General features: G+C 48.7%; 2 protein-coding genes across 3 annotated transcripts in view; both read left to right on the top strand.

Moving 5' to 3' along the window:
• The first annotated feature begins 8,449 nt into the window (after positions 1–8,449).
• On the top strand, positions 8,450–33,869 carry UPP1 (uridine phosphorylase 1). Of its 2 annotated transcripts, none has more exons than XM_061164844.1 (8): positions 8,450–8,568; positions 20,508–20,572; positions 27,485–27,599; positions 28,752–28,910; positions 29,877–29,991; positions 32,509–32,718; positions 32,913–33,059; positions 33,669–33,869. In XM_061164844.1, exons 2-8 carry the CDS (start codon positions 20,529–20,531, stop codon positions 33,800–33,802), a joined length of 924 nt encoding a protein of 307 aa, XP_061020827.1. In that variant the 5' UTR covers positions 8,450–8,568; positions 20,508–20,528; the 3' UTR covers positions 33,803–33,869. The 2 variants fall into 2 exon arrangements, with proteins under 2 accessions (XP_061020827.1, XP_061020828.1); XM_061164845.1 differs by lacking the exon at positions 8,450–8,568 and adding an exon at positions 8,682–8,690.
• Positions 33,870–53,891: 20,022 nt separating this feature from the next.
• The window catches only part of ABCA13 (ATP binding cassette subfamily A member 13), a 374,898-nt gene continuing 361,602 nt past the window's right edge, over positions 53,892–67,187 (top strand). The window contains exon 1 of the mRNA XM_061166289.1: positions 53,892–53,960. Within this exon, the coding sequence (XP_061022272.1) occupies positions 53,892–53,960 (69 nt within the window). The remainder of the gene's footprint in view (positions 53,961–67,187) is intronic.

Below are 67,187 nucleotides of genomic sequence, written 5' to 3'. Positions count from 1 at the left end.
AAATACTGGAGTGGGTTACCATTTTCTTCTCCAAGGGATCTTTCCACACCTAGGGATCGAATCCATGTCTCCTGCATTGCAGGTGGATTCTTTACCAACTGAGCCACCAGGGAAGCCCCTATTATTGCTGTTGTTCAGTCCCTCAGCTCAGTTCAGCCGTTCGGTCGTGTCCGAATCTTTGCGACCCCATAGACTGCAGCACGCCAGGCCTCCCTGTCCATCACAAACTCACGGAGTCTACCCAAACTCATGTCCATTGAGTCGGTGATGCCATCCAACCATCTCATCCTCTGTCATCCCCTTCTCCTCCTGCCTTTAAGCTTTCGCAGCATCAGGGTCTTTTCCAATGGGTCATTTCTTTGCATCAGGTGGCCAAAGTACTGGAGTTTCAGCTTCAGACTCAGTCCTTCCATTAAATATTCAGGACTGATCTCCTTTAGGATGGACTGGTTGGATCTCCTTGCAGTCCAAGGGACTCTCAAGAGTCTTCTCCAACACCACAGTTCAAAAGCATCAATTCTTCGGCACTCAGCTTTCTTTATAGTCCAACTCTCACATCCATACATGACTACTGGAAAAACCACAGCCTTGACTAGACAGACCTTTGTTGGCAAAGTAATGTCTCTGCTTTGTAATATGCTGTCTAGGTTGGTCATGACTTTTCTTCCAAGGAGTAAGTGTCTTTTAATTTCATGGCTGCAGTCACCATCTACAGTGACTTGGGAGCCCCCCAAAATAAAGTCTGCCACTGTTTCCACTGTTTCTCCACCTATTTGCCATGAAGTTATGAGACCGGATGCCATGATCTTAGTTTTCTGAATGTTGAGCTGTAAGCCAACTTTTTTACTCTCCTCTTTCACTTTCATCAAGAGGATCTTTAGTTCTTCACTTTGTGCCATCAGGGTGGTGTCATCTGCATATTTGAGGTTTTTGATATTGATTCCAGCTTGTGCTTCATCCAACTCAGCATTTCTCATGATGTGCTCTGCATATAAATAAGTTAAATAAGCAGGGTGACAATATCCTTGACGGACTCCTTTCCCAATTTGGAATCAGTTTGTTGTTCCATGTCCAGTTCTAACTGTTGCTTCCTGACCTGCATACAGGTTTCTGAAGAGGCAGGTCAGGTGGTCTGGTATTCCCATCTCTTTCAGAATTTTCCACAGTTTGTGATCCACACAGTCAAAGGCCTTGGCATAGTCAATAAAGCAGAAGTAGATGTTTTTCTGGAACTCTCTTGCTTTTCCGATGATCCAACTGATGTTGGCAATTTGATCTCTGGTTCCTCTGCCTTTTCTAAATCCAGCTTGAACATCTGGAATTTCACAGTTCACGTACTGTTGAAGCCTGGCTTGGAGAATTTTGAGCATTACTTTACTAGCACATGAGATGAGTGCAATTGTGCGGTAGTTTGAGCATTCTTTGGCATTGCCTTTCTTTGGGACTGGAATGAAAACTGACCTTTTCCAGTCCTGTGGCCACTGCTGAGTTGTCCAAATTTGCTGGCATATTGAGTGCAGCACTTTCACAGCATCATCTTTCAGGATTTGAAATAGCTCAACTGGAATTCCATCACCTCCACTAGCTTTGTTCATAGTGATGCTTCCTAAGGCCCACTTGACTTTACATTCCAGGATGTCTGGCTCTAGGTGAGTGATTATACCATCATGATTATCTGGGTTGTGAAGATCTTTTTTGTACAGTTCTGTGTATTCTTGCTACCTCTTCTTAGTATCTTCTGTTTCTGTTAGATACCATTTCTGTCCTTTATTGAGCCCATCTTTGCATGAAATGTTCCCTTGGTATCTCTAATTATCTTGAAGACATCTCTAGTCTTTCCCATTCTATTGTTTTCCTCTATTTCTTTGCATTGATCACCGAGGAAGGCTTTTTTTGCACTAATCACTAAAGAACGAAGCTTATCTCTCCTTGCTATTTGTTGGAACTCTGCATTCAAATGGGTGTATCTTTCCTTTTCTCCTTTGCTTTTCGCTTCTCTTCTTTTCACAGCTATTTGTAAGGCCTTCTCAGACAGCCATTTTGCTTTTTTGCATTTCTTTTTCTTGGGGATTGGTCTTGATTCCTGTCTCCTGTACAATGTCACGAACCTCTGTCCATAGTTCATCAGGCCCTCTGTCTATCAGTCTAGTCCCTTAAATCTATTTCTCACTTCCACTGTATAATCGTTAGGGATTTGGTTTAGGTCATACCTGAATGGTCTAGTGATTTTCCCTACTTTCTTCAATTTAAGTCTGAATTTGGCAATAAGGAGTTCATAATCTGAGCCACAGTCAGCTCCTGGTCTTGTTTTTGCTGATTGTATAGAGCTTCTCTGTCTTTGGCTGCAAAGAATATAATCAATCTGATTTTGGTGTTGACCATCTGGTGATGTCCACGTGTAGAGTCTTCTCTTGTATTGTTGGAAGAGGGTGTTTGCTATGACCTATTCAGTCACTAAGTCATCTCTGACTCTTTGTGACCCCATGGACTAGAGCACGCCAGGCTTCCCTGTCCTTCACCATCTCCTGGAGCTTGTGCAAACTCATGTCCATTGAGTCAGTGATGCCATCCAACCATCTCATCCTCTGTTGTTCCCTTCTTCTCCTGCCCTCAATCTTTCCCATCATCAGGGTCTTTTCTAATGATTCAGCTCTTCTCATCAGGTGGCCAAAGTATTGGAGCTTCAGCTTAGGTATCAGTCCTTCCAATGAATATTCACGATTGATTTCCTTTAGGATTGACTGGTTTGATCTTCTTGTAGTCCATGGGACTCTTAAGAGTCTTCTCCAACACCACAGTCGTACCTTTCCAGGCATATAAGATTTTCAAAATGACCTATTTTCACTACGAAGGACAGATCAGAGGACGCCAGGGTTTAGAAGTTGGTGTGGGTGTAGGTTGCCAAAGGGTGACATGGGGGTTTTGTGTTATGAGTTGTTCAGCAGCGTGGCTGTGCTGGTATCACGTACATGACAAAGTCGTATAGAACAAAAGAGAACTAAAAAGTTGAGAAATCTGAACCACACTGAGGGGGCTCTGTTAATTTCACACTCTGGCTAAGATATCTCCTACAGTTCTGCAAAATGTTGCCATGAGGGGAACCTGGGTAAGGGTACCCAGGTCCCTCTGTGTCATTCCTCTTTATTCACATATTGAAAGTGAATGTGAAAGTTGCTCAGTCGTGTCTGCCTCTTTGCGACCCCGTGGACTAAACAGTCCATGGAATTCTCCAGGGCAGAATACTGGAGTGGGTAGCCTCTCGCTTCTCCAGGGGATCTTCCCAACCTAGGGATCAAACCCAGGTCTCCTGCATTGCAGGTGGATTCCTTACCAGCTGAGCCAGGAGAGGCTCAAAAACAACAAACATTTATCTCCCACAGTCCTACAGACAGGACGTTGAGGACCAGAGCACCAGCAGACTGGCAAGGCCCCTTCCTGGTTTAAAGCTGCCCAACTGCCCTGTGTCCTCACCTGGAGGAAGGGATGCTGCAGCTCCATGCGTCTCCTCTGGGAGGGTACCAGCCTCATCACGGGAGCGCCATTCTCCTGACCTCATCGCCTCCCAAAGCCGTCACTTTGCAGTTAGGGTTTCAATGTGTATGTTTCCAGGGAGGGGGAGTTTACACATTCATTCAATAATGGACATAATAACGTACAATATCGTCTTAATACGATTTCACAGTTTTCTCAATAAAAATTCACTTGAAAATCTGCAGTGGGCTCAAGGGCTACAGTTTCAGGGGTAAGGCGCTGGGTGACTGGTGACTGAGGTCAGGGGAGACTCCTCAGAGATGATCTCGAAGTCAGAGAACTAAGCAAGGAAAAGTTGCTCAGACAGGGTGAGTGAGAACTGAGTGGGCAGGACCTTCCTGTTTCCTCAGCTGAAGTCCTGATGTATTTTCAGAAAATGATCTACCAACACACCTGAGCCTGTTATCTGTTGTAACTGGGAAGAATGGAATTGTTTCCAGGTTGGGTCTGTTTCTCTTTCGTTAACATCTGCTTCCCGTTGCTTTTGTTATTGTAATCACTAAAAGGATGCAGTCTATAGGTGTAAGCATCATAATGGCCTGCCTCAGGGGACCTGCCCTTCTGCCAGATTGTTAACCTAAAGTGTCTTTGTCCAGCTCACAGAGGGGCATCCTGACTCTGCCCACCTGTGAATGGCTGCAGAAAAGAAGAAATGAACACATTCCCTCACCAATGCTGGCCAACCCAGGAGATATTTTGCAAGACTTATAGCCTTTTTACTTTCTCACTTCCTCCTCCTCTCTGTTCTCTAAGAGAAACTGGTATCCAGACCCTGTTAAGACAGTACTCTAGGGCGCTAGTCCACCATCTTAGCAGAGGCCCAGCTTTCCGAATAAAGCTGTGTTCCATGTCTCAACACTCTGTCTCCGAATTACTGGACTGTCATGTGGTGAGCAGACCGAGCTTGAACTCAGTAACACTGTGACAAACTAAACCAAATTTCAAAAAGCATCAAGTAAAAAGGTGACTGGGGGTACTGGCTGGTTCTGTGTGGCGGGTGAGCGATGCAGAGACATGCAATTTGACAGGAACCTGTTCCTGAGTCCAAGCTGGATCTGCTGGACACACAACAGGCCAATGAATAGGAGAGATGAGGTGCTGAGGCAAGGAGTTCGACTTTATGCAGAGAGCTGGCTGACCGAGAAAAAGGCAGTCTAATGTCTCAAAATAGCCATCTTGTCAGGGTCTGGATGTCTGGGTCTTTAGCAGAGTCAGAGAGAGAGAAGCAAAGAGGAGCTACAGTCAAAAGTCAGCATAGACAGGGAGAGGCAGAGAGGAAGTAAAGTAAAAAGGGTCTTCCGTCTCACAAAACATCTCTGGGAAGGGCCAGCCTTTGGAAAAGGGGTGCATTTATCTCTTTTCTTTTTGTAACCATTCGCAGGTGGACAGGGTCAGATTATCATTTTATGAGCTGAACAGACAGTTTAGTCAGGCAGAGGGGCAGGGTCCTTTGAGGCAGGCCATTATGTATGCTTATAATAACTTATAATAACAACAGTTTAACTTGCTAGTTAAACAAATAGTTTTCAACATGGAGTCAGAATTGGCTTCTCCCTGCAGCAAATCTACCAATCCTAACAGGCTTTTGCACCTCCCCTATCCCTCGCTGACCCCTGCAGAATGGGCATTTTCCCATCTGAGGGAGACTTCAGAAAGTCACCAGTCAGCGCACAGCACAGCCAAGGTCACCAGGGGAAAAGTCACTCTGGATTGAGCACCAGATAAAAAATTAACTTACTATTCCTGAGTGGCACGGTGAAGGATCTCTGTGCGAGATAACGGTTTACAATGAGGTGGAAAGCGACGAGCATGAAGGCTCTGCAGGCAGAACTGTGAGGATAATGTTGGGCCCTCTGGGCCTTTTGGGACATTCAGGCTGGTGGCCAGGGGTGGGGGCGGGGGTGGGGGCGGCTGCCCTCGGCTGTGTGCCCAGCACAGCACTTCCGCTGGTGCCCCTTTTCAGCAGGGGGCAGGAACCTGTCAGCAGGTGGCATCAATTTTGGGACTGGGGGCACTCGTGAAGTTTGGGCGGGTGGGTGGTCTTGTTACCTAGTCCAAGCTCGCTCTGTTAGCTTGGACTAAGTGAAAATCTCTCAGTTGTGTCTGACTCTTTGTGACCCCATGGCCTATACTGTCCATGGAATTCTCCAGGTCAGATTACTGGAGTGGGTAGCCTTTTCCTTCTCCAGGGGATCTTCCCAACCCAGAGATCGAATCCAGGTCTCCTGCATTGCAGGTGGATTCTTTACCTGAGCTGGGACACCAGGGAAGCCCAAGAATATTGGAGTGGGTAGCCTTTCCCTTCTCCAGGGGATTGTCCCGACCCAAGAATCAAACTGGGGTCTCCTGAATTACAGGCAGACTCTTTACCAGCTGAGCTACCAGGGAATCCCCACAGGGCAGCCGATTAACATAGAGACTAGTTGCTGAGGCAAGGAATAGGACTTTATTCAGAAAGCTGGCTGAACAAGAAGATGGCAGACAAATATCTGAATAACCATCTTATCAGGGGTCTGGAGGCCAGATTCTTTTTGTAGAACAGAGAGGGAGAGGAGGTGAGCAAATAAAGTAAAAAGGCCATTAAGCTTGCAAATATCTCCTGGAATGGCAAGCCCAGGAAAGGGATGTGTTAATTTCTTCCTTCCTCCCATCCACAGGTGAACAGCATCTGGATAAAGGCATTTTAACAGTCAGGCAGAGGAGCAGAATTCTTGGTATGAGCAGCCGTTATGTATGATTATAATAATAAAAGCAACAGAAAGCAAATCAGAACCAGTTCCCACCCAGAATCAGGATTGGCTCATCCCTGCCACAGCCTGAGAACTCTGTGGGAGGCGCAGATATCTGCGCCCTCCACCGTGTGCCGGGAGGGGGCTCTTCTCTCTTCTGTCTCAAGAGCCATCAGACGCTGGCTGTGCCCCACTATATCGTTTCATGACCTCCTGATGGGGCCTGCCAGCTACTTGGAAAACACTGTTCTTTGGGGTTTCCACCTTTGCTCAGTGAGGCATCCGGGGCAGCCCTGGGATGGACAGGGACGTAGGGAGTGGGCCCAAGCAGCAGGAAGCCTCACTGAGTATCTCTGAAACACTATCAGGTTTAAGAAAATCTGGCTTTGGAAAGTAGTCTAGGGTTGGGCTTCCCTGGTGGATCAGATGGTAAAGAATCTGTCTGCAATGCAGAAGACCTGGGTTTGATCCCTGGGTCAGGAAGGTCCCCTGGAGAAGGACATCGCAACCCACTCCAGTATTCTCACCTGGAGAATCCCCATGGATGGAGGAGCCTGGCGGGCTACAGTCCACAGGATCGTAGAGTCAGACACGTACATGACTGAACATTTAACATGACTTCAGCCCTCGTTGAGCCCAACTGAGGGCGGTCACCACTTGGTGCTGTCGGGCCTTCAAAGGACAGATTCTGCAGAAGCAGGCGGAGTTCTCTGAAGGCGTCCAAGTGGGTGGGGTGGACTGGGGTGGTGACTGCTGGCTGTCCTTAGCTTTGCTGGCTGTAGAGGCAGCGCTGGAGGTGGTCGGGGTGCGGCAGAGAAGCCAATTCTGACTCCGTGTTAGAAATTTTTTTAGACTTGCTTTAAGTTGCTTTTGTTATTATAATCATACACAATAGCCTGCCTCAGAGGACCCTGTCCTTCTGCCAGACTGTAAGTTAAAGTGTCTTTTTGTTCAGCTCACATAGATAATCTGTCTTTGCCCACCTGTGAATAACTTCAACAAAAAGAAGAGATTAACATATCCCTTTCAAAGGCTGGCCATTCCTGGGGATGTTTTGCAAGACTGAAGACCCTTTCACTTTACTTCCCCACTGCCTCTTCCTCTGCTGACTTTTGACTTCAGTTTCTCATTGCTCCTCTCACGGCTTTGGAAAAGAACCCGGCATCTAGGCCCCTGCAAAATGGTTATTTGGAGACGCGAGCTGGCCATCTTCTCAGTGAGTCGGCTTTGGTTTTCCAAATAAAGTTCTATTCCTTGCCTCAACCAATGGCAACCCACTCCAGTACTCTTGCCCGGGAAATCCCATGGACAGAGGAGCCTGGTGGGCTGCAGTCCGTGGGGTCGCTACGACTGAGCCACGCAGCAGCTGCAGCCGCCTTGCCTCAACACCTCCCTCACCGGCCTACCCTGCAGCAAGCCGAGTGAGCTTGGGCTCAGCGAACGGGCTCGCCTGGGCTCACCCGTGTGGTTTAGAAACGGCTGGAGACAATTTGTTTCCTGGTGTCACATTTACCAGGTTCTACCTGAACAAATAGTCAGGTCTTTGGTGTTTGGTTTTCTGGCTTAAGTGCAGCCTGTTGGAAAGAAAAGGACTTCATCTCCCAGGGATAGCAGGCCACTGCCGTCCACCGCCCCCGAGGCCTGGGGGTTCCCGGCGGGGGGGCCCCCCAGGTCCCCTAGTGACAGGACAGCCAGGACGGCCGGCGCTGGCTGGAGTCCTGGAGGCAGGTCCGTGCCTCAGCCGGTGGCTCCGAATGAATGAGTCATTTCCTCCCGCCCTCTCGGGCGCTACTAGGACCAGGCGGGTCCCAGAGTGAACCCGAGGCCAGAGTGACCCAGGGGACCACCTTTGGCCTGTGGGGCCCACTCTCATCCCCAGCCCAGCGCTAGGTCCACACCGGTAACGCTGGCACTTTCCCCGGACAATCCGCCTGCCCCACGCTTGCACTCGGCGTGGGTGCCCGCAGATACCCTGGCTCCGGCCGGAGCGGTGACCTCGGGTGGTCACCTCTGTCCCCCAGGTCTGCTGTCAGGAGGGGAAGAAGCAGCAGGGAGGTGTCGTGGGCGGGACGAGTGGCTTAATGAGTAAGCGGTTGGTCTCCGGTCACTCGCCGTCGCCCGCTGCGCAGCAGGAAACCCGACGGGGGTGGGCGGGGGCGCCCGGATGGGAGGAGCTGCGGGCCGGCGGGCGGGGACCCCCGGGAGGCCTGACTCTACCAGCTCCCCAGTACCTCCTGGCACAGTTCGGGCAGTCTCTGCGCGGGGAGCCTCCGTGGCCGGAGTCCAGTTTTCGGGAATCACTCTGCCGGTGAGGCCACTCGGTGCGGGGACGCGGGGCCACCGGCGGGGAGGGTGCGCGGGTACGCTGTGCCGGGAGAGCGCAGGCGGAGCGAGTGCGCGGAGCGAGCGCGGGGAGGACGTTCTCCGAGGGTGTGCGGGGAGGATGCCCCGGGAGGAGGTGCGGGGAGACCGCGCGCGGAGGACGTGACAGGGGGGTGTGCGGGGAGGGCGCGCGCGCAGAGGAAGTGCGGGGAGGATGTTCCGGGAGGGTGTGCTGGGCGAGCGCGCGCGGAGGACGTGACAGGCGGGTGCGCGGGGAGGATGCACCGGGAGGATGTGCGGGGAGACCGCGCGCGGAGGACGTGACAGGAGGGTGCGCGGGGAGGATGCACCGGGAGGATGTGCGGGGAGACCGCGCGCGGAGGACGTGACAGGCGGGTGCGCGGGGAGGATGCACCGGGAGGATGTGCGGGGAGACCGCGCGGAGAGGACGTGACAGGAGGGTGCGCGGGGAGGATGCACCGGGAGGGTGTGCTGGGCGAGCGCGCGCGGAGGACGTGACAGGCGGGTGCGCGGGGAGGATGCACCGGGAGGATGTGCGGGGAGACCGCGCGCGGAGGACGTGGCAGGCGGGTGCGCGGGGAGGATGCACCGGGAGGATGTGCGGGGAGACCGCGCGGAGAGGACGTGACAGGCGGGTGCGCGGGGAGGATGCACCGGGAGGATGTGCGGGGAGACCGCGCGCGGAGGACGTGACAGGCGGGTGCGCGGGGAGGATGCACCGGGAGGATGTGCGGGGAGACCGCGCGCGGAGGACGTGACAGGAGGGTGCGCGGGGAGGATGCACCGGGAGGATGTGCGGGGAGACCGCGCGGAGGACGTGACAGGAGGCTGTGCGGGGAGGATGTGCTGGAGGGAGGGCGCTCATCCTTGCCTCCGCCGCTCTGGTGTCCGGACTCCGCCAGGATGCTGGGTCCACCTGGTGCATGAGATGCGCAGCCCAAACCGAGCGAGATGGGTCCTGGGACACCTGGAGCGTCCCCTTCTCGTGAGGGGAGAGGGGAAATGACGTTTTAGAGAAGGACTGTTACCAGACCTGGAGAGTTAAAATGAACTCGGGTGTGTGCGTTGAGCCAACAGATTGTCACAGCGTAAAATACTGGCGTCAAGGTGTCCGGCAGCTCGAAAGAGAAACTTCACAGTTAAAGTATCTGACACAAACATGATTTGCACCGGGGGGCAGGTATGTTTGCAGCTCTTGTAAGCGGCAGGTTGCTTTTAGACGGGCACGTGGGGCCGCCTCTCCAGCTCTGGGGTCTGGGCGTGTCCGGGAAGTCAGTCACCGCCCGCAGCCTTCGCCTACCCGCTCTTTCCCAGCCCTGGCCGTCTGTAGCTCTCCTCGCCAGAGGTCAGCTCTGCCCTGTGCAGTTCCCCGCTGATGGTGACTTGCAGAGAAACCCCCTCTGAAATCCAGGCTGGAACGCGGCCATATCCTGTAAGGCTGGCTCCAGGCGTCATGACCCTGCGCTCTGAACTCTGTTTTCCGTCCTCCCGGCTGCCTCTCCGTCCCCGTGCCCTGCCTAGCCTGGTCTCCTTCGCACATCCCCCCCCCCCCCCCCTTTCTGTGCTTCCGGGTCAGAGAACTTTGATTCCATTCATTGGCTGTGGCCCTGGCTTTTTAAAGATTTGCATTTTTCCTGAATAGAAAGAAGCGACGCCCAGTGGGTTTCCCACCCTGCCAACCCCTCCCAGGACTGCCTTGCCCTTCACTCGGCTTGCCTGACTCTAAGCAGAGGGCCCCCTCTCCCACTTCTGGGCCAGTTTTCCATGATTCCCACCCCTCCTTTTAGAGGCCAAAATGACCTTTTGGTTGTCTTTCTACATTCGCTTGGAGACTGCAGACTAATTCAAACAGGTTTATCAGACATGAATTATATTTTTTATTCCAGTACTCTCAACCCTGGTAGGCACTGAAGTAGCACTTTAGATGAGACAAAGTAGTTATTCTTTACGTTGGCTTTTGTCCAAGTGAACTTTCTCATTGTCATAAAATTAATACAAATTCATTGTTTTTTTAAAACAGAATATATAACAAGATATATATATATATATATATAACAAATATATAAAAACTTTCAGTTTTTCTGCTTCCTAAAGATAAACCCTGAACATCTTTCTGTCTTTCCCTCCCTCTTTCCTCTCATATACACACACACATTTGCTTTTGAAATATGTTCATTCAAAAAAAATAAAAAATAAACGTTTACACACTAATCTATATGCCCAAAGTAATTCGCCTGTCTGAATTGGATTAAATAGGTTAAAACTAAAATAAAACAGAACAAATACAAATACAAATACAGAACAAATACAAAACAAGAAAACCAAAACCAGCTGCCAGCTGGAGGGCTTTTTAATTTTGCAAGTTGGATCTAGCAGAGCTAGAGTGATGACCCAGTTAAGGAAGTGGTGCTGGTGGTTTAGTCGCTCAGTCCTGTCTGACTCTTGCGACCCCAGGGACTGTAGCCCGCCAGGCCCCTCTGTCCATGGGATTCTCCAGGCAAGAATACTGGAGTGGGTTGCCATGTCCTCCTCCAGAGGATCTTCCCGACCCAGGAATAGAACCCAGGTCTCCTGCATTGCAGGCAGATTCTTCACCAACTGAGCTCTGAGGGAAGCCCCTCTAAGGAATGGGTGGGGTCAAACTAGGTTACATCCTGTCTCACAGAAGAGCAACAGTCAATGGAGAAATTGAAACACTCTCTGGACTGGCCTCAGTTAGGAACCAGAGTGTGAATCTCAGAACCTTTGCCCTCTCCTCACTGATGGTTGGCAAGAAGGTGAGTGATGGCCTCCTGTACCTCATGTGGAAATGTTGCCAGGCTCTTGGCTCCCAGCCCACCATGCTGAATAGAAAGACGGAGACAGCTTGGAGGAGACAGAAGTGACTTTATCCCGTTTGCTGGGCAAGGGGGAGAGCACAGCAGGTTAGCGCCTCAGGTACTGTGCCTCCCTTCTAGGGGAGCCGAGAGGCTTTACATAGCCTGGGTCTCGTCGTCTAGGGCAGATGATAAGGCTCAAAGTGATGAGGGTCTCGCTGCCTTCTTGCGTTATTTCAAAGCAGTCACAGCTGGCGACAGGCTGCCTGGTAACTGGGTCCGTTTATCTCTGGGTTATGAGCTTCCCTTGTGGCTCAGCTGGTAAAGAATCTGCCTGCAATGCAGGAGACCTGGGTTCAATCCCTGGGTTGGGAAGATCCCCTGTAGAAAGGGAAAGGCTACCCACTCCAATATTCTGGCCTGGAGAATTCCAGGGACTGTATAGTCCAGTCAGTCAGTCAGTTCAGTCACTCAGGCCTGTCCGACTCCTTGCGACCCCACGGACTGCAGCACACCAGGCCTCCCTGTCCATCACCAACTCCCGGAGTTTACTCAAACTCATGTCCATTGAGTCGGTGATGCCATCCAGCCGTCTCATCCTCTGTCATTCCCTTCTCCTCCTGCCCCCAGTCTCCCCCAGCATCAGGGTCTTTTCCAGCCAGTCAGTTCTTTGCATCAGCTGGCCAAAATATTGGAGTTTCAGCTTCAGCATCAGTCCTTCCAATGAATATTCAGGACTGATTTCCTTTAGGATGGACTGGTTGGATCTCCTTGCAGTCCAAGGGACTCTCAAGCATCTGCTCCAACACCACAGTTCAAAAGCATCAATGGTGCACGCATTGCTCAGCCAAGATGGATTCCAATGAGAAGGACTCTGGGAGGTCGGTAGGAGGACCTGGGGTCTCCTTTGACCTTTTCTGAATTCTTCTGGTGGGTGGTGGCTTGTTCTTTGAACCTTACCAGGACCTCCTGTCATAAAATAACTCTTGGCAAGTGGTTACTATGGTGCCTGGTCAGCATGGACAGTTTCAGTCTGTTTCTCCCAACAGTGACTTTGCCTCTTAATGCTAAACTCTGCTCTTCAGGCAAGATTGATGCTGGTTTTGCACATACACAGGATGCTGGAGTGTGTTATCCACTGGGCAAGGGCGTCTAGGACTCCACTCTACAGGGAAGGTCACAGTGCCCTTTTGTGAACACGTGTGCACCTTTGGCTTAGAACATCTCATTCTGCTACTGGGTGAGACAGTGCTTTGAGGGTTAACTCCCTGTCTCTTTGCTTGTTACCAGTAGTAAACACTCCTGCTTTAACCAAAAGTGCCTGGTGTGTTCAGAGGCTCAGCACCCCTGGCATTGGGTCCATTGAGTCCCCTAGCATGTGGCAAAGAGTCAACAGGACTGAGACAACAATCGGGAAGACTTGTGCTCACAGCGAAGCCTTGGGACCTACAAGCCCAGAGCCAGGTTCTGAGTTCTCTGGGAGGCAGAGCCTCTGGGCTTGGAATCTAGTGGAACCCGCCTGTTTAGAGAACAGAGGGTCCTAGAAAGTGAGAGGGGCTGTCTACAGAACGCCTGCAGCCCTTGGGACAGTGTTAGAAGAAATGTTTTCTAAAACTGACTCCAGGACAACCCCATCCTCAGGTGCAGGGTCTAACCCATGGAGCCTGCCATGCTGTGGGAAAGCCATCAGCTCTTCCGGAAGCCCCGGACTAGCTGACCAGACTGGACCACTGACCAGTGACCATAGTGCCACCCTGACCCCTGCTGACCCCAGTTAGATTAGACCTGTGAATGACAGAGTTGAAAGTCAATGCTTCTCCAGTAACTGACCCTGAATTCCTAGCTGCCCCGTTTCCGCAAGCACTTCCACCTCGAGTGATGCCTGTGGGCATCTTGTGTGGGAAGCCGGTGCCTCTGATGAAACATTCAGATTGGTACATCATGTGGCCTTCCTTCCCTGTAAATCCACTGGACACAGGCATCCCTTACAGCCTCATCTGAGTACCACCTTCCAGCCCTTAGGATTCACCTCCTGGATCCAGGATGCACCAAACTTTCCTGTTGTGATTGCATCTCTGCTCACCCTCTGTGCAGGGATCACATGTTGGGGAAGAAAAACTTCTACTCACTTAGATTCTATTCTTGTTGTTGTTCAGTTGCTAAGTCTTCTGCATAAAAGTTAAATAAGCAGGGTGACAATATACAGCTTTGATGTACTCCTTTCCCAAGTTTGAACCAGTCCGTTGTTGCATGTCTGGTTCTAACCATTGCTTCTTGAGCTGCATACAGGTTTCTGAGAGACAGGTAAGGTGGTCTGGTATCCCCATCTCTTGAAGAATTTTCCACAGTTTGTTGTGATCCACACAGTCAAAGGCTTTAGCATAGTGAGTGAAGCAGAAGTAGATGTTTTTCTGTAATTCTCTTGCTTTTTCTATGACCCAACAGATGTTGGCAATTTGATCTCTGGTTCCTCTGCCTTTTCTAATCCCACATGGTGCATCTGGAAGTTCTCTGTTCATGTACCGCTGAAGCCTAGCTTGAAGGATTTTGAGCATTACTTTGCTAGCGCATGAAATGAGCACAATTGTAAGGTAGTTTGAACATTCTTTGGCATTGCCCTTCTTTGGGCAATGATTCTATTCTTGGAGACTGCAAATTAAAAAGACAGATTAGCAAGAGAACAGGCAGATTTGAATTTATATGTGTATGGGAGAATTCAGAGAAAAATGCAATCTTAGGAGGTGGTTAGAATCTGGGGCTTATATATCATCTTAATGGAAGTAGGGAGAGGCAGAGAGGCACCTGGGAGAGAAAATGCCTTCTTAGAAGAGGGTGGGGCAGAAAGGGCACTTATGCAAACACCGAGGACTTTGGAGAGAGGAGTGCTCACTTGAGAGAGATGAGCAATAAGATAGGACAATATCTGTTTGGGGTTTTTTCAGAGAAGAGGAGGTTAGTTTTTTCTAGGAGGGGTACTGACATGTTTGGAAGTCCCAAGGGCTTTCAGGACCTCAAAATCTTGCACTCAGAATAGTTGTTAGGTAACAATGGCTTATTCTGGAGCCCTTTGTGTGGCTTTACTATGAAAGCCTCTGACTGTCATTCTCTGCATCCAAGATTTCAGAGCCCCCCAGTCACCTCCAGGATGGGGTCACGTCGTTGGTGCTGACACCTGGCTGCCCTTGTGCCTGGCCCCTGACCAGCACCCAAGTCACCCCTCTCCACCCTGAGCCGGCTCAGCTGCTTGTCTCTGCATCCTCCACGTATCTCATGGGGTTTCATGTCTCCTCGCTGTAAATAGTTTGTCCTGTCCTCTCTGCTGCATCTTTTCCTGGCTATTCCTAGGAATCCGGGAAAGAAACGATTCATTCCTCACGTTGAACTAGAAAAGTCTGTATCTTTACCTGGTTCTCCCTAGCCAACAGGCATTGGAGTTCATGTTCACACATGTTTACTACACTGGACTCAGAGTGTGGCATCTTGTCCTCTCTCTACAGATCACACACTACAACACGCGCTGATACTAACCTTAACAGGTACACCTGTTGGTGATTTTACTTGAATGACTAATGAGTGCAATTCTTAGCACCTTCTGCTATCTTACAGATAAATAGAAAGGCATTGTAGTTGTTCAGTTGCTAAGTCATGTCCAAGCCTGTGACCCCACGGATTGCAGCATACCAGACTTCCCTGTGTTTCACCATCTCCCAGAGTTTGCTCAAGCTCATGTTCATTTAGTTGGTGATGGTATCCAACTATCTCATCCTCTGTCACCCCCTTCTCCTCTTGTCTTCAATTTTTCCCAGCATCAGGGTCATTTCTAAGAGTCGGCTCTTCAAATCAGGTGGCCAAAGTATTGGAGTTATAGCTTTATCATCAGTCCTTCCAATGAATATTCAGGGTTGATTTCCTTTAGGATTGACTTGCTTGATCTCTTGACTATCCAAGGGACTCTGAAGAATCTTCTCCAACACCACAGTTGGGAAGCATCAATTCTTCGGCATTCAGCCTTTTTTATGGTTCAGCTCACATTTGTACGTGACTACTGGAAAAACCATAGCTTTGACTACATGGACTTTTGTCAGCAAAGTGATGTCTCTGCTATTTAATATGCTGTTTAGGTTTGTCATAGCTTTCTTTCCAAGAAGGAAGCATCTTTTAATTCCATGGCTGCAGTCACTGTCCACAGTGATTTTGGAGCCCAAGAAAATAATCAGGCTTTAGCATAGTGAGTGAAGCAGAAGTAGATGTTTTTTCTGGAATTTGCTTGCTTTTTCTATGACCCAATGAATGTTGGCAATTTGATCTCTGTTCCTCTGCCACTTCTAAATCCATCTTGTACATCTGGAAGTTCTCCATTCACTGCTGAAGCCTAGCTTGAAGGATTTTGATTGTTACCTTGCTAGCATGTGAAATGAACATAATTGTATGGTAGTGTGAACCTTCTTTGGCCTTGCCCTTTAGGATGAAAGCTGACATTTTCCAGTCCCACGGTCACTGCTGGGTTTTCCAAATTTGCTGGCATATTGAGTGCGAACCTTAACAGCATCATCTTTTGGAATTTTAAGTAGCTCATCTAGAATTCTATCACCTCCACTAGCTTTGTTCATAGTAATGTTTCCTAGGGCCCACTTGACCTCACACACCAGGATGTCTGGCTCTAGGTGAGTGACTGTACCATCATGGTTATCTGGGTCATTAAAACCTTTTTTGTATTGTTCTCTGTATTCTTGCCACCTCTTGTTAATCTCTTCTGCTTCTGTTAGGTCCTTGCGATTTCTGTCCTTTGTTGAGCCCATCTTTGCATGAAATTTCCCTTGGCATTTCCAGTTTTCTTGAGATCTGTAGTCTTTCCCATTCTATTGTTTTCCTCTACTTTGCATTGTTCACTTAAGAGCTTCTTATCTCTCCTCTCTGGAACTCTGCATTCACATGGGTGTATCTTTCACTTCCTCCCTTGCCTTTTGCTTCTGAGTTACTAAAAAGGTGAAGTAAAAGTATGAGGCAAGTGCCTGAACTCCCCCTGACGTTGCCACTGCGGCCACAGCTGTGCCGGGTGGATGGGGCGGGCAGGGCCGGATGGCACCTCTTGTGGGTGGACGGCACTGTGGTGCTGACTCAGTGCCGGGTTTGTGCAAGCCAGCTTTCCTCCGCCACGGAGGAAGCGAAGCGGTTGCTGCACAAGTATCCACCTGGGGTGATGCCCAGGCTGAAAGTCACCTTGTACAACATCAGGAGTGTGTCTTAGGAAATACAGAAGCGTATTGTCTGTTGGAGGAAACAGGTGCATGATAGCATTAATTCAGTAAGCAAACGAAAAAGCAGTTGGCAAAAATGTTCCCTAAATTCTCTGAATGAGCTTGCCAATGATGACTTCTAGTTATGCTGCACAAGGGCTTCGCTGGTGACTCAGATGGTAAAGAATCTCCCTACAATGCAGGAGACCCGGGTTCAGTCCCTGGGTTGGGAAGATCCCCTGGAGAAGGAAATGGCAACCCACTCCAGTATCCTTGTCTGGAGAATCCCACGGAGAGAGGAGCCTGGCAGGCTACAGTCCATAGGGTTACAAAGAGTCAGACATGACTGCATGACTTACGCTTTCAATACTCTAAAGTTGTGACCTGAGTTGAACCGACTGCAGTAGACCCTCTCTCTTCGTCTGCATTAAACCTCAGGGAGCCAGACTTTGGCCTCGATGGTGAAGGACCTATTTTCTGATTCCTTTGATGGTTGGAAAAAATAATGCATCTTCTTGACAAAAAACAACAACAATAACAACAACAACACACAAAAGTTGGGAACTAAGTTTTGTTTGATGGCCTTACCGAGGACTTGAGTTCAGGGAGCAGCCTTTCAGGTAGCTGTGAGGAATGCTCCAAAGAGGTAAGAGTGGACCCAGGATATATAGGAGTTCTGCTGAGAGCAAAACAAAAACCAGACATTTAAGTTGAACATCAGAAGATTACAGGCAATCATAGAAACCAGACATCTCAAGTTAATGATCTCAGTGCTTTTCTATGTACAGGACGATGTAAGAGGCTGGGCTCCTTGAAATCATTCATCTGATGTTCATCTTAACCACCTAGGGCCAACGTCTTGTTTTTCTCTATCCTGAGTTTCCTGGGGTGCAACATGGGGATGGCTGCCTTGGCTGAGGACTTGATGGAGGCAACATTGTTTATAGCAGTGGCTGGTGACATCTTTTTACCCACAAGCTTCACATACACATTAAAGGATTTATTTATTTGGCTGCACCAGGTCTTAGCTGCAGCCTGTGGGATGTAGTTCCCCAACCGGGGCCCCTACATGGGGAGCTCCGAGTCTTTGCCCCTGGACCACTGTGGAGGTCCCCTACACATTTTTATTAACTTGAAAATTCTTTCTGAAATTCCACCTTTGCATGGTTCCCTGAGTGGTTATTCTTAAACATCACCAGGGTCTCCTTTTACAGAAGTGGGGTGCTCACCTTGCTGGTGGCCTGCAGAATAAGGGTGAATCTGAGTGAGCAACCAGTCTGCCCGTGACAACCGTGTGGCTCTTGGATTCTGTCTGTTCCAGCTGGTCTGAGGGCAAGTGAATTGAGAGGGGAGGGACTTCCTTCACTCCCTCCCCATCCTTGACCTTTCAGTGGGTGGGTGGGGTAGCCATATCGTTTATCCTCCACACCCAGCTCCTTCTGAGAGTGAAATGCGGCTCTGGTGGTTGTACCAGGATTCTTTAGGCAAACGTGCATGCTTGCTCACTCCACCTGAACATCTTAAGGTATTTAGTGAGGAAGTTACCAGTTAGAACATTGCAAAGGCTCTAATCTTCTCTGCACAGAGCTGGTTAAATAAAGCTTTCTCGTCTGCAGGGCCAGGCCCTGGCCCCAGGAGGAGTTGTCTTGGGGGTGGGGAGCTCACAGCCTAGAGGGGTGAGTCTAAGGAGAAGCCTTCCACACTTCAGGAAGGAGCTGAGGTTAGGGGCGGCAGAGGGCAAGGATAAGACAGAGGAAACGGATTCTCTGCTTCAGAGGCAGGGAGAGAACTGGGCTAGAGAGGAGCACTAGCAAGTCCAGACAGGATGCCTTCTCTGTGGCTAAGTTTCAATTCATGGAAAACAGGGATGGATTCTCCCTGAGGACCCCTGGTGTACCCTCTGAACTCTGTGATTCAGCTGCGGCCCCGTGGGAAGGCGCCTCTCACCCTTCCTCTTTCCCGTACCCGCCTCCCCCACACCACCCCCAGAGGAAGAGCCGGCAGACCGGAGGGGACTGACTCTCCGTGACCCTAGACCAGACTTCATCTCTCAGGGGACAATGAGGGCCAATAAGGAAGGCTGTGGGCTGGTGCTTCGGAAGACGTGTCTGCACTTACTACAGACAATGAGATGGATCCCAGAGGGGCAGCAGAGGGCATGTGATAAGAGTGGCATTTCCTGGAGGCCAGACTTCTTCAGAAACGGCTGCCTGCGTCTCATTTCATCTGTCTGCCTGCTGGATGCTGTAAAGGCAAATTATGCCCTTAGAGTTTGATCACTGAGTACAGTTCTGATTTGTTCTCCCCACACCCACACCATCAAGCAGGGAGTCCTATAGGTGGGCTCAGTTCTGACACGGGCTGCCTGGGGACAGTGTCAGACCCCCAGGCTAGGGGCTCAGTCCAACAAGACTGTCCGCCTTCCCCCACCCTGAGCCCTGTGCCCCCATCACAAGTCTGGGCTGTCACCTGGCTATGGATGGGAGGTTCTCAACAACCACCCCTGCCCTGCAGTAATTTGCAGTTGACTCAGGCTGCTGGGCTTCCCAGGTGGTACCAGTGGTAAAGAACCCTCCTGCCAATGCAGAAGACACAGATTCGATCCCTAGGTCAGGAAGATCCTCTGCAGGAGGGCGCAGCAACACTCTCCAGTATTGCTTGGAAAATTCCAGGGACAGAGGAGCCTAGCAGGCTACAGTCCATAGAGTTGCAAAGAGTCAGACATGACCGAAGTGACTTGGCATGTATATGTGCACAGGATGGCGTTTCCTGAGAAGTGTCCTATAAATAAATGTTAAGGGAGGAGGAAGTCCAGGCCACTCTCCAGAAAAATCTGTGTCCCAGAACCAATTATGATAAAACTCTTCGGTCTTCAGCATTTTCTAAAAATGGTCAATATTTAACTGTGTAACAGCAGCCGTCGATCCTTTTCTCCAAAAGGAGACCTTCTGGGCTTTCACTTGGTGGGTTTGGTTTTCTGATAAGTGGCTGGTGGGGTTCCAGGTTGGGAACCTGACCTGGGGATGGTGGGGGTGGCTCACTCACCGCGTTCGCCTCTGACAGGTCCTCAGGCTCAGCTCTGCAGTGTCCGCCTGATTGCCCAGCCCCAGTAAGATAACTGGTTACCTCTCCTGGACGTCCCTCCTTCCAGCTCTGAGTTGGAGCAGGGCGGTGGGTTGATCCATACTTGCCCCATTTCCTTTCCTTCCCTCCATGGCAGGCTCTGGAGAGCTGCTGCCTTTGCTTGCTCCCTTCCTGCCCTGAGCTGGAGGAGAGTTAGGATTCTAGAAGGGTGAGGCAGCCTGGTGTAGTCCGTTGGGTCAGGGCTGTCTTGCCCTGGGGACCGCAAGATGCCAGCCCGCGCTGACTTTGGGTATATTTCCGCCAGCTCCTCTCTGAAATTAGCAGCCTTCCTGGTTGTATATTCGTGCCTGCATGTGATGCAGAAATGTAGGGTTCCTCTCGAAGGTGCTGGCCTTCCACAGGTTAACGTGGCCTTGCTGACAGAGCGACAGTGGTTCCTATCAGGAGATTAACTAGTGTTCAAATAATTGAACAAGGGGCCCACTGGACCGTGGTGGCCCTAATGCTGAGACAGCCCATGTCAGCAAGCTGAAATCTAAGCGATAAATGCCTCAAAGCTGCAAATTCAAAACAGTACGAACAACCATCACACACAGCCATGCAAGCCTCTTGCTGCAGCCATCAGCCACACACTGGCTTTGCTCCCAATTCTCTGTAGGTCGCTCCCCAGCTCCCTGGGTGACCACTGACTGCAATCGCTGTGCCCTCTGATGAACTCCTGAAATGCTCACTATTACCTTCTCACAGACTCTGCTGTCTTCTCCTAGGGTCCTGCCTCAGGTGAAGGAATGGCCTGCACCACGGCTGAAACGGAGAAGCCGAAAGATCACAAGTAAGGTGACCTGCGTGCTGACCAGCCTAGGCTGGTGGTGATGGCCTTGAGCCCACAGTGTTCTAGGAGCTGAGGCGTGGACGCCTTGGTTCTCAAGTCTGAGCCCGAGCGGGGTCTGGGGGACTGAACGCTGGGTTGGCTGGCAGCTGAGCTGGCTGAGAACGCCTGGTACCCCGTGCGGGCAGCTACTTGTAGCCTTGGGGTGTTTGTCCCTCAAGGATGCCAGCGCTCAGACCTGTATCCAGGGGGGTTTCCTTACTCCTGGAAACTTTTTTTTTTTGTGAGCTAAGTTTTATTTGGGGCAAAAAGAGGACTGCAGCTCAGGAGGCAGCACCTCAGCTCTGAGAGGCCGCTCCAAAGAGGCTGTTCGGGAGGTCAATACATAAGATTTCAGGGAAGGGGCAGCTCAATGCAATCCAACACTTACAAGAGGCTTTCTCCTGTTGGACAATTTCTGAGTCACAATCCCTGCTGCCCTCCCAGCTCTCTTGGTTCTGACTTTTAAATACTTTCCTTATTTCTTTGCAGTTCATTTTTTTTTTTTTTTACCATTTTTCCAGTACTTCATTTTTTTTTTAATTTTTTAATTTTTTTTTTTTTATGTTTTTTATTAGTTGGAGGCCAATCACTTCACAACATTTCAGTGGGTTTTGTCATACATTGATATGAATCAGCCATAGAGTTACACGTATTCCCCATCCCGATCCCCGCTCCCACCTCCCTCTCCACCCGATTCCTCTGGGTCTTCCCAGTGCACCAGGCCGGAGCACTTGTCTCATGCATCCCACCTGGGCTGGTGATCTGTTTCACCATAGATAGTATACATGCTGTTCTTTTGAAACATCCCACCCTCACCTTCTCCCACAGAGTTCAAAAGTCTGTTCTGTATTTCTGTGTCTCTTTTTCTGTTTTGCATATAGGGTTATCTTATCCACTGTGTGATTCACATGGCCACTCTTTTATGTATATTAGTGCATTGCTGGTATTGATGAAAAAAAAATTAATAGTCAATCTGAGAAAAAAATGGAAAATTGTATTCCAGTTAGCCTGAGAATTATAACCCAGGAGATGGTTTTTCAAAAAGCTCTGAGGACTGTTTTGCCTAGAAGAGGTCAAAGGTTTTGAGACAAAGTGTAGTAACATCAAATGATGTATTACTGGGGCTTCTCAGGTGGCGCTTGTTGTGGTTAAGAACCCACCTGCCAATGCAGGAGATGTCTGAGACGGGGGTTCGATCTCTGGGTCGGGGAGATCCCCTGGAGAAGGGCATGGCAACCTCCTGTGGTATTCTTGCCTGGAGAATCCCATGGTCAGAGGAGCCTGGCAGGCTGCAGTCCATAGAGTTGCAAAGATTGACGACTAAAGAGACAGCATGCCTGCGTGCACACACACACGACATTTTACTGACAGTTTACGCCATCCAGATATACATCCACAGAGCAGTGAGTCATGGGTTCTCATGACCCCTCACAAGATTAAGAGGGAAGATGATAGCTAAAACCTTTATGGCATTTTGATTCCACTTGTTTGACTTAGTATGAATAGAATGCTAGATTTGTAATTTATGTATTCACTGAAAACTTTGATATAGTTCTGGGTATTTTGGCATCAGTATTACTGCTAAATGTCTAGAAAGTTTGTTACCTTGGTGATTTAAAAAAAATTTAAATGAGGCTTGAAACTTCTAAGTCAATTTTGAGAATATAAAGAAATACTATGTTATAAAAAAAATCCAGGAAACATGTTATACAGTATTGTTAACTGAAGCAGACATTTTGTTTAAATCTAACAAAATTCTATGCTAGTGTTCATTGTTTTCGTACCTTATTCAAGATTCGTGTGTTCGGTTGCATTGAGCAGCTTCAGCTGCTTGCAACAAATTCTGGTAAATTCTCTTTTCATTTTTACTCTGTTACAAATATTTTCTAATTTTCCTCTTTATGGTTTCTTAGACACACACATCATTTAAAATGGACATTTTATTTCCAAATACATGGGGTTTTTAAAGTATCTTTGCTATTAATTTCTCATTAAATGCATTCTTCTCTGCAATCAGCCTCTGTGTTTCTTTAGTCTCCTATCTTTACTGGGACTTCCAATGGCTAAGTCAAAGATCTCTGTCAGTAAATGTCACACTGCACTTGAAAATGTGGGTTGTTTTCAAATATCTTTTGATACTAATTTCTAACATAATTCCACAGTAATAAGAGAACAGACTTTGTATGATTTCAATACTTTGAGACCTAAAGGCCATCCAGTAAGGGAGGAGAAACCCACCAAGTTAACCTAGGAGTCCTGGACAGAGGTAATTAGCCACAAACTCAGCAATTAGTTTGACTTTTGAAACTTAAAAATGACTGAACCCAAGGAAGAAATGTTTCTGGTTTATAAGCAAAAGTGTGAGCAATTATTAAAGTAATTAGCTTACAGGCCTGGTCTGGCATCTTGGGTCAGCTATCTACTTCAGATATCATAATTTTCATGTCCTGGTCTGGCAGTATTAATCTTAATCGAAGTCTAAAGAGGCCTAATAGAGTCCCTTCCGAAAGTCCTTTATCTGATGTCTTTCCCACATGCATAGCCCCCTGATTGCAGGCCATGGCGCATGTGATCTTCATTCAAAGATAGATTACTTTCATAAGCTTCAGAAACAAACTGTACAATAATGTAGCGTAGCAACAAGGAGTCATCTGAGAAATGCATCTTAGGCAGTAAATACAGACCTCAATTAATAATTATTAGATAATTAATTTTATTACCTGATAAAGCTGATGAGAAGGTAAGAGTTTCCAATTTCTGGAGAAATCAGGTAGAAAGAAAAGATAACTATCTTAGTTCTACTTACTAATGTGTAATTTAGGAAATCTCTGTAAGTCATAATTAGCTTAAGGGGAAGAGTTTCCTTGTGTCTGGAAAACAGGTCCAGTGTTAGGACTCTGAGCCTCCAATGAAGGGGTTCGTGTGTTTAATCCCTGGTTGGAAAACTAAGGTCCCATAAGCTGCTTAGCAAGGTGAAAAACAAAATAAGCAACTACCCCCATCAAAAACAAAAACAAAAAACCACCGACCAGGAATTGAACCCGAGTCCTGGTGGTGAAAGTGCCAAGTCCTAACCACTGGACTAACCACCAGGAGATTACCAAAAAGTCCTTTCTATGGAATCTTTTTGAAGATGAAGCAGCTGATAAATGACAAACGACTTAAAAAGGCAAGGTTAAAGATCTGATTACATTGCATTTGGCAAAGAAACTTGGCTATTTCTGTGACATACAAAATTTTAATATAATAACTAGAATTATGATTGTTAACATTATCAGGATGTACCAGATTCTAAGGAGTGGTATATAATTTCTAGAATATGTATATTAGTAATACTTAACCCACACAATGTAACCTAAGAATATTTACCATGACAATGCTTCCCATGTAATTTAACATACCAAATAAGCCTAATGAGTTTAATTTTACTCTCCCTGAGGTGCTTCACGGGTCCTTTCTGAAGAATTTAAAGTCAACTTCAGGGAGAATTTGGGAAGTCTGTCAAAATAGTGAAAAAGTTTTAAAACACTTGGTTAAATAGGACCTTAGGTCGCTGTGGAACAATACTTAATTCACTTAACCAAAGTGAGAATACAATCTTTCAAAAGCAAATACAGCTCACTTAAAAGGCAAAGATGCATAATCCAGTAGGAAAAACGGCTCGATATTCCAAGAAAACTTTATTTTTTTAAACATTAAAAAAAGTACTTATTCATTTTTCATTTATTTGACTGCATTTCATCTTAGTTGTGGTAATGTGGGAGCTAGTTCCCTGACCAGTGATTAAACCTGGACCCCCTACACTGGGAACGCAGAGTCTTAGCCACTGGACCACCAGGAATGTCCCTCCAAGAAAACTTCATTCTCTTAACACAGAGAGAAAACCAAGCTTCTGTTTTGTATCAATTACTCTTAGTAACAAAATATATTTAATTCAATTCAGTCCTACCTCACCATACATAAACTCTTTTCTCAGGATTCCTTTTTCCTAAGAAGGGCTCCTTGGTTCTCCTCTGGGAGGTTCCTCAGGAGGTTCTCTGGAGCCTCACACATGTCGGTCACCTGCTCACTTCCTAATCCCACATGGATACCTACCTTTCCTTCCTTCCCCGCAGAGTCCTCAGCCCATTTTCAATTTTGGGGGCTGCCCCGGGAATGGCTCTTGCAGAGATAACTTTAAATGAAATAGTAGGATCCCTAGTGCTTCCAATCATCGACAGCCAAACACACCCTGTCCCCACTGTCCTCTCCTTGATCTCTGCCCCCAAGTTGAGGACCCCGGGGGCTGATGGAGTGGGGATAGTGTGAAGTAAAGGCTGTGAAGGGGACCTGGGCACCAGGTGAGGTGCACACACGGCAGTGACCGCCCCCTCTTTGGTTTCAGGCTCCCTTCCTCATCTGCCAGTCCCTTTTGTAAATGTTTCTTTTTATTTATTTGGCTGTGCTGAGTCTTAGTTGCAGATCTGTCTTAGTTGGCGCATGCAGGATCTCATTACCTCATTAGGGATGGAAACCCGGGCCCTCTGCACTGGGGAGCATGGAGTCTTAGCCACTTGCTCACCGGGGAAGTCTCTCTGCCAGTCCCTTTAGCATGCGACCCAAGACATCTGGGCCAGTTTGACCAACAGCTGTGTTTTTCCCTCCCTGCTGATAAACTCCTGGAATCAGAAGTCAAGTTTCATTCCTTTTGCATCTCACCCATTTCTTTTACAGAGTAGGTGCTCAATGAATATTTGTTAAGCAAATAAAGTGTCAGAATAAAGGAAGATAAAGTCAAGTTTGAAATTGTGTGTAGACTAGAGGAATAGTTTCCAAATAATATGTCTTTTACTTGTTATTTTAAAGCCCTTAAAAAAAATTGAATCACTGTGGTAGACCTGACACTATTACAACACTGCAAGTCAAATACCTCAGTAACAAAAGAAAGTCTGAGCTAGCTCTGTTTGCTATTATGATGTGTCTAATTTACATATTTTTAAATCTTTGCTGGTCTCCAGAGTTACACCCTATTTCCTTCTCCTCTTCCTAGAATGAAAGAGGAAAGAAAGCTTTTGTATTTTGAAATAAGTGACAAAGTTGTTTTGTCACATCCTGTTTTGTCAGTTCCGATGCTTGCCTGGTAATGCTTCTGTTTGTAGTCTGTCTTGTGAACATCCTGAAAGAGACCAAGAACCATAATAATAGTAAAACAATTATCTTTAAAGGAGCTTCAGACGCTGTGGTTTGTGTTGTGACTTCAGAATTTCAGCTTGGCCTTGAGATTCAGCAGGCATTCAGGGAAAGCTTGGGATTTGTCCCAGCTGGATTTGGTCCCCTGGAAAGAGACCCCCTGCCTCAGGAGAGTGAGCTTGGCTGAAACTGGTTGGGGGTCCAGCACAGACCGTGGCTTGAGCAGATGACCTGTCCTGAGTTAAGACTCCCATCTCTGCCCCAGGGCCGTTCTGTGAGCCAGCCATCAGCACCTCCCCTTTAGAAAAAGACCTGCCTCTCTTTAATATTTTGTTTGCATCTTTAAAAAAAAATTTTAACTTTTTTTCACTTGATAAGAATTTTTATTGACATGTCTTAACACAAAAAAATAATGTATTTGCATTACAGAAAAATGTTTGCCTCTTTTAGTACTGCTTCTCGACACTGTTGGGCTGTGAATTAACTTGGATGCCATTCTAGGGAAATAGGAGGGAAATGTGAGAGGGGAAAGGAAGAAGTGACAAGATGCAGAAGGCAGAGGAGCAAGCGTCTTTGGTCTGGAGGCTGGGTGTCTGCGAGGACCAATGGATGCCAGGAGAACCCGGGCTAGAGACAGCAGAGAACGTGCACGTGGCCTGGGTCAGCTACACTGTGGTGTTTACAAGTCCCGGGATGCTTAGACCTTCTCCTGCCTGGCTTCTTCTCACAGTTAGATTGAGAAGGAAATGTGATCAGTGGGTTCTGAGCAGAAAGTCTGGCTCAGAAGGAAGAAATAGAAGGTCCTAATTGCTGTGAACTGGGGCCCCGTGCTGCCTCTCTCCTTGCCCCTGGCACTGGGCAGCAGACTTGCGTTTGGGATCTGTAAGGCACAGGTTAGAAGGGGGAGTATCTAAGGCTGCAGATGCAATCTAGACCTGGGCATCGTGTTTAAAAATAAAGTTTTATTGGAACACATCCATACCCATTTGCATGTTGTCTGTGGCCACTTTGATGTGACAATAGCAGGGTGGAGAAGAGGTGATGGAACCCGTACGACCTTCAAGGGAAAAAGTATTTACCATGTGGTCTTTTGTGGGAAATGTTTGCTGACCCCTACTGCCAGCCAGCAGTGTACCATCCAAGAGAAATGTAATGTGAACCACACAAAGTTTCAAGCAGCTGCAGAGAAAAAAACAAAATGAAAAGATGTCTTTTCTCACCACTCTCTTTGGATATTGTACCAGCTAGGTGCTGGCTAATGACAAGGAAATGAAAAGGAAAGGCATCAGATTGGAAAAGCCATCTCTGAGTGGGAGGATTATAGGCCATTTTTTTCTTTTATTTCCATGCATATTTCCTGTGATAAGTGTATCATTTTTACCACAAAGCCACATTTATATGTTGAGTGAGCTTGAGTTTGGTAGCAACTGGCTACACGCTATATGGAGTGAATTGGCATTTTGATCTTTGTACCATTCGGTGCTCTTGTGAGTTCTGTCTGATCATCCTCCAAGACCAGCCCTGGAAATGAAGAGGGGGTGAAGGGAAGGAGTGGGGGGAACTGAGATGGAGCAGAAGCCTCTGTAGGTTGGGGTTGTCCTGCTGCTGGGTTCCATGTGCCTCCCTGGCACAGAGCGCCTCAGTGGTCCAGTTGGCCACTGGACACTGGTTCTATAAACTGTCTCCTTTCCTGTTTTGGGACAGTGACTTGGTACAGCTTTGCAACCCCCATGTAGCCGCAATGAAGGAAGACGTCCTCTACCACCTCGGCCTCAGCACCAGCACGCACGATTTCCCAGCTATGTTTGGAGACGTGAAGGTAAAATGCTCAGGGCTTTTAATTTTGGAATTTGTCCTAAGATCACTAATATTCTTAATGCTTCATTGAGAGACTAGAAAAGAGCAGACACTGAGTCTTTTCCAGGGGACTGAGGGATAGCAAGGAGGAGCAGTCACCGTGTCTGCTGTCTGTCATTTAAGATGTACATCGATTTGTTGAGCTGGTTCCTTCAATGACTTACTTGCTGAATGCAGCTTCCAGGCTCCCCTCGTCCTGAGCCTTGAGTGCCTGGGTCCAGAATTGTCCTCACAGAGGACTTTTAAAGTGGACTAACGTTTAGAATTCTAAACTGAAACAGGCCGCTGACCCTAGATCCAGGGCTGCCTCATGGGATCATAAGGTCATGACCAGGTTATGTCCCACTGGCTGCCTGGTTCTTTCATGATGCTGTTTGTTTCAAACTGGGGGATAATTTTCCATTTTCATTCTTCCCTTAAATCTAACCTATAATTTTTTTTCCTAGGCTGTAGAAGTTTTCTTTTTTATGTTTAGAGGCTAATAATTCTTCGATCATTGAGTCCCTAAGAGTGACTTATTTACTTGTTTTTCTTCTGTAAGCTTTCATGTTTTGCACTTTGCAGTCTGCAGGTTCTGTGTCTCTGAGATTTACCTGCTCCGTCCACAGCTATAACTGCCCAAGCCCCCACTGGCCCCTGACTCTCGAATTGGCCACTGGGTTCTCTGCCGGCAGGTGAAAGAGCGGTTAGAAGTCCATTTTATGAATAGGCTGCTTGCATATCGAGGATCCTGCCCCACCTTATTCCGAACCCAGGCTCCCTCCAGTGGAGCGAGATGCCGCCCACACAGATGGGTGGACGCCGGGCTGGCGTGGAGCCTGGATTTCATCCGCCCAGGGAGGGCGAGGCGGTCCTGCCTTTTTGTGCAGCTGACTGCTTCACACTGTTGAGTCCAATAGCACTGAGCTGAGTCCATGAACCAGTGCTTCTTACATTTGAAGGAGTGCTGGAATCGCCAGGGGGCCTCCACAGCACACAAATTTACACAGCAGGTCCGGGGGGAGGCCAGGGAAGGGACCTGCACTTCTAGCAAGTTCCAGGAGATGCTGCTGCAGTGGGGGTCCCACTTTGAGGACCCATGCTCTGCTGATGGGGCTCTGTTTTCTGTCTGCAGTTTGTGTGTATGGGAGGAAGCCCTTCCCGGATGAAGGCCTTCATCAAGTACGTGGCCGTGGAGCTGGGCTTTGCCCCCGTGGGTGCTGACTATCCCAACATCTGTGAGGGCACCGACCGCTATGCCATGTTCAAAGTGGGGCCAGTGCTGTCCGTCAGCGTGAGTACCTGCGGGGGGCCGGCCCCCAGCTCTGCAGGCTCCCCGCCTGCCCTGCACACAGCCCTGCAGAGGGGCCAGGGGTGAGGGGAGCCTGGAGCTGGGGCCCGTCTTCAGGACCTGCCAGTACACACATGGAAACACACATGCACGCCCACCCAGCTGTGTGCACACGGTGGGGGCCCAGGTTGGAAACCAGGAGGACCTGCCTGAGCAGGCCTCCGAGGAGAGCCAGGACCAGTACCAGGGGCCCCCGCCCTGGCCCCCTCACTGGGACTTACACGTGTGATTCAGCAGTGAGTGAACGTAAATCTCTGGTCTTTCTCGTTTCCCAGTTCTGGTTTCCTTTGTAGGCGGGAGCATTAAGCAAGTGCTGCCATAGAGTAAGGCTGCCCAGAGAGAGGGTGCCCTCGCTCTGAGTAGCTGAGATGTTTGGCAGTTTCAACCACACAGCACACACCTGGGAATCAAGACATGTTCAGATCTGGATACTAATAATCCATGGAAGCACCTCCCACATGCCAGGCTCCATGACAAACACATCCTCCCAGGACTGCTCCGCCTAGGATCAGCTCCGGGTGGACGTGACTCCAGCAGGCCTCTGAAGAAGGGGAGGGTTGGGGTGGAGAGGCCGCAGCCTTCACAGGGCGGAGCCACATGCCGGTCACTGACGATGGCTGCGGCAGAGCACGCGGAGAAAGGGGAAAATGTGTGCAGGCCTTCCCAGGCCGGAGGGGCTGCTCGTTACCTGGCAACCGCAGGCCCCTGGTCCTCAGCTGAGATCCGTTCTACCGGCTGTGTGCATCAAACGGGGTCATCCGTTCAACAGCATCATGCAAACCTTCCCCACGTAGTCACAGTTTGTAACTACGTTTGAAGTTCACCTTCTTCACCCTCACTTAGCAACGCACGACTGAGCACACACAGACTCCGCCCGAGCGTGACGCGCGTGTTTCTCCCTGGTTCTAGCACGGGATGGGCGTCCCCTCCATCGCTATCTTGCTGCATGAGCTCATCAAGCTGCTGTACCACGCTCGCTGCTCCGGCGTCACCCTCATCCGCATCGGCACTTCCGGTGGGATAGGTCAGTGTGCAGAGCGCCACCGGGCCCTTGCTGGGGGCGAGGGGGGCATCGAGGGGACCCAGAGCTCCGACCTGGGCTGTGCCCAGGATAGCTCAGCAGCAGCAGCAGCAGGTGTGAAAGCAAGTTTGCTTTGTTATTTATCTGGTTTTTTTGGTCCAGCTACTTCTCCCAACCCACACCCCAGAAATAGCTGCAGAAAGATTCCAGGCCACTCGCATGTTAAAACCCGTCCTTTTCGGGTTACACTCTCATGCCTTCTTGTTTGCTTGATTCTTTTTTTTTTTCTTTCTACTTCCTCATTTCTCTACCTTTCTCCTTCACTTCGCTCACTCCTCCCTATTCTTGCAAGGATGTGAAGTATCTTAAGAGAAAACCTACAGGAAACTCAAAGGGAGAAGAAAGAGAAGGAAAACAAAATTAAGATAAGTGTTCTTAAATTGCCTAAAAGCCCTCAGTGCTCATCATAATTTTTTTTTTTTAACATCACAGAACGCTAAAAATTATGTTGAGTTTTAAGCCAAAGTCGTTGAAACAAACTTGTTTTATGTAAGTTGTCCTGCTTTCAGATGTCCCAACTCAGGGCAGGTTTTTCTGCTGAAAAATGGGTTCTGACAATTCTCACTCCCATCAAGGAGCTGGGAGCTGCTGGAAGGAGGCCTGGCCTCTGCATTTGTTTCTGACCGTCTAGGCCTGACCTCCCCTGGATTTATGATAATTTGAAATTTTAGGTTTTCCTGCTATGAATGGGGACTTCTGTAGGCCCTAAACTTCTTGATACATAGTCTCATTTTCCTTTCACTGTATAGACAGATTGATAGGTAGCATCTGTGTTTGCAGATTGTCATTCAAAGTTTAACAGGGTTCTCAGAAAACACCCCACTGACTAGGGAGGGCCCTGCCCACTTACCTGTGATAGCTTCCAAAGCACAGGCTCTCCTTCATGCGTGTGGCACCAATGTCGCCAGAAGCTCCAGCAAACCTTTCCTGAGTTCTTGCTCTGCAGGGATTTTAAAATCAGTAACCAGAGAATTAATTCTGGAGGGAGCAGGGTGGGTTTTGCTGCTGCTGCTGCTAAGTCGCTTCAGTCGTGTCTGACTCTCTGCGACCCCATAGACGGCAGCCCACCAGGCTCCCCCGTCCCTGGGATTCTTCAGGCAAGAACACTGGAGTGGGTTGCCATTTCCATCTCCAATGCATGAAAGTTAAAAGTGAAAGTAAAGTCACTCAGTCGTGTCCAACTCTTACCAACACCATGGACTGCAGCCTACCAGGCTCCTCCATCCATGGGATTTTCCAGGCAAGAGTGCTGGAGTGGGATGCCATTGCCTTCTCCAAGGGTGGGTTTTGAGTCTCTCAAAATTGCTCCATAGAATTGGATAGATCAACTAAAGAGCTGGACCCCAAATCCTCAACAGCCAACTGTGACATGGCATCCCCCCAAATCCCAAAATAGGAAGAGTGGGTGGGTGGCACGGGCCCCCAGTCGGGAGGAAGCAAGAGAAACGCTGCGGTTCCTGATGGGTGTGAGAAGAGAATTCTGGAATAGCCAACAGGTATCCTGAGAAAGTGCAGGGTCTGTATGCGGAAGAGCAGCTGACCCTGGAGGAGGACTGCACCCTCCAGTTTGAGGCCTGAGCGGCTGGAATGTCCTGGGCTCCATGAGCTCCTGAAAGCTACTGTCTGAGGGTTCTCCAGGCCCACACTTGGGGAGGGGAGACACTTGAGGGGTGTCTGTGTTGAAGCAGCAAGGAGAGTCTAGATGGACACACCGGGGGGTGAGCAGAGCCAGAGCCTGAGGGTTGGTCATATTTTTTAATGTTTCATGAAAGCAGCTGATATAGGGGGTGGGGGCGGGGAGCCCCGGAACAGCTCTCATGGCTTCTTCCTCCTAAATGTCTAGGAAAACCAATATCCCATTAAAGCAAGAAGTGGTGAGAAATGCTAATGGTCAAATCTCAAGCAAAGTTATTAACAGTCCAAAGACCAAGGAGCAGAATTATGTCAGTACAAATGTGGAAACGCCCACAGAAAGCAGATCCTCACCCGGGGTCACTCCTGGAGGGAAGCCAGGGCATCAGGGGCTGGTGACCACAGAAGCCAGTTTTGGGGAGCCCGGAAATTCCTTACACTATTCTTGGCTACTTTTGTTTAACTCAAAACCTTAAATACTTAAAAAAAAAAAAAGTACAGAACAGGGACCAGCTGAACACCTTCTGGTAAAGAAAGCCCCAGAGAGTTCCAGCAGCAACTGTTAAAATGCTGTTCAGTGCGGTGCAGATGCACCGTCAGTTTCACTTTATTTTTTTGCACTTTTCCCTATTTTCTGTAGCGTCTACCCATTCGTTTCTTTTACCATCAGGAAAAATAAATCTGGTGTAGAAAAGGCATCCTTACCTATTTCTTCTTAGGGCCTGACTGACCTTTCAGCGTTCCCGTGCACGGACCAGGCCCTTCCCTTCCCAACCCCCGCCGCCCCATCAGGCGGCGAGACAACTGCTTCTTCCGTCCTTCCTTCAGGTCTGAAGCCCGGCTCGGTGGTCATCACCCGGCAGGCGGTGGACCCATGCTTTAAGCCGGAGTTCGAGCAGATTGTCCTGGGGAAGCGAGAGGTCCGGACCACGGACCTGGACGAGCAGCTGGTACAGGAGCTGCTGCGCTGCTCCGAGGACCTGGGCGAGTTCCCCACAGTCGTGGGCAACACGATGTGCACCTTGGACTTCTATGAGGGTAAGGGGCGCGCTGGTCTCCTGCTGGGGGTCTGCCGCCGTCGTGAGCTTGCTTCTTATGATTTCCATGCAGGCCGGATGCTGGAGGGCAAGCAGGCTGCTCGGGCTCGAAACCATCTCCCTGCCTGGGGAATGGGGTGGGCGTGCAGTAGGTGTTTACTGCATGCCCGTGCCGAGTGCTCCACGATTTTCCAGGGCAAGGCCGCCTGGACGGGGCGCTCTGCTCCTACACCGCAAAGGATAAGCAGGAGTACCTGCAGGCAGCCTACGCGGCCGGCATCCGCAACATCGAGATGGAGGCGACGGTCTTCGCCGCCATGTGCAACGCCTGTGGCCTCCGAGGTGGGATCCCTAGGCCGCCATCCCCCCACCCCCACCCTGCTGAAGCCCCCGCTTCTCCCCGGTTCCCACCCAAGTCCTCCTGGAACTACCCGCCCACCCTGCCCCCCAAGGCATGCCTCTGGACCCAGAGCATAGCGCACCTCTGTGCTCTTCAGATTGACACGCGCTTCAAAACAGGATCCGCAGTGTCTCTGCTGGGACTCCGGTGCCACTAAGGGACCAGAAAGATGAGAAAGCTCCCCCCTCAGCTCAGGGCGGCCTTCACTGCCAACTGTACAGTGAATCTGGCCTTCGGAGCTCCTCGGATTTCTGAGTTGCAGTTAACCCATCGCAGTTCCTGGCCTCACCCCTCCAGGTCCAGCTCTGCCTTCCAGAAATCCCGCCGTCCCCGTTGTCACATCACCTTGCCTTTCAAGGCAGTACGGGGACCCGAGCTGGTCCTGGGGTTTGCTGAGGGAATCTCTTTGGGACGCAAAGGCAGCTGGAGCATGAGACAATAGGACAGGATGCTGTGCATCCCACGCCTTCTCTTGAGGAGTGGAGGCTGGTCTCCCGGAATTAAGCTAGAAATCCCGCAGTTTGTGCTGACCTGGCGTTTGCTCCCTGCAGCGGCCGTGGTGTGCGTCACCCTCCTCAACCGCCTGGAAGGAGACCAGATCAGCAGCCCCCACGAGGTGCTGGCCGAGTACCAGCAGCGGCCCCAGCGGCTAGTAGGCCAGTTCATCAAGAAGCGCCTGATGTAGGCCTGACACCCCAACATCTATCTAGAGGGCATTTGTGGTTCCTGCAAATAAAATCATTGCCACAGTCTCCTCTGTGTGACTTCCTGGATCCTTTATACAAGAATCTAGGGAACTGATTTCAAGTCAGAGGCAAAGAAAATCCTGCCTTCGCTACGCAGATTTAAAAATATGTATATATTTTTAGTTTAGTTTTTGGCTGTTCTGGGTCTTGATTGCTGCGTGGGCTTTGCTAAGTTGTGAGTGGGGGCCTCTCACTGTGGTGGGTTGTCTTGCGGAGCATGGGCCTTAGGGCATGCAGGCTTCAGGACTTGTGGCCCACAGGCTCAATGGTTGTAATGTAGGGGCTTAGCTGCTGCCAGGCAAGTGGGATCTTCCCGGATCAGGGATCTAACTTGTGTCTCCTGCATTGGCATGCGGATTCTTTATTGTTAAGCCACCAGGGAAGTCCAAGGATTTTTTTTTTTTTTAAGCTTCTTTGGAACATGTCCACCACGTTAACCTGATTTGGGTTTTCTTTAAGAAAGTTTCTCAGTATTTGAAATATTTCTAGGGAGGTTTTTAAGATTCTTTTGTAAATACTGATTGTAGTCAGATTTCACTCACCAAGCGAGACTCAGGTCCACTTTAGCCTGGCAGCAGCCCTGCATCAGTGCCTCCGTGTCCCTCAGCTTCCTCCTGGAGTCAAACCCCACCTCTCCCGACTGCAGGCAGAGGGGGATTTGGAGGGCATTACAGGGTGTCCCTTCCTGTCTCAGATGGGTTTGGCAGTAGCTGTTTTTGGGGTGTCCCCAGGTCCCCCAGCCCAGAGGCAGTTGCCCCAGTTGCCTTGTTGGCACACCTACACCTGGTAATGTTTGGTATTGACTCTGTTTTAGGTTCTCAAAGTGGGCTGTTTTCTGACTGCACACCGAGGCCCGCACTTGTGCTTTTTGGTTTGGGGAATTGTGTGGGGACCATGCTGTTGATGTATGAATATGGTCTGTGCACTCTTCAAAAAGCCTCTTTCCTGAGATTTTGAGGTTCATCCCAAATTGAGGGTTGGTAATCAAGTCATTCAAGAGGCACCAAGCTGGGCACCGGTCCAGATGCCAAGACCCCTCTATTACAGGGAGGAGCCAGTTAATGACTCCATGTTAGAACTTTTACTTTAACCCTTGCTTCCCTGTTGCTTTTCTTCACTAAAAGGATACTGTTTATACATAGTGGTCTGCCTGGGGGAATCCTGCCTGGCTGCCTGAATACTAAACCAAAGTGCCTTTGATCAGGACCCTGTCCACCTGTGGACGGCTACAGGAAGGAAGAAATGAACACATCCCCTCCCCAAGGCTTGCCATTCTAGGAGATATTTGCAAGATCAATGGCCTTTTAACATTGTTTCCTCACCTTCCCCATCTCTGTTTTATAAAAGAACCTGGCATCCAGACCTCAAGATGGTTACTTTGAGACCTTACCTGTCAGTCCAGCTTTTGGAATTAAGTTGTATTCCTCGCCTCAGCAGCTGCTCTCCGTTAATTGGCCTGTGGTGCAGTGAGCTGGGTGAACCTGGACCTTGTAACACCTCCTGGCTCACCCTTGCTAGAGGCTGCAGTGGAGAAGGAATGCCTGCGGTTTCTCCCTTAGCCCCCTCAAGGGATATCTGCTGCACCCCAAATTTGAGGCTGCTCCAGAAGGAGCCGCCTGCAGCCCCCCAGCAGCTGGCAGGTCCTGGAATATGTGTGTCCTCTTGAGTCTGGCCGCCTCTGACGCTGTCTCAAGCTGCAGGAGCTGTATCCAGGCTCCTGTCACCATGCTCACATCTGCCCCCCAATTCCCAGGGCCCCAGACTTAAGCGGAGACACTTCCAAGTCCGTCTGCTCGCGGGTCTGCTCTGCCCGCAAACCTGGGTGCAGGGGCAGACAGGGTAGGTCTCTGGATGCCAGGCTGGTGGGCTGGCTGGCGACCCCCGCAGCCCAGCTGTCTGGCTAGGACCCCGTGGTCACCAGGCTCAAGTCCCGTGAGGAGCCGCGGGGACCTGCAGGCGGGTCCTGTGTGTGCCGCGGGGTGGGAAGCGGGGAGAAGGCAGGAGCTAGGCAGTCAGCAGCACGAGAAGCTGTTTACAGCCAGAGAAACGGTATCCTGCGACCGCCGTCCCTGCGGCGTCTCCCGGGCCGGCGGTCCCTGCCCCGCGCCCACGGATGGAGCCTCCCTGGAACCTGCTCACGGGCCCTCTCCTCCTCGGCGGCGAGGACGAGGGACGGGACTCGAGACGAGGTTCTTCCTCAGCGATGCCGAGGCCACGCGGAGGCGCCCGGCTGGGCCTGCGCCGCTCTCTGCTGGCCGCAGTGGGAAGGGCCGGGCTCACCCGCGGGGCTGCGCTGTACCCGTCCGATGGGGTAAAAGCAGCTGATCGCACGCATTTCCAGCGAGACATCCGACCCTGTGGACTAACAGAAATCCGGGACGACTCCAGAGCGGACGCTCCCCCGCCCTCCGCACCCGGGTCCCCCCACCTCCATCCTGCGCTGGCAGAGAGAACCGGCGCCAGCACCGAGGCGCGGGGCACCTGGAGAGCTGCTTCAGGTGTGTGTATGTGGGGGGGCGCTGCGCGCACACGAAACACAGACGCCCATGTCCACACGTGCTCCGTGCACACGCGGGCCCTCAGACATTAACCAGGTAGAAAACGAGTGGTACTCAGTGGCCTTAACCTCCTCCCGGAAAAGGAGAACTTCGGCCCAGAGCCCACCCTCTGGGCCAGCCTGGGAGCCCTGACGAGGGTGGGGCACGCCTGCTCCTATTAGGGTCTCCTCCAGGTGGCGCTAGTGGCAAAGATCCCGCCTGCCATGCAGGAGACAGAGACCCGGCTTCGATCCCTCGATCGGGCAGATCCGCGCCAGGATGGCACAGCAACCCACTCCAGTGTTCTTGCCTGGAGAATTACACGGCCAGAGGAGCCTGGTGGGCTACAGTCCGTAGGGTCTCAAAGAGTCAGGCACGACCGAAGCGGCTGAGCACACATGTACCAGAGAGTGGTTTAAAAAGAAAAGTTTTAAAAAGCTTAGGTATGACTGTTACTGGGCTCCAAAAATCACTGCGGATGGTGACTGCAGCCATGAAATTAAAAGACGCTTACTCCTTGGAAGGAAAGTTATGACCAACCTAGACAGCATATTAAAAAGCTGAGTCATTACTTTGCCAACAAAGGTCTGTCTAGTGAAGGCTATGGTTTTTCCAGTGCTCATGTATGGATGTGAGAGTTGGACTGTGAAGAAAGCTGAGTGCCAAAGAATTGATACTTTTGAACTGTGGTGTTGGAGAAGACTCTTGAGAGTCCCTTGGACTGCAAGGAGATCCAACCAGTCCATCCTAAAGGAGATCAGTCCTGGGTGTTCATTAGAAGGACTGATGCTGAAGCTGAAACTCCAATATTTTGGCAACCTCATGCAAAGAGCTGACTCATTGGAAAAGACCCTGATGCTGGGAGGGATTGAGGGCAGGAAGAGAAGGGGACGACAGAGGATGAGATGGTTGGACAGCATCACTGACTCGATGGACATGGGTTTGGGTAAACTCCGGGAGTTGGTGATGGACAGGGAGGCCTGGCGTGCTACGGTTCATGGGGTCACAAAGAGTCGGACACGACTGAGCGACTGAAGTGAACTGAACTGCTGACCATCACACAGGCATCAGTGAAGCGTGTGTGGTAGAAATGAAGGGTCCCTCCATCCGTCCAGGTGTGTGAGGAGGGGGCGGACTTTGTGTCCAGAGGGGCCCAGCTGCCACTGGCTCCGGCAGAGCGGGAGCTGTACGCTGAGGCTGGGTCTCCCATCCTGTGTGGGCCTTTAAAAGAGGCCTGTGTCTCTCCTTTTAGCCCCAGACGGGAAGGACAGTGCTCTGCCCACGGTGCGTCTTACTCACCCCCTCGAGGCATGGTGCACCTACACACGAGTGTGGGGGAGCCTGGCTCGCTTGTGACCTGGGACAGCTGTTTCGCTGGAATTCACTCATCGGTGACGTTAGATTTCTCTCGTCATGAGGGTGTGATGGACCCAGACATGAGGATCACCTGGCCCCGTGGTGGATGCCCCTGGACCGCTGTGGAGCGCCTCCTATCACGCTCACGCAGGGCAACTAGGGGGTCCTGAGGTGCTTGCCGCCCTGGGAAGGCCTCTGTCACAGTCGGTCTGGAAATGCCGCTGGCCTGCCTTCCGAGGGTCTCCCTCCATTGCTGTGGGTGCTGGTCTCACGTTACTGTGCTCTGCTGACCCCTGAGGCCACGGAGGGGAGCGGCCCCCTCCACCAGCACTGGGTGAGGCTCGGGTCTAGGACTCAGGGATGCTCAGACCTCTGAGTCTGTTGATTCTCATCCTCAAGGGCTTCCCAGCCCCTCTCCCCCCCCACCACCCCCTCCAGGCTCAGAGATTCTGTGACTCCTCTAAGCCACATGGCCAAAATGTCAGTGAAAAAGGTACAACTCCTGTGGCTATGGAAAACAATACGGCAATACCTCAAAGAATTCTACACAGAATCACCGTGGGATCCAGCAATTCCACGTCTGGGCACCTGCACGAAAGAACCGAAAGCAGGGATCTGAACGAACGTTGGTACACCTGTACTCACAGCGGTGTTATTCACAACAGGCACAAGGTGGACATGGCCCAAATGCCCATCAGTGGATGACGGGATAAACAAAATACGCCCATGGAGACAGATGGGGAGTATTCAGCCTTAGAAAGGGAGAAAACTCTGTTACGTGCTGTAACACAGAAGAGCCTTGAGAACACTATGCTGCGAGAAATAAGCCAGTCACAGAGGAGAGATACTGTAGGAGTCTACGTACATGAGGTTCCTAGAGTTCTCAAGTCCATAGAGACAGAGGTGGGATGGTGGTTATTGGGTCTGAGAGAGGCGAGATGGGGAGTCAGTGTTTACTGGGGACAGCGATTCAGTTTGGGAAGATGAGAAAGTTCTGGAGCCTCCCCCCCGCCCCAATGTGCTTCCCTGACCATCTCCAACACCGGGTGGGTGGGTGGCCTATAATTAGATTCGATTCTGACAGTTACCTACCTGGAGTTATGTCTGATTCCACAAGTTGGAGGGAAAGGTCTTGACCACAGTGCCCTTATTTTAGATGCCACCTGCAAGGGCGTCCCCAGGCTACCCACACATCAAATCTGGGGCTTTCTGCGATGCTCTCAGGTCTGATAACTTGTTAGAATGACTGGGAACACTTGGCGAAGTGCTGTACTTGCAACTGTCATTTCACATAGGCTGTAAGTGAGCAGTGGACCAGGGGCCCACGTCTAGGGGTGCTCAAGGACAGGCACTCCCACCCCTAGGGCTCAGTGTGAGCCTCCCCCCTGTACATCCACAGGGTCACCAACTGGAAGCTCCCTCAAGAATGGCGTTCAGCATTGGTAAGCTGAGTTTCCACTATCTAGACACGATGGAGTAAACCACTGACCACAGGAGTGAACCCAGCCCCCGGCTCTGCTGCCCCCACTTCCCAGACGTCAGATACGGTAGAAAGGGGGTTGTCACTGTTCAGGTGGCTGAGGCCGCTGCGGCACACCACCACGGACTGGGAGGTTTAAATGATAGGAGTTCATTTCTCACACTTAAGGAGGCAGGAAGTCCAAGATCAGGGTGTCTGCTGATCCTGTTCCCTGGCGAACACCCTCAACCCAACCTGCAGACTGTTTTCTATAAGAACATTAATCTCTTAATGAGGGCCCCACCTTCAAAACCTTACTGCACCCTCATTACCTCCCAAGGGCCTCACGTCCAAACACCATCACGTTGGGAGATGGAGTTTCAACACATGAATTCTGGGGGGACACAGTCAGTCCATGGTGGTAAAACAAGACATTCCAAGGACTTTTGAACCAGGATAAAGGCCAGATATACATGTTTATTGGCTCACAATACCATCTAAGTTTATCATATTGCTAAACCTAAGTATCCTTAAGGCAGTGGTCTTTAAGTTTTTTGGTCATGTATTCCTAAATATGGGTTCCCTGATGGCTCAGAGGTAAAAAAAAATCCACCTGCAATACAGGAGACGCAGGTTTGATCCATGGGTTGGAAAGATCCCCTGGAGAAGTAAATGGCAACCCACTCCAGTATTCCTGCTCGGAAAATCCCATGGATAGAGGAGCCTGGTGGGCTACAGTCCATGGGGTCACAAAAGAGTTGGACACAACTTAGCGACTAAACAATAGCAACAAAATTCCAGAATATAATTTGAAAATCTGTGTACCTCCTAGGAAAATTTTAGGTTTACATCTAACTTTTATCATAAGTTTACTAGAGGCAAAGGATGTAATATCTAGGATATCTGTTGTACCTTTGCTTTAAATGTATCCAATCAAACCTCAGAGCTGAAAATTAGCTCATTTGATTTTCAGATGTCTCATATATTCTAATTGACAGAACTCATCCTTATTTCCAGTCAGTCATAATAGACTTTCTGTCAGAAGAAAAATTGATTCTTTTCAAATCTGTTCACATTTCTATTTGAATAGAAATCAATTTCAAGTTCTACTCACATACATTATTAATGTTCACGGGCAGTTCTGAGTCTCTGAGTTGGATGGCTGTCTGACAGGCGGGAATAGATGGACAAGTTGCTGGGCCTCCCAGCCCTTGTCACTGGAAGGATTAAAGTGCGCGCCCAGCGCCTCCCTGCTTGTTACCAAAGCTCTCCTGGCTCAGTCTCTGGATGCTCTCTTGAGCTGTTACACATTCTCATTTGGTCCGTAGATTTGGCTCCAGAATTTCTTAGACCATAATGTGTCCTTTTTTCCCCTTCAAATGGAAATAAGATTTATTCATTTCATGTACAAGGAATCAGGAGTTTGATCCAATAAGGCAGTTACAATAAATCGAAAGCCACTGAGTATATAACAGTTTGATTTTTTGAACTTGACCTGATTTTTCTAAAAGTATAAATCCCACACATACAACTTTTATGAATTATGCCAAATCAACTAGTTTTCAGAAGTGTGTAACATAAATCTTTTAAGAAAGCAAAAGAAGATGAAGAAACATGGGCTTTGTTCTTTAACAACAGAAAACCTGAAAGGGAAGAAAAAATAGACACATACCCAAATTAATTTCCATGTTGAGATGATCATGGATGCCAAGAGATGTCTTAATACTAAATATCACCTTTTTCAGCTCTTAGAGAATTGCCGCAGTAATTCACAACTATGGAAAGGGGAGAAAAGCTGCTGAAAACTGCTTTTTAAAGAAATCTGTTCTTTTAGGTCATATTAACAGAAGTATTGGGACTAGACCAGAAATGACATGCTAAGTATATTCTTACAGATTCTTGGGACGGGAGCTACAGTGTAGCTTACATGGAATTTTAAGCATCTAGGTATCTCACATGGAAATCCAGGTTTTCATCTTGTCTTGAACAGCTTGGAGCGCCACATGTGACTGCAGCCAGGGGCTGTTCTGCTCAGTGGCAAACACCTGGGATGAGGCCTGGGGTGCAGCCTCCCAGCGGGCTGGAGCCTCGGGGCCCAGAGCGGGGCAAGGGCGGGGCTGGGGCAGAGGGGCCTGGAGGGGTGCAATGGGGCTGCACACTCGGGGGTCGCTCTCGAGCAGGCCCTGCCTCTGCACACCCATACAAGCATCGGAGCACAAGGAACCCCAGTCATGAGGGTCGCCCGCATGTCTGGGTGGGTGACATTTGAACCTGTACCCTTAAAAATGTAAGAATGAGTAAGTTCAGGTGGGTAAAATGCCTTGGAAATGAATAGTATTATTGAAAAACTGCATTCAGTCCAGCAACATTTTGCAAAACTGGAAGGATCTTTCTCATTTTCTGGAATAATGAAAAGCCCAAAGAATTCATTTTGCATCTAATTAATGGACCTGGGTTAAAATCTACTCTAGAGCCAGAATATAGACTAGAACACTAAAATACTCAGCCCTCAGGTTGCTGAGCACTGGAGGAGCGGAGGACATTTGGCAATGAATGACTGGGGTGGAGTCCGCAGTGATGCCGGTGGGGAGGGCTTGATTTCTCTTCAAACTTGAGCTGTTATTTCAGAAGATGGTTATCAGCTTTCCAGGTCCTGGTATCAAGAAGCCACCTGGAGACTCCTGTGAGGTGTTGAATCTGCTTTGAACTCAAGGATGCCCCATGGTGTACTCTTGTCACAGTTTCCCTGAAGCAGGTTACTGCCTACGAGCTGGCTGTTTGCAAAGACCATCAGCCCTGTGATGCTAAGCAGTGCTGAGCAGGCCGGGGAGCCTGAGCCCATCACCGGTGGGAAAGACCTGCCAGAGACTACGGTGCGGGTGGGTCATGGCCGCTTCTTTAGTGAGTGTGCTCAGGTCCTGGGGCATCAGTGTGCCTGAGGTTTTATGAAATGAGAAAAATGTCCCTGCCCTGAGTCCAAGGAGAGAATAGATTAACAGGGTTTGCAGACTGTCCACCAGCTTCTCTGGAGGGTGCTTGTCCCTTAGAGATAACCTCATGTACCATAATCAGTCCAGGCTCCCTTTATAACCAGTGTTTGGGGTCCCTTAGGAACAGTTTGCCAAATGAGCTGGAACAAATAATTCCCCAGCAGGCCACTCCTATTTCATAGCACATGAAATGAATTCTATGATCCCGAAATGACCATAATCTGGATGGCTTGCATAGTGATCATGTTGTTCCTCTAAGAAATATTTATCATATGATAGCAGAACATTGTTCTGGGGGAGGGTATTCTGTGTGGGATTCCCTGATGCCTTTGGATTGAGTCACCTTGAATCACATGGAGCTCAGGTGTATTCTCTTCAAGAAGTATGGCTGCCCTGCAGGTGAGCTCAGATTTACTCAGGAAACATGGCCATAGCCCCAAACCATGGTTCAGGATGCATGGTGCTGAACTTGCAACATGAATATCACCTGAGAACTTGTTGAAAATGCAAATCCCGAGGCCCCCGGTGGACTGAGTTAGAAAAGCTGTGAGTGGGACACAATCTATGACTTAACAGCCCTTCTGGGTGGTTCTGATACAAGCTCCTGTCTGAGAACAGTGTACAAAACCAAGGGGAACACAGTTCTGCTAACAAGGAGATTCTGACCGGCTCACTTGGGACGCTGTCGCCTCCAGGTAACCACTCTGCCCTCTGTCGTTTATAACTCACATTGCAAGTTGTCCAGATGGAGCTGGGTGGGGATCAGGGTCACTTACTGGAGAGGGTCTCAATTCCGCTTTTCTGTGGGTCTCCCTCTTTGCTCTCCTTTAGGATTAGTTTCACCTCCACGCAGTAGTGAGCTGACTATGGGGTTTGCAAGTGTCACAGCCAAAGCCAAGGCCATTGCCCCTGGTGTCTTCTTCCCAAGAGCCAAGACAACTGTCAATGAAGCTGCAGTAGAGCGCCCAGCCCCAAATGAAACTGCTAGGTTGTGTCTTGGGGGCCCTGAGGATCTCTGGTTCTTTATGTCTCTGCACAGGGAGAGTTCAGCAAGAGGCAAAGTTATAGATAAGAAGTGATTTATTAGAATAAGATGCTTGTGAGGTTGACAAGCAGACGAGCAAGAGGGTGCCATGCCCTGAGAACGGAGTGGGCTACAGTGTTATAATCAAAGGAAAAGTGGGGAGGAGGAAAACACCTTCTTCTTCCTCATTCTTCAGTAGAAGTGCTTCCATCGTCAGCTCTTCCTCCATGTTGGGGAGGGGAGTTTTCTCATCCCTATGTGGTCAGGCCAAGATTCTCATGGCACTTTGGAAAAATTATTTCAGGCCTCAGTACAATGAGGGTCTTTCACTTTGAAATGTCATTTTTCCATAAATGCTTGTTTTTTTGTGTACAGAGAGCATGTCCTAGGAGTCATTAACTTCCTGAGCTCACTGGGCAGCATGCGGGGCTCATGCCACCATTCTTTTATTGTTTGGGGGCAAGTCTCACGCTTTTGTTGCATGGTTTCATTGCTAAGCAAGCCTGCTTGATTTTGTGGTTAAGCAAACCTACTTTCTTGAGTGATCATTAACTTACAGGGATCTCCCATACATTTTTCTTTACTTATAATCCCCTGGTGGGATTAACTATTTAATTGCCTACTTTGTCCCTGGGCTTTCCTGGTGGCTCAGTCAGTGAAGAATCTGTCTGCAATGCAGGAGACCTGGGTTCCATCTCTGGGTCAGGAAGATCCCCTGGAGAAGGCAATGGCACCCCACCCCAGTATCCTTGCCTGGGAAATCCCATGGACAGAGGAGCCTGGTGGGCTCTAGTCCATGGGGTCGCAGAGAGTCGGGCATGACTGAGTGACTAAACCACCACCACCACTTTTCCCTGTCAAAGATGTCTCATGTGAGACCCCTGCCCCAGTTCTGTGGGAGGGGGATGAGACTGCCTAGGTGGGTCAGTTGAGTTTTGCTTCTGAAACTGGGGATTATGTTCTTTGCTTTAAGTCTCATGCAGCAGCTTGGACTCCAGAACAGGAAAAGACTGAAGCTCTGCCAGCTGGTCCTTTTTTATTTACATACAATGTAATGAACCTTTAAAATACTCAGTGCTATGGCTTGTCACAAGCATTTTATTTTGGAATAAGTGTAGATACAGAAGAAGTTGCAAAGACAGTCCAGAGAAACCCTGCAAGCCTTCCCAAGGTCTCCTTTAGGGGTTATGGCTCACTTATCTGGTGTAACACCAGACTCAGAAAATTGACACAGGTGCAGCGTGTGTATACGGTTCTGTGCTGTTGTATCACACGTGCGGGTTCAGGAACCACAATTGATAACGCAGAGCTGTTCCTGCCCACAGAGACTTCCCTCCAGCTCCCTTCTGTAGTCAGACCCAGTCCCGCCCCCGCCACTAACGTGTTCTCCATCTTTACAACCCTGTCATTTTAAGAATGTTACAGAAATGGAATCATACAGTATGTGACTTTGGAGGTGGGTGTTTTTCATGTGATTCATCCTGTATCAACACTTAATTCCTTTTTGTCTTCCAGGGTGTGGATGAGTGACAGTGTTTAGCCCTTCACCTGTTAAAGGACATTATGACTGTTTCCAGTTTTGTGCTATTTTATGAATACAGCTGCTATGAACATTTATGTACAGGATTTTGTATGAACATAAGTTTTCATTTCTTTAGGATAAATGCCCAGGAATAAAATTGTTAGGTGGTATGCTAAATGTATACTTAATTTTTAAAGAAACTACCAAATTATTTTGGTGGCTGCACCATTTTGCCATCCCATCAGCAATATAGGAGAGATCTAATTTCTCCACATCCCTGCCAGTGTTTGCTGTTTTCACCAATTTTTATTTTAGCAGTCTTAAGAGGTAGGTGGAGAAGGCAATGGCACCCCACTCCAGTACTCTTGCCTGGGAAATCCCATGGATGGAGGAGCCTGGTAGGCTGCAGTCCATGGGGTCGCTAAGAGTTGGACATGACTGAGCAACTTCACTTTCACTTTTCACTTTCATGCACTGGAGAATGAAATGGCAACCCACTCCAGTGTTCTTGCCTGGAGAATCCCAGGGACGGGGGAGCCTGGTGGGCTGCCGTCTATGGGGTCGCACAGAGTCGGACACGACTGAAGTGACTTGGCAGCAGCAGCAGCAGCAAGAGGTAGGTGGTGATATCTTATGTTGGTCTTAATTTGCATCTCCCTGATGGTTAGTGATGTTGGACATCTTTTCATGGCCTTATTTGATATTTGTACATCTTTTTCAGGGCAATGTCTCTTCATGTCTTTTGGCTATTTCCTGTTTTTTTTTTAACTATCAAGTTTTGACAGTTTTTAATATATTCTAAATATAAGCCCTTTGTCAGATTTGGTTTGCGAATATTTTCTCCCAGCCTGTGGCTTCTTTTTAAATTATCTTATCAATGCTTTTTCACATGGAGAAAGTTTTTAATTTTGATAAAGGCTAATTATGCATTTTTTCCTTTCATGGATTGTCTTTTTTGTGTTATGTCTCTTTATTTTTCTTTTTTTTTTTTCTGTACCAATTATCTGTTTCCACTTTTTCCTTCACACCAACACTATGAATGTTGCAAACTCTGATATTGTTCACAGGTCTGGAGGCTCTAATTATTATTATTTTTTCAATCTTTTTCCTTTTATTGTTCAGACTGGATAACTTTTATTGATCTGTCTTCAAGTTTGCTGCTTTTTCATCTTTCATATCCATTCTGCTACTGAGCTTCTTCAATGAATTTTTTCCTTCTGTTATTTTATATTTAAGTTTTAAAATTTCTCATTTGGTTCTTATTTTATACATAATAATTCTTTACTGAGAATGTTCATCTTTCCAATTGTTACAAGAGCCTTTGTCTTTATTTAGTGGAGCATGGTTACAATAATTACATTAAAGTGAAACTGAAAGTCACTTAGTCGTTTCCAACTCATTGGGACCTCAGGGACTATACAGTCCATGGAATTCTCTAGGTCAGAATACTGGTGTGGGTAGCTTTTCCCTTCTCCAGGGGATCTTCTCAACTCAGGAATCGAACCCAGGTCTCCTGCATTGCAGGTGGATTCTTTACCAACTGAATCACAAGGGAAGCCCTGTGTTAAAGTAATTATCTAATAATTCCAACATCTGGGTCATCTCAAGGTAGCTATAGGTTGCTTGCCTTTTCCCTTGAGAGTTCTCTCTTTAAGGTTTTTCTGGCTTTTAATGTATGTTGAGTGATTGTGAATTCTATTCGGGGCCCTCCTGAATATTATGACTGGGTCCATTAAAATTGCCAGGGAATGTTGATTCACTTTGTTTTAGCAAGCAGTCAACACAGCTAGGTTCACTGTGCAAGTCCTGAGCCATCTTTTGTGGGTTTTGCTGCCAGTGTTAATTTTCAAAGACTTTGCAGTGCTAGTCTGGTCTGCTTCACATGTGTGTCCCCCAAGGGCCAGTCTGAGTCCCGAGCAGTGTCTACTTGGAGTTCTGTTTGCAAGCCCTTTGCTATGTTGACGCTGTTTCTGTTCCAGCAGTGCACAGCTCACGGGGATCTCAGGGCTTCATGAACAGAGCTACAGGCTCTCCTTCTCTGCCCCGTGTGATCTGTGATGTTCCCCACACAGAAGCCCCTGTGGTCACCTTCTCCTGGTGCCCCGGCTGGGGAGCAGGGCCTTTAGGGTCCTTGTGCTGCGGCTGCCCTTCCTACTTTGGGGTCTACACCAGAGGCTCAGGAGGCCCAACAGAACTCCACACATACTGTGAAGCCTCTCTTTCTAAAGCTGCTACACACAGGCTTTCTCTCGCTGTGGCAAGCGGGGGCTACTCTCTAGTTGTAGCAGCTTCTCTTGCTGTGGCTCACAGCTCCGGAGTGCAGACTCAGTAGTTGTGGCACGCAGGCTTAGTTACCCCATGGTAAGTGAAGTCTCCTCAGGCCAGGGTCGAACCCGTGTCCCCTGCATTGGCAGGCAGATTCCTATCCACTGGACCGTCAGAGAAGTCCGTGAGGTCTCTTTGTACCTCCTCTGGCTCAAGGAAGAGGTTTTATTCTGGGAGCTTCCCCATCTGAGTTTCTTCACATTTCCAAGATTTGGGGGACCCTCAACTGTCAAGCAGGCAGTATGGAAGGAATGCCTCCCAAACCCCTTAAAACAAAAAGGAAACTCACCACCATATGGATCAATGTTCGAGTCTGATTTGCTATTATTCAGTTTTCCAATAGTTACTTTCTATATTCTGTCCAGGAGTTTTAGCTGCTCTCAATGGGACAAGAAGGATAGAAAGTGCCTAATCCATTGTAACCAGAACCAGACTCAACATCTGAGCTTTTAGGTCAAGAGGCCACTGATCCAGATATAAGGCAGAGTTACTTGGAGGGCTATTCATTGATTTTTGTCTGTGTGTCTCTTTTCCTGGGAGTCCAGATAAAGTTGTCTGATGTAAGCAGATGGGATTCTTGGGGAAACCTGAATGGAAAGATTTTATTTTTTTACAGGAGACCCTTAGCCACTCTCTCTTCCTTCTCACGTTATCTCCAGGGTGGGGCTGGGACACCACAGGGGCCTGAGTGTGCAGGGCTGGTTCTCCACTGTCTCCTGAACCCGTTGTGAGGCTGGTGGAGTGGAGATGGCAGTGTGGCAGAGAGGGGCAGAGGAAGCCCACCGTGCATGTGGTCCCAGGCTTCCCAATTGGAACTCGACTCTCAGGACTTCCCCTGGTGCTGAAGTGGCTGATATGCCTCATCCTCCGTGCAGAGGGCCTAGGTTCAATCCCTGGTCAGGGAGCTAGAGCCCACATGTTGCAACTAAGAGTCTGCATGCCACAAAACTAAGCGATCTTGTGAGCTAAAGAAATAAAGAAGTAATTAAAAAGAGCTCAACTCTCCGGCCATGGGGTAAACAGAGATCACATTTCATGTTTTCTCCTGGAGAAATACAACTCAAATGGAAGGTACAAGAAGCATGACTCAGGCCTCAGCTTGTCCAGAGGGGACTGCAGGAATCCTACTCCACGCCCATATATTTGTGTCATAGGTTTGGGCAACTCTTCTCTCACTGTTCTTAGTGGATTGCTGAGGATATCTTTTCATTTTCTTAGCTCAGTGGGCACCAGGTGGCATTAGAGGATGAAAACCACATATTCCGGTCAATTTATTGCCTTTTGAATGCACATCTTTTAGATCCAAATTGGTGTTATGGTGTTCTATTAGAGGAAAAAGAGAAACTAATTCAGATTCATGGGAAATTATTGAAATTAGAAAGACAGAATTTCAGTATCAGAGAAAAGTACATTATTTAAATTGCCCACGAGGTTATTATTTTTCAAGATTTGTAATAAAAATTGCAATTAAATAAGGTACAACTGGGTCATGGAAATTCTTTCTGCTATGAAACTTCTAATTGCTTATTGTCCCTAATTTTAATAAAACTTTTAAACAGAGACAAAGAGGCAATTTTACCTGAAGATCCTGAAGAATTTGCATTATAACTTTCAAATGACATTACCATATCCTTTCAGAGGGACCAGCCATGTGTATAAAGTAATCTCCTGCATTCAAATTCACAGCCTACTCTCTGAAGATGTGGTTGTCTCTTTGGGAGCCTGGAGAAAGCCCTTGTGAAAGGCTTCCCAGGTGGTGCAGTGGTAAAGAATCTGCTTGCTGCTGCAGGAGACACAAGAGACGAGGGTTTGATCCATGGGTCAGAAAGATTCCTGGGGTAGGAAATGGCAACCCACTCCAGTGCTCTTGCCTGGAAAATTCCATGGACAGAGGAGCCTGGCCAGCCACAGTCCCTGGGGTTGCAAAGAGTCGGACACGACTGAGCTCTCGCTCACTCACTCACTGGCAGGGCTGGGGAAACTGGCCTGTTTAAGGAGAGCGGGACCTAAGTGCAGCTGGGATAGAAGAGGGCTGTAATCAGCCCTCCGATCCTCTCCTCTGCGTGCCTGGCCTCTCATCCATTCTGCTAACCTAAATCCTCTTGCTGGGCGTCAGACCTTCATGCAAAGGATCCAGCTGAGTGGCAGTGGGATGAAGGAGTGGTGGGTGGGGTGAGGGTGGGCAAAGAGCAGATGCTGGGGGCAGGCCCTGTGATCACTTCTGAAGCCAAATGTTATCTTTATAAACTGGTATGAGATGCCTTCTGACAAAGGGTCAGTGAAGGGAATCCTGATTTGTAATGACTGGTGCCTGAGGCATATTGTGTGCCCAGCACAGATCACTCAGGAGTCTGTGCTAATGCGAGTGACCAGTTCTCCCTCCAGGGAAACATCAGCTTTACAGAAAATCTCCAGGAGTTCCATTCTCAGGATCCTTTCAAAGACTTTTCTGCTAACTCCATTATCTGAGTGTATTCCATGGCCAGAGGAACGCCCAGACCTAGGTAAGTTGCCAGCACCAGCAAGCCTCACCTGCAGAGACACAGATGCAAATCTAGCCTCCCAGACCCCTTCTGTAAGACCCCTGCACTGGCCTCCTAGGGCTGCCAAAGCAGAACACGGCAGGCTGGGTGGCTGCACATCTAAGGCCAAAGCGTCAGCAGGGTTGGCTTCTGGTGAGGCCTCTCTTCCTGTTTTGCAGACGTTCACCTTCTGGCTGGATCCTCACGTGGCCTTTCCTCTGTGTGCGCGTGGAAAGAGAGTGATCTCTGCTCTCCTCTTCTGGTAAGGACACCAGTCCTATTGAGTCAGGGCCCACCCTTACAACCTCACTCAGCCTTAGGGTCTGATCACCCTAAGGGTCTGATCTCCAAATACACATCGGGGGTTAGAGCTTCAGCATAAATTTGGGGGGACACAATTCCATCCATAACACTCCTTTTCTTCCTCCACTTACCTTGTGATATAGGTTTCACAGTTCCTGTTTCCTATCACCGATGAAGCAGCAAACCTTCATTTTTGTGCATTATAACAAAGAGGGATGGGTGAGCCTCCTCTCATGGTGTCTTCCTCTGATTGTCATGGTGGCATTTGAACTTTCATGCTTCTCTCTGGATGTGATGGCCCTTGAATAGAGAATGTGATACGGGAGGGTGTCTGAGTAAGATGGCTGGTATGTGTGTCTGTGTTTGTGGGCAACAGGTGAGTGCTCTTGGCGCTGGACAGTCTGGGAGCCTGCTGCCCGGGGTTTTGGGTGGGGAACCCCACTGGGAGAGGGCAGGCAGAAGGCGGGATCACTGTAACCCAGGATCCGCATGGGGGACGGGAGTGGGAGTAGGAGGGTAGGAAGGGGGAGGGGAGGGGAGGGGAGGGTAACGGAGGGTCGGTGTCTGAAAAGCGCCCCGTGGGCCATGGCCAAGGTAACAGCACTCCTGGTGCCTCAGCGAGCATGACACAGTCTCCTTGTCCGGGCTGCGCTCCCGGTGGGAGTTCCCGGGGCCCAGGTTCCTTCCTTCTTTTCGCTAGGCTGTGTGCGTGGGGATGCGGAGTCTTGCAGCCCTCTCCCGTCTCCGCACAGGAGCCACTCCCTCTGTGGGGGCGCCTCCGATCCCCCAGCCGTCCTGCTATAGTTATTATTACGCGATTATTGCTTACAGTTGCCTCCGGGCTCAGCTGGCTACTGGAGAAGAGCGGCCAGAGGTTGGCTGGGGCCGGCACTGGGCTGGTTCGCATCCTGGGAGCTTTCTGGGGGGGGCAGGGAGACGGGAGAGGGGCAGTCCTGTAGAGGGGCGCGGGCAGGTGACCACCGGGGGAACCTGCGTGCGTCGCTGGCCCCCACGACCGCCAGCGTCCTCAAGCCCCGTGGAGGTTTTGCAGGACTCACCTCGGGTCTCTAGCCAGCACGTTACCCTCGGAGGCTGCGCTCTCGGAGCGGCCTGGACCGGAGGCTGATGCGCCCACTGTGGAGGGCAAGGAGCTCCGGTCGCCGGACGGGTCGGGTAGGCGGGCGGTGTCCCCTCCACCCACGAGCTGGAGCAGCAGGCTGGCCGCGGGCCGCCACATCTCCGTGTGCACGTGCGTGCCCGTCTGCCTGCACCTGGGTGTGCGTGCATGTGCGTTCATGTGTGTTTGTGTGCCTGCGTGTGCACGCGTGTGCGCGCGGGGAGCCGCCGTCGCCGGGGGCAGATGTACGGAGCGCCGGGGAGGGTGGGCACCGTCTGGGAGGAGCGTCCGCCTGGCTTCGCTCAGGCGAACCGACCGCAGCCGCTCCCGTCTGACTCGTGGGGACGTGGACGCGGCAGATCCACAGATTTGTCCCCGCGAGGGGCCAGTGTGGCCCAAGCTGCCAGACGCTGGTTCTCCGGCCGTGCGGCACCCCACCTCAGCCTCGGGTCAGCGCGGCCCGGTGGCTGAGGACAGTCGCCGAACAGTAGCTCCCTGAGGGTCACGGGCACCTGACATAAAACTGGCCATTTGACAGTGAACGGTCAGTGCGTCCACGGGTGTGACCACCTCTGTTACCTGGTCCCAGAGCGCGGCATCCCCTGGGGAGGCTGACCTGCGCCCTGCACCCCTACCTCGCCTCCCCGTCTCTCGCTCCAGCTCTCTCACTGGCTTCACGCTCTGTGGTTTTGTCTCCTCTGCCCACGCCCGTGTGCAGGACTCAGGCGTGTGGCCTCTCCTGTCCGCCTTCCTCCACTGGGCACCTTCAGTGTTATTGCGGTGTCCGCATTTCACCGTTTCGTGCATGTATCCACCACCATATGTTGACCCACTCGTGGCTTCCTGGACGTGCGTGGTTCCAGCTTTTGGCAGTTGTGAATGTGCTGCAGTGGACGTGGGTGTGCCTGGACCCAGCCGCGTCCCTTTTTGGATTCCTAGCGGTTTATACTTAGTGCCGGAATTGCATAGTCACCTGGCAGTTCTCTGTTTAACTAAAAGTCACTTTTTGAATCTTGGACAGCGGCCCTGGCAGGAACCCCCTTCACTGGTGCAATTGGGACCTGAATGCCACGCTTATGGCATGGTTCCAAAGAAGGACGAGTGAAGCCATGGGCAAGTGAGCAGAGCACTGGCCGCTGTGAGATGAAATGGGGGAAACTCCATGCTTGGGGGCTTTTCCTTACACTGGATTTTTTAAGAAGAATGACGGTACCCTGGGATGTGAAGTGTTGTCTGCAAAAGGGTTGGGTTTTAGGAAGGCGTGGAGGCCACCTGTGGAGAAGGCAATGGCACCCCACTCCAGTGTGCTTGCCTGGAGAATCCCAGGGACGGGGAGCCTGGTGGGCTGCCGTCTATGGGGTCGCACAGAGTTGGACACGACTGAAGTGACTTAGCAGCAGTAGCAGCGGGAGGCCCCCTGTGGCTGGAGCATCAGGCAGGACTGTGCGCTTCCCCTCCACCCCCATGACCTTCAATTTGGTGCTTCCACCTGGGTTACAAATAAAAGAAGTGCTCAGACCCTCACTCGTGTCTGACTCTTTGCAACCCCATGCACTGTGGCCCACCAGGCTCCTCTGTCCATGGAATTCTCCAGACCAGAATACTGGAGTGGGGTGCCATTTCCTCCTCCAGGCTATCTTCCCAACTCAGGATCAAACCTGAGTCTCCTACATAGGCAGGCGGATTCTTTACCACTAGCGCTGCCTGGGAAGCTTAACAAATAGAAGAATATTTAAATTTTATTTACATATTGGCCTCATGCATAGCAATGTGAAATCTTAGTTCCACAACCAGGGGTGGAACTTGCACCCCCTGCATTGGAAACCCAGAACCTTAACTACTGTACCACCGGGGAAGTCCCCTAGAATACGACTTTAAAATGATGTTCTTTTATAAAATAGGTTTGTAGGATAATTGACTCTGCTGAAGCCGGTGCCCTTTCCTGTTGCAAAGCCCACTGATGGAACGTTGGTAGCTTGTGAAAGTGGCTTTATGAAATGGAAGATCACAGGAATCTGGTTGCCTGACATCCTCCTGACCACAACACCGAGTCCACAGGAACCCAGGAGCCTTGGCCACTAGGCGATGGAGCAACTGCTGCCCAGCTGAAATCTCCAGCTGGTCAGGAAGATAAAGGTGTGGCAAAACCAGCCGAGCTCAGAGGAGCCAGCAGCTTGCTGGTTCTCACTGCTTTCCAACCGGGTGCCCAGAGCTCTGTCAGTTGCTTTTCTCCAGGGGCAGCGATAAATTACAGATGGGAGAGCATAGGGGGATTACTCACAGAACCAGGAGAGGTCGGCCAGGCCTCCTGGGCTTTTGGGGGAAAACAGGTGAAACACGTGGATTAAGGGGGCCGTGACAGCGCAGTGGAACTTGAAGCATCTTCTTTCCATCCCCCGGAGACCAACACTGCTTCCCTCTGTCCTCCCATCTCCTTCCCACTGATGACCTGCCACCGGGCGTCCGAAAAGGAGCCTGTTGTCCTGGATTGGTGTGACCGCGGAGGTTTCAAGGGAGGGCTGGGGGTAACTCCATCCGGTTAACGTCAAGGGGAAAGCGGCAGCGCTAATGTGAGCATTGCTTCTGGCTGCGCGCTCCGCAGCTGCGTGGGTCCTTGGACGTGTGCGCGCCTACAGGGCCCGGAGGCTGCCTCTGTAACCCCACTCTCCCCGACGCTGGACTGAGCGAGAAGGTAAGATTTCTCAACACATGCAGAGCAGGAGGACATTCGATGCCGCCTTGTTCAGTCGCCTGCAGGTTGTCTTGCATCACTCACTTTTGTTGGACTTGACTAATCCGCAGCGGCCTCGCCCAGGAGGCCAATATAAGCCGGGTGCTTGGGGCCGGAGTCCTGAGCGCCCTGGAGGGCAGGCATGGGGCGGGCGGGGCGCCAGTTCCGGGCCCTGGTCTGGAAGAATTGGTTGTGCAGGATCAGACACCCGGTGAGTGCGGCATGCCCCCAGGCTTCCGGGGTCGTAGAGGGTGGTGAGGTGGGGGCGAGGGGCTGATCTGGCTCACCCCACACACTCACGGAACTGGGGGACACTGGGTTATTGAAATCCAGAACCTACCCCCCAGGCTGAAGTATAATTAACAAAAGCTGAGCCTTCCTGATCATCTGCAGCATTCGGTCAGAAAACTGCTAATTTAGAAAAACCTATTTTTTTTTTTTTAAAGAGAATTTGAACTGAACTGGTACTTTGAGCATCTGTGGTAAAATTGAACTGCAAATCTTCTGGTTGAAAGGACAGGGCATTACATCCTTTTAATGCATAAACAGAACACCATAGGTACGAACTGCCAACCAGGAGGCTACACAGCCTAGGTAACCAGAATTGGCAAGAAGCATCCATTCTATTATTATTTGATGTTGTATGTTTAGTGTTAATTCACATCTCTTGGGAGCTGCATCCAAATTGCATAGCAAGGCTCTCCTAAGTAGACTGGACTTGTTCAAACGAAATTTGTGCTGATGCTACATAAATATCCTGCATGGGTGTGTTTTAATGAGGTAGACTCAATGGCTTATTATTACACTTGGCTTTATTCCTATGCTTTAATAATTTCTATTATTACACTATGCTTTATTCCTAATGCTACAAGATTAAAACAAACACTTGGAGATGTCATTTCCAGTAGAAGTAGGCCTGCAGTAATATCTGCATCATTTCTGATTTTAAGGTCCACACTTAGCATATGGAATGTGTGTGTGTGTGTGTGTCTGTGTATGTATGCTGACCAATTCTTCTTTTGGAAGAAATTCAATGTTTGACATTGAATTTCATTTTGCTAAATCCTCATCTGCAAAATATTCTTGCTTCCTCAAAATAATGTAAAAAATGTTTAAAAAAGATGCTTTCTTTCTCATGCGAAGATCTTCAGGATGAAAATTATTTCAGTTGGAAATTTGCGCAGAATTTTGAAGGTCAGAAACTAACAAGTCAGACTTTGCTTTTGATGGATTGTCAGTGCACTGGTGTCTGTGAAAGTGGTTTTCAAATTTATGAAAAGCAGATTTTATTGACATTTAGTTGGTTTGGGGGGGAATGAAGCCTATTTTCCTCTGAAAGAATGTTGTGGGTAGAAGTTAGGTTCTCAGGCTCCATACTTTCTGCTTTTTGTCCACTGATTTAAACCTCAGAACAGCTCAGTAGGACCGCCTGTCTCTCCTTCATTATCAGACCCTTGAATTGTTTTAATATTTTCACGACTGAATGCTGCTGAAATAAATATCCCCTTCAGAAATATTTTATGCATTTATTGGTCTGTTGACCACTCATTTCAATGGTAGCTCCTGTATCCCATCAATCTTTGCCTTATTTTTCTTAGTATTTATCACCTCATAACACATCATGAATTTACTGATTGGTTCATTTGCTCTGGAACTCACATTAGATTGTCAGGTCCCTTAGAGCTGAGAGTTTTTTCTGATTTGTTCACCAACATATTTCCCAGCACCCAGAACAGTGCTTGGAATGAAACAGGTGTTCAATAACTATTTATTGAATGAGTGAAAGAAGAAAGGAATATGATATTTATTGCATCTCTGCTGTGTGCTAATAATAGATGCCTGCGGAACCTGCCAAAGGTGTGCCCTGCTTTCACAGAGCTACAGGTTAGGACAGAGAACGTGATGGGGTTTACAAGCGCGTGTGTAATGAATCCATCTTTGGGGAAATATTCTGCACGTGTCCCTGCACAAATGGGAAGAGATGTTTGCACACAGTCATGCACCGCGGCGCTGCGTGTAACACTAAAGGAGCATTGATGACCCCGGGGTTTGGTGCTGAGAGCATGTCCCACCTTGCCTTCCCTCCTTCACTTGAGGCAGATTTCCTCCCTGTAAAGGGAGATGGTTTGAAGGATTAGAGTCAATGCATGCCACGCGTTTGCAGCAATGCCTAGCATAGGAGTGAGACCTGTTTTCTCATTTGGCCAGTGTCAGAGATGGTAGAGATGGGGGTCTCAGACATCCATGGGGGATGGGGGGTGGGAGGTGACCCAGAGGAGTGAGATCCAAGGGCAACTTGTGGCTCCTGCCGCATGAGTGGGTTGGAATGGAGCCCTGGGGACCACACGCAAGGAGGAGCTCACATCTCCTCACGCGATGGCCTTGCACATATTGAGGCCAGGGCCCCTCTGGGCGAATGTCTTTGACCTACTTTTCACAGCTTCCTCCTGGTCTCCAGTGGTCATCTGTAAATTCTTTGTTCACAGCAGCTTCCCGACTATGAAAATGGGGTGTCGGCAGAAACAGGGTGGGGGGTAGCCAATCCGACCGAGTGACTACATGGCCTCAAATAAATGTTTCCTTAGTGAATAAAAATTGAGCACCGCATGTAAGATGAGTATACCACTGAGAGAAGCATGTTTCTTTTTATATTTACTTTAAAAATCCCTTCATTTCTATTAGATTTTATTATTATAGTTCCTTTAAGAAAACTTTTACTAGTGACATTTCAAACAGAGAAAAATAGTAGGGATAGTATAGAATGAATGAATAGGACCCATCACACTTATATTAATTCTTAGTTTTATAGATTTTTGAAATTCTGTTCTTGGAAAAAGTCGGTTTTAATACAAGCACATTTTTATAACTACTTTAAATTATTTATTTTTTCTCTTGAATGTTGTTTATTGCACAAACAGCACTATAGCAATAAGGAAAAGTTTAAAAATCACATAAAATGCCATTATCCAAATGTGTCTGCTACTTTTGTGGTCTTGTCATTTGGTAGGTGTAATACAATATTTTTATGCGGTTAAAATGATAGCTTTTTTTTTCACTTTGAATCACAATATTTTAAAAGTTGTTGCTTAGTCTTCATATTTAATGGTTTTAATGGACAGTAGTTTATCAGTGGGATATGCATAATTTATCCAACTGTATTCTCATGTTGGGTGTGAACAGTCCTCCCAGTGTACTATTGAGAATAACTTCTTGATGCCTGAAGGATGTGTCTCATGCTGACTCATTGCTCTTGAAGGAATAATCTCCTGGAGCAGGTTTCTGGTTCAGATGTAGGACACCTGCGTATGGGCAGGTAACGGCAGTTGGTGGTGGCCCCAGGGGAGATCAGGTGGGACACTTCTAAGAAACCTTTCCAACACTGACAAATATCCCCTGGCCATGAGCCATGCTTCTCCACCTGAATTTATGTCCAGTTCAGTTCAGTTGCTCAGTCATGTCCAACTCTTTGCTACCCCATGAATAGAAGCACGCCAGGCCTCCCTGTCCATCACCAACTCCCAAAGTCCACCCAAACCCATGTCCATTGAGTCATTGATGCCATCCAACCGTCTCATCCTCTGTCGTCCCCTTCTCCTCCAGCCTTCAATTTTTCCTAGCATTAAGGTCTTTTCCAATGAATAGACTCTTCGCATCAAGTGGCCAAAGTATTGGAGCCTCAGCTTCAGCACCAGTCCTTCCAATGAATATTCAGGGTTGATTTCCTTTAGGATTGACTGGTTTAATCTCCTTGTTATTAAAACCGGAAAGCCGTTCAGAAGAATTCTGTCCAGCTAAAGAGACAAAGCTGACCAGCTTCAGTGGGCATTGCCTCTGTGCACCTCTGCGGGGTCCTTGCGGCTGGCCTGGGCCCTGGTAGGAAACAAGCCCAGTCAGGGAAGGTCAGCAAAGGTCATTTGCATGTGTTTTTGGTTTACTCAGAGCATTGATCTAGGAAACAATGGCGTATGGAAAGGCAGGCATCCTTTCAGAGTGTGGGGCAGCCCCAAATTAGGCGGTTTGGGTTTGTTTGCTTTTCCCTCTGGTCATAATCATGATCTCAGCAGAGCCCTTTCTTTCATTATGATTTATCTAAATTTGCTTCTAATTCTCTGGCTGTAGCTCGGTTTTCCTCCCTTGCAGTCTTTCAAAACACTGGCAATTAAATAAACAATGGAACAGAAGGTGATTTTAAAGGGTGCTCCAGGAGTGCCTGCAAAGGAAGCCTCTTATTCAGGGTTTTGTTTGGCTGGAAGTTCCTGCTGTCCTGCGTCACTGCCTGAGTTTAAGAATGTAAGAATATCCAGTCTTTTTAAGGTATGGAAAACTGACGGGATTTCAAAAGCAAGGCATCCAGTTTCTCATTTTTCAGTTTGGTTGTCTGTCAGAGTGAAAAAACACATCTCTTTGCTTCACTCTTTTGCTGAAATGGTTACCAGCATATTGGAGGGAGGGGCTTCCCAGGTGGTGCTAGAGATAAAGAACTTGCCTGTCTGCCAGTGCAGGAGACATAAGAGACGTGGGTTTGATCCTTGGTCTGGGAAGACCCCCTGGAGAAGGAAATGGCAACCCACTCCGGTATTATTGTCTGGACAATTCCATGGACCGAGGAGCCTGGTGAGCTACAGTCCATGGGGTCACAAAGAGTCGGTCATGACTGAGCGACTGACACTTTTACTTTCTTTCATATGGGAGGGAAAATGATAAGATCTTCACGAGGAAGATTGTTTCTAGGATGGTGGGTTAGCTTCTGTGGGGGAAAAAAACAACTGAAAACCACAAAACAAGCTGCGTCCTTATTTGATGGAAATCCTGGAGTCTCCCTGTTTTCTTTAGCCTGGATAGGCCTGGATTTTTCAATGATTAGGAAGACTGAAAAAAACCCAAACAAACCAACGTGACCTCCTAGTAACAATACCTGCAGAGACAGAGACAGAGGACCTTGGGGCTTGTTTGATGCAATTGTCTTGGAGCTGAGGCTGTCTCCTGGGGAACCTTCTAGACTGAAGAGTGCCTTTTCCAGCTGAGGCTCCAGGGGCCACTTTGTAGGGCCCCGCCCTGAGGTCAGCTCTGCGCTCTCCCCTCCGTATGCATCTCCTCTCCCCTTGGTTCTCTCCTGCTGGGGACCTTTCCCTCCTGTCCGCCCTGGTCCTGGGGCGCGCTCACCAGCACGGACTGGTTTGAAGCTGAAGCTCCTGGCAAGAGTCTGGCCTGGATACCCTAGTCTCTTCCACTGCCAATTTGGAAAAGAATCGTTCCTTAGGGCTGGTCAGAGGGAAGCAGAGGCATGGTGCCTGCATCTCATCTTGAGCTTTGTCTCGTTGTAGCAGTGCGTTCCGGGAAACAAACTCACTCAGAAGGACAATGCAGATAGTGGAGTGCGGTTTATTACACCGGCAGGCCCAAGGCAGAGTCTCCTCTTGGCCAAGGACCCCGACCAGTTTTTGTGAAAACCTTATATACCCTAAGTGTATAAGGTTCCCTGAAACTAGTCTGAACAAAGGAAAAAGAAAGATACTATCAAAGTTAACCCATGATTCATATGCCTTAAGCCTAGTAAGCCTGGGTAGTTAACAGTGGACAGTTATCAATAGGCTTGTGGTCACACCTCCATAAGCATAAGAGATTGTACGGTTCTATTCAGTTACACAGATAATTAGGGTTTTCTTTTAGGCAGTGGAGAGCCCTGGGGCTCTTCCTTCCGGAGGCCCTGGTTTTCCAGTTGGTACATCGTTTCCATAGATACTGCGCAGAAAGCTCACCGTCCAGCCCAAGATGGAGTCCTGCTTTCAGGACAGAGCCTGTTCAGTTTCCTCCTTCAGCCTCAGACTTACAGAACCCCAGCTGAGGGTGGGGCCAGGGGCTGCCGTAACAGCCAGACTGGGAGTGGAAGCAGAGCTGTGCTGTGACCGGGCGGAGCTGTGCGCAGGGAGCCCCTCCTCTGCCCGTCCCCTCCAGCCTGGGTCTGGGTCGTGCTGCCCAGCCCAGTGGCCTCAGACCGGCACCTCTTCAGATCAGGATCCAGACTTGCCTGGTCTTGCCACAGCCTGCCTGGCAGGTTTTCTCAGTCCCATTTCACTCCCTGGGTCCGGAGCCTCACTGCTGGGGACCCCAGGGCTCCCTCCCAAGTTCCTCCAGTGAACGGCCTTCAGAAAACATGTGCAAGGTTTATTTGTTGAGGGCTAGAGCTGGAGAAGGAAATGGCAACCCGCTCCAGTGTTCTTGCCTGGAGAATCCTGTGGACAGAGGAGCCTGGTGGGCTGCTGTCCATAGGGTCCACAGAGTTGGACATGACTGAAGCGACTTAGCATGCATGCATGCATTGGAGGAGGAAATGGCAACCCACTCCAGTGTTCTTGCCTGAAGAATCCCAGGGACGGGGGAGCCTGGTGGGCTGCAGTCTATGGGGTCGCACAGGGTTGGACACAACTGAAGCGACTTAGCAGCAGCAGCAGAAGAGCAGCTGAGCTCCAGAAAGGTTGCACCCGTATGGCTGAATAGGACAGGACGCTACAAACAACAAGGGTTAGGAAATCCTTTCTTGCTGGGGATGGTTTGGCCATCTCCATGCGGAGCTGCTAGAGGGCCCTGTCTCTAGTGCAGCCTCATAATCCGGTGTGGTGTGGTGTCAGACCCAGACACACAGGGACTGAACTGCCCTCCTGAGGCGGCTCCCTTGTTCCCAGCCTGCTTAAGAAGTAATGGTCTTAGAATAAATCCAAAATAGCGAGGTAAGCCAAAGGGAACTCAAATTACCATCCATCTCGAGGGTTTGTGCTGCCTGTCGGTGGCTTCTCTCCAGAAGGGATGTCAACTGCTGTGATGCCAGCTGGCGTGTCCAGGTTCTGTCTCACGGCCCTGTCGTTCTCTAGCCATTAGAGTGTGTGTGTCATCTACGTGTGCATAGTAGGGCTTATTCAATAGCCTACCTTGAGGGTTAGTGTAAGGAGCATTTAACATATATATAGTTGCATACAAACTGCCCATTCTCTTCCAGTTTCTTTGATAAATTTTTATTTATTTTAATTTGTTTTGCTGCTCTGGGTCTTAGTTGTGGTGTACAAGATCTTTAGTTGCAGCGTGTGGACTCCTCCTCGTGGCACATGGGATTTAGTTCCCTGACCAGGGATTGAACCTGGGCCCCCAGCACTGAGAGCGTGGAGTCTTAGCCACTGGACCACCAGGGAAGTCCCTCTTCCAATTTCATAATTAGAGGCTTGGCAATTTCTCTTGCTCATTGGTTATTAAGACGTCGCTACATGTATTACCAGTTTCTACAGCTTGTTGTTCTTTTTTTGTGTTTCCTTATTTTTACTGTTCAGATTAAGTTTGTGTATCTTATCTCTCTTTCTCTTTGAAGTCTTTTGTAACTCCCAAACTGCAGGAATTTCATACTTCATCCATCCTTAGGTTTGACCAACATTCTCCTACCGCCTTCTAGTTTTTCTACTATTGAATGTACTATTCTAGACTTCTGTCTACTCAGAGTGCACGTTTGAGCACTGTGTAAGGCTTTACTTTATCTTTGTGATCAAATCCAAATTCAGGTGGCCTGACCAAAGCTTGAATGCTTCCTTGCCTCTCTGAACCAAAAAGGTTCTTGTCGTATGTTTTGAAACATAGTTGAGTCTATTTTGGACTTCCCATGCTGTTTCATGCATATCTGTTCTTGCACCAATTTCATTTCTTAAAAAGCACCTATACTTTAATATGGGCTTCCCTGATGTCTCCGCAAGTAAAGAATCCACCCGAAGTACAGGACACACAGGAGGCTCGGATTCGATCCCTGAGACAGGAAGGTCCCCTGGAGGGGGAAAATGGTGACCCACTCCAGTGTTCTTTCCTGGGGAATCCCATGGACAGAGGAGCCTGGCAGGCCTTAGTCTGTGGGGTGACAAAGAGTCAATACAACTGAGCAACTGACGCATGCCCTCACACTTCAGTATGTTCTATTATACTGTTTTTGTAGGATTATACTCTTTCACAGCTCTTCTTTGCGTTTGGAGCATATATGCTCACCAGTTCTATTTTAGCGTCATTTTTGAGTTAACAGTGATATCAGTTAGAATTTGGATCAGCACTGTGTTGGGTGTGAGTGGGTGCTGGGGGGAGGGTGCTCTCAGCCCCCCTCTTCTGTGCCTTGTGGTCATCTTGGCCATCTGTGTCCCTGTGGACGGAGCAGTCAGTCCCTGGATGTGCTTCCCTTTGCCTTTCTCCTCGCCTATAACCTTCGCCTCCTTTCAGCTGGAGCCTTCTGTATGACTTAGCTGTGGCAGGAAACAATATCAAAATCACTTTTGGGGGGTAGGTATTTTCCAATTGTCTCCTTAGAAGCATCCCTTGAATTGGAATTTTTGTTTCAAAAAGTCTGCACATCTGCTGCTTTGAAACAAATAATTCACCTGACTTTTGGAAAGGTTGCACCAATGTGTTCCTCCTAACAGTGTTCCCTTTAACTTGGGGGACCTGTTTGTTTCCTTCCAGTCCTTGAGGGAAGAATTTATTTCTCATTCATTTTTATGACTTACTCCGAACTCTCCCCACCAGTGCTGAAAAGAAGGAAGTGTCCAATGAATGTTTATTTTTTAAATTAAAAAAAAAATTCAAAATTAATTTTTGTTGGTGTATAGTTGCTTTACAGTGTTGCATTACTTTCTGCTGTACAGCAAAGTGAATCAGCTATATGCATTTAAATGAATGTTTAAAGTATGGGTTTGAAAGAAAAGCAATAGTTTTTCAATATAAAGCTCAAAAAATCAAGGAAAGAGAGAGTTTGTTTGTTTCTCCCTTTCAGTACCAAACTAACTCCATAACCAACTTAAAGGTTTGCAAAAGGTCCTCTTGGGCGGGAAGTTTACACTCTGAAGGAGGGACTGTCGGAAGCCCCGGCTCTGAGCAGCGGTGGATTTGGACCAGCTCAGCTGATGGTTGCGGTTGGACTTTGGTTCTTTCTTTGTCTGAACCCACTTCTCTTGCAGTGTTTTATAGCAGGGACCTTATAATACTTCTGGGAAAGTCTCCTTTCCTGAGTGCCTGGCACCCAGAAACCTGAGCACTCCAAAGAGACACAATAGAATTTCACGCTTACTGCAAAGCCCTTTGTTTCTAAGGAGAAGGGCAGCAGCCTAATTACAGGTTGGACTTCAGCGTCCTGGATATTTGAACCTTTTTAAGCTGTTTTCCTCTTCTCAGGAAGATCTCTGAGATCTCGTGACCCGCTCCTCCCTCCAAGGACCCTCCTTTCCTTCTTCGTTTACAATTTTGCTTTTTGTCCCAACGTGTTTTATTTTTTGTGGTTTTCAGCTGTAATCAAACCCACATGCTACCAGAGCAACTTGGAGGTTTTTAAGAAGGGTTTAAACTCAATGTGTAAGATATTTTGTTCAAGTGAGATGGAAAGTTAGCGTATTTAATTTGCAGGCACGAGGCTTAGTCTCCAGATTCAGGTTCCATCACAAACAGGTTCAGGGGCTCCAGGGAAAAGAATTTTCTCTGTGGTCGCCAGTGTGTGAAACCAGTACTGTCTTTCCTACTTCACTGATATTGGGAGGATAAGGTGATGGATGAATGAGCACTCTTGAGCACTCAGGGCAATGACAACAAATGGTTGGAGGAAGGCCTGGTCCTCTTCACAGCTGTGTCTTTAGCGTTGCCTCCTGGTTGTGGGGCTGGAGGCTGGGCTCCACATGCTTCCAGAGGCGCTCACATCTTCCTTCTGGGCGAGCATTCTGGTCCTGTGTGTTCTCTGCTGTTTCCCCAGCCCTTATGAGCTGTACACGCCGCTTAACAAAGGAATTCGTTCACTTGTTTTACTGCTCTAGTGCACCAGTATTTTATTGATCCATCCTCCTATTCTTTCTTTTTTTTCCTGCATGACTTCCTCCAATTTTTTCCATTCACAAATAATGCTATTGTACGCAGTCTTGAGCACACCTTTGGAAAACAAGTGTAATGCCTTTTCAAAAAGTAAGTCTTATGTCAAACCTTTTTTTATAGGTTAAAACTAGTCCAATACAGGGAGTTCCTTGGTGGTCTGGTGGTCAGGATTCTGCGCTTTCACTGCTGTGGCCAGGATTCAGTCCCTGTATTTCTGTTGATTGTTACTTTATATATATTGACTACATTTGTTAAGCGTATAAATGCATAACATTTTATAGCTTCCTATTGTAACACCTCTTTTATTAGGCAGTGCTCCTCTGTGTGTATAATAATGCTCTGTGTTTTCAAGTCTCTTGTTTGATATTACTGTAGTTCATTTATTATTTACCTACTTTATCTTTTTCATCTCTACTTGCATCTGTTCTGTATCCTTATGTTGAATAAACTTGTTTCTGGTTATCTGAAACTTTTCTTTTACCCTCATTTTTGAGAGATGAGTTTTCTGGGTACACAATTCTAGATCAACCAAGTTTCTCCAAGGAATCTAAAGATATTTCAATGTCTTCTGGTTTCCTGCTATTAGTGAGCTTTTGGTAAGTCTCATATTCCTTTGAGGTCATGTGTTGTTATTATTTGAATTGCTATTGAGATGTTCTCTCTGACTTCTGTATTTGAAGTTATTAATGTGGATTTCTGTTTCCTGGTATGTGTTCTATTTCCTTTATCAGTGAAACTTGTGTATTTTATATGTTCTGGAAAATTCTCAGCCATTAGTTATTTAAATATTGCCTCACCTGCTTTCTCTCTAGTCCCCTGGAGGGAAATTGTTCCTTTGTAATTCAGTCTTAAAGAGATGGGCATACCAGACCAACTTACCTGCCACCTGAGAAGCCTGTATGCAGGTCAGGAAGCAACAGTTAGAACTGGAAATGGAACAACAGACTGGTTCCAAATTGGGAAAGGAGTCTGTCAAGGCTGTATATTGTCACCCTGCTTATTTAACTTATATGCAGAGTACATCATGAGAAATGGTGGGCTATATGAAGCACACACTGGAATCAAGATTGCTAGGAGAAATATCAATAACTTCAGATATGCAGATGACACCACCCTTATGGCAGAAATTGAAGAATTAAAGAGCCTCTTGATGAACGTGAAAGAGGAGAGTGAAAAAGTTGGCTTAAAATTCAATATTCAGAAAACTAAGATCATGGCATCTGGTCCCATCACTTCATGGCAAATAGACGCAGAAACAATGAGAGACTTACTTTTCTTGGGCTCCAAAATCACTGCAGTCATGAAATTAAAAGACACTTGCTCCTTGGAAGAAAAGTTATGACCAACCTAGACAGCATATTAAAAAGCAGACACATTACTTTGCCAACAAAGGTCCATCTAGTCAAAGCTATGGTTTTTTTCAGTAGTCATGTATGGATGTAAGAGCTGGACTATAAAGAAAGCTGAGCACCAAAGAATGAACGCTTTTGAACTGTGGTGTTGGAGGAGACTCTTGGAAGTCCCTTGGACTGCAAGGAGATCCAACCAGTCCATCCTAAAGGAAATCAGTCCTGGGTGTTCATTGGAAGGACTGATGCTGAAGGTGAAACTCCAATACTTGGGCCACCTGATGTGAAGAACTGACTCACTGGAAAAGACCCTGATGCTGGGAAGGATTGGGGGTAGGAGGAGAAGGGGGCGACAGAGGAGGAGATGGTTGGATGGCATCTTTGACTTGATGGACATGAGTTTGAGCAAGCTCTGGGGTTTGGTGATGAACAGGGAAGCCTGGCTTGCTGCAGTCCATGGGGTTGCAAAGAGTCAGACATGACTGAGCAACTGAACTGAGCTGAACTGAGTATTTTTTCTTCATCTTGGGAGTTCAATAACTCTAGGTCAACTGCAACTTTTTTTTTTTTTTTTTAATTACAGCATACTTTCAGTCTTGAGAAACAATTTTCATCAGTTTTCTCTGTTTTAGGGAAATTCTACTGTTACATCTTTGAGCATATTTTTCATTACATTTGTTGGAATCTCTGTTTTAAGTATAGCAGTTATCATTATACTGTGGAGTTTTCCTTTTCAAAGCTGATTCTATTAGCTTTTTGTGTTAATATTTGCCTTTAAAACATTTTTTAAGAATTCACTGTTATCTCAAACTGTTTGTCTAATGTAGAAAGTATATTTAACCAGTATCTAACTTCTTTTTTCTGGTTTCTAAATCACTTAGAATTCCACAGTAATGTTTTTTGTTGTTTTTTTTTTTCCCTTAGATCTGTAACCACTTTTTTCATTTAGCATCTTTTTCCTAAGCTCTTATTTTCTGAATGTTTGTTCTTATTACATTGTTCTTTATGAAGCAGATATAAAGAAAGTCTTCATATTATTTGAGTTATTTCTTTCCCAGTCATGCTCCTTGACTTTCTTTTGTTTTGTTTCCCTTCACAATGTTTAGACAGCTGTTTTTCTTTTCATCTGACCCATCCTTGGGCAGCTTAGCCCAGCTGTTGCATTTGTCCTTGACTCTCTTTTCAGTAAACCTGAGATGAGTTTGATTTCTCCCTCAAACTCGGGTGCAATGTCTGAGCAAATCCTTCATGTGCCGGTTTTCTCCTGCAGGAAGGAGGGAGGCTTGGGGAGCTGGTGGGGATGATGTGCAGTTGTGTTAGCCTCGCTGGGCTCCGAACTCTCCTACATCTTGTCACTCAGCTGTGTCCAACTCTTCGCAACCTCACGAACTGTAGTCCGCCAGGCTCCTGTGTCCATGGGATTCTCCAGGCAAGAATACTGGAGTGAGTTGCCATTCCCCTCTCCAGGGGATCTTCTAGACCCAAGGGTCAAATGTGGGTCTCCTGCATTGCAGGCAGATTCTTTACCGCCTGAACCACCAGGGAAGCCCTCCTTCAAACCTTGTTAGAGGTTTTATACCGTACTCACCTATCCAGTTAGGGAGGTTATTCTCTGACTGTGGCTTCTTTTCTCATTTTTGTGCATAGCCTAGGGAGCGTCTCCAGCAGTTAGCTCCTTGTTCACTTTCTGTGTGTCGTTCGAATATCCCCGGCAGCAGTTTCCTCACTCCCGGGGTCAGAAGCAAGAGAAAAGGGGATTCCTTCAGGGCCTCTGACTCCACAGACACGTGTGGTGGGGAGAGTCACTGGCTCTGCAGACTCTGGGCCGCGTTGGGACTGAGCCCTGGTGGGGGATCCCCTGTTAGGCAGGTGACCCCCCTTCCCATCTCCTCTCGCTTTGTTTCTTTTCATTTCTCTCTCTTATGGTGTCTGGGAAGAGGACAAGTCTGTGAGATTTCAGTATACCCTTTCACCCAGGGCTCCTTTATGTGTACATTTGTGTGTGTGTGTTAAGGGCTCCCCCCACATGCCGTGGTTCTGAGGGGACTGAGGGCAGAGCATCCATAACCGTCACTGTGGGATGTGGAATTTGGGCCACAGATCAGGCATTTGGGCACTTCCGGGGGGAGCCTCTCTGCTGGCACTCATGGCAGGAAGAGGGGACTTTGTGGTTGTTTGGAAGAGCGGTTCCTGTTTTGTGAGCACTAGTGGGACTT

The sequence above is a fragment of the Dama dama genome, chromosome 18 (genome assembly GCF_033118175.1).
Source record: "Dama dama isolate Ldn47 chromosome 18, ASM3311817v1, whole genome shotgun sequence".
Lineage (NCBI taxonomy): Eukaryota > Metazoa > Chordata > Mammalia > Artiodactyla > Cervidae > Dama > Dama dama.
Note: the sequence above shows the minus strand (reverse complement) of the source record. Positions and strands in the feature narration are given on the sequence as shown.

What these genes read in the sequence shown, in the direction of transcription:
- UPP1 (XM_061164844.1), top strand. Translation starts at nt 20,529, where the DNA reads ATGGCCTGCACCACGGCTGAAACGGAGAAGCCGAAAGATCACAA. An exon ending in GAGAAGCCGAAAGATCACAA is followed by an intron (nt 20,573 to 27,484) that starts GTAAGGTGACCT and finishes GTTTTGGGACAG; the next exon opens with TGACTTGGTACAGCTTTGCA. An exon ending in CACCTTGGACTTCTATGAGG is followed by an intron (nt 32,719 to 32,912) that starts GTAAGGGGCGCG and finishes ACGATTTTCCAG; the next exon opens with GGCAAGGCCGCCTGGACGGG.